The following is a 72,089-nucleotide window of genomic DNA, read 5'->3' on the forward strand; positions in this document are numbered from 1 at the left end:
ACAGTGTTCAATGTACTGTCATTTGAAACCTTCAATGGTTTTATAGCCAAGTACTTGAGTCACTTTTTCTCAAAGGAAATAATGCAGCGTTAAAGTTGTTGAACTTTAAAGTGTCAGGCAAAATTAAGTTTTTATTCACCCATGGATTGCAAAACATTTAGAATGGGGAAGAGGGTTTTATTCAAAAAATAAAACATGAAAAGCTAAAAAAAAAGGAGGGATAAATAAAAATAAAATTTAAGGAAAAATCTTGGAAATCTGCATGTGAGCATTTGAAAGTATAAAACAAATTAAGGAGACACATAAACATTTCAAATATTAATATTCATTGCTTCTACCAGAACACTGGTAGATTTTTTTTACATTATTTCATAATTAATTTATTTTTAAAAAACATAATTATCATAAGCAATAAATGATAACCTGATTGGAATATGGTTATCTTTATACATATATGATTTTTCAAGGGTGTTTGCTGTATTAGGGCAATTTTCCTTACTTTTAAATATCACTGATCCAGTGAAGGTTGTATTTCAATTTTCCAAAGTTTTGCAGCAAAAAGAAAACAAAAACCCCTCTGGCAGCTAGTAGTAGAATTTAATTAATTATTTATCACCAATTTATTGGGTTATATAATGTATGTGCCATGGGAAATAAGTAAGTGCAAAAAACAATCACACTTATAATGAAAGATGATTATGCGATTCTCTCAATTTATTCAGAAACATTTGAGCAAAAGGACTAGTAGGGCATCAGCATGAAAGATGGTAATAAGCATACATTTTCCTTTCTCTTCAACACAAGATAGCAACTTGATAAGTGGTATAGCAACCTTTCAGCAGAGTGTAATATGATTATACCTGGCTTCAGCCAGATGCTTAATTTGTAATGATAAAAGGCTTACAGTATGTATCCCAAGCAATCATGAAAGGCAGAAACCATAGATGGAAAACTGACAGTTCACCACTATTCTGCCAATAAAAATATATATGGACAATCACAACTTGGACAGTTTCGTCATGAGACTGGAAGATAGGTTCCTGATTTGGAAAGAAACCATTTGGTTTTTTTCATTTTAAAGAACTTACTATTATCTTAACTTAACTACTATTAAGTACAAATATAATAAAAATTCCTTGCCACAAATAAAACTACCTAATTTACAATCAGATTTGGAACGTTTGAAGCAAAATATAACTTTAAGACAAATAAAAGTTAGAATACAGCTATTGTATCAAGCAAATAATGGAAGGTGTCATGATGGAAGTTTCACTTTCATCTTGCAAAGAAGAGGGTCACAATTATGTTTCGCTGATTAGTGCCAATTCTTTGCAATACTTAGTTCTAAATATCTAAATCCATCCAGACTGGTATGAAGTCCGATAGCTTTTTAAAGCTGTTTCAGTGATTCTTTATCAATGTTAATTAACGCAGCAGACAATTTATCTATGTTAACTTCTAAACCAGTTATGCATGAAATATATTGAATTAAAATTGCAATTGTGTTATATCTTTATTAAGATTTTGAAGAAAAATGAGTATATCACCTATAAATGGATTAATGGCTTGATGTTCTGTTTTAATATTAAGATGTTAAATATTCTTTTCTTCTAATATCTTTTGCTAATATTTCTATGATAAGATCAAATGAAACAGAACTGTGGACAACTTTTGAAGCCCCTATTTATTTGGGGAAAAGTCATACCAATCCATTGGTGCTAATTGCTATGCTGATAAATGTAGCTGATCAGTTAGAGCAAATGTATGTCCAACTCCACTTCCAATAACAGATTTATCTTCTATAGCAGGGCTATCAAACTCGTAGACCGGGGACCATATGTATAACATGCTGCCCATGCCCTGTTTAGCGAAGGGGGGGGGGATTCTGATACGTCATGTGACACCACCGTGACAACACAGGTTTGACACCCCTGTTCTATAGCATCAAATGTTTTAGAAATCTCATTGGAGCAAAGCAATTGTTGATGTAGCTACTAGACCATATTATATTAAAGCCTCCTAAAGCCATTTTGTGAATTTAAATAGCAAAAGAAATAGCACTTAGGCTTATATACTGCTTCATAGTGCTTTCCAACACTTTCAAAGCAGTTTACAGAGTCAGCATATTGCTCCCAACAATCTGGATCCTCATTTTACCAAACCTGGGAGAATGGAAGGCTGAATCAATCTTGAGCCAGTCAGGATTGAATTCCTGGTAGTGGGCAGAGTTAGCCTTCAATACTGTATTCTAACCATTGTGCCACCATACATCCTCCTTGACAAGTGTACCCTTTAAGTTATTGGTTGCTTTGTTTGTTCCACTTTGTCATGTGCCTATCTCACAAATGTGGCACATTAAAAAGCAAAGCAAAAACCATAACAGCAAAATAAAACAACAATGGCCACCAAGGCTGAACCTAGCAAAACAATGGACAAAAATCTTTCAAACAGTCATCTAACCCCCTGATCTACAGATCCTGGTGCACATCCATGCTTTCACAGTTTACAGAAGGAAGCAAGGTCATCACTAATCTGATTTTGGGGTATATGTTCTCCCAGAGTCAGACACTGATGGAAAGGACACTCCAAGCAGGTGCTATTAGTTGAAAATATTCACATGCATATTTTTTAAAAGCAATGAATTAGTTTAATTTGACCTTCATATGTGGAGCTGATCTTTGGCTCCAGACAAAAGCTAGGTAAAATCAGCATAATGATAACACCTATTTGGATCAATGAATACTAACAGAGCAATAGATACTAATAGAGCAATGCACTATTTAATGGATAAAGTTTGCTAATAAACATTTGGCTGTCAATTTATAAATTGAAGTGGACTATTATCAGACAATGTATTAGGTTCATGTTTAAAACAGAATAGTTTGGAATTACCAGACCCATACTAAGTTAGCACACAATAAACCTGGGGTAAGGCTACCTACAGAGCCATCTGTCAGACCTGAAGCCATTTTTTACATTTGGGCCTTCAGCCCTGACACATTTTCTACTGTGGGAAAATGGGAGCAGGATTATATGGAGTATGTGTGATATATAGTCAAAATAACATTCTTTTCTCAGAGAGTCAAGGCCACCTTGCCCTGCAGCTGCAATGAGGTGACTGGGAGGTATCTCCAGTTTTGGATGGTGCCTGATTGAATCATGTGATGGACAGGTGGGTGCTGGGCAGGGACTTGAACTTTCACTTGGGTGGAGAAAACTTGGAAACTTTCAGGTTTTCCCAAATGTGCCAATTTGAAATCTTTAATAAAATGGGACTTTGATGAAACTCAAGCCTCAGAGACTTCTTTCATTGGGGGTTTTGGAACCCTGATACTATCTTTGTCCTATTATACTGGCTTGTCCCATCAGTTAAAGAATTGTGACTGATGGGGTCTGTGTAGAGAGTGTTCTCTGCCATTTCCCCTGTGGAATATTCTCCCCCTGTAGGCGAGGCAGGCCCCCATTTTTCTGGCCTTCCAATATGAATTTAAAATATGACTTTGTGGTCTCATATGGGGAGCTCAGAGGATCACACAGGTGTGTGGTTGGTTGGTACTGTGAGAGACCACCATTTGTCTTTTTAAAGACAACCTTCATTCCTTCTAAATTTTCTAAATCTTAAATTTTGTATTTTAACATTTTATTGTACATCATCCATGGTCCTTTTTTGGGAGGAAAGATGAGCAGTTCAAAAATGCAAAAAAAAAACAAAAAAACAAAAAAAAACAGAGTAGACATGCTTAAAATAGGCACATTTGGATCAGTTCTGTTGTTGAGTATGTTCTTTAGCTAAATTGGTCTTTCTTTGCATTCTGCTGCATATTTTATAGATATTAAAATTAATTAAAATCTATAGTAAAGAAGTCCAATTCTTTGGTAATAATAAACTCTTATTCAAAATGTTTTGAATTCATGTAAAAATATGTCTAATCCAAGCTATTCTTTCTGACTGAAATGAAACAACTTTGCAGAACTTGAAGAATGCTGATGAGAACAATAGAGGAACAGTAGAAAGTGGACTCTAGTATGCTTATTCAAGATGGTCTAAACTTGGTTATTATATTCTTTAGTCTTCTTCAAACATACAGCATCCTAGATTCTTCAATGTTATCTATATATTCCTAGCATTTAGGAGTGTGTATATGGACTTCTAAGAAGAAAACAGGTGCCTAGATGATCCTTACACAGTTGAAGCTCCCTGTAGTTGCTTTATTAGAAACAAACAAATTGGCAAAGATGGCAGTGATTTTTTTTCTTGTAGCTTTGTATGTAAAGAAGAGTTGACTAAATTTGCAATATGTATGAAGAAGAGAATGGAAACACTGCACATTGAAATAGGAGGGAAACAGAACATTGCAGCCTATGCGACAAACAGATGTTGGAAAATTGTTGGCAAGGACTTAAAATGGTAGCCCTCAGTGGAAGTACTTGCAAGAGTAACAAGAGAACAATTGATAAAAGACCAAAGCTGATATGAATTAATGAGCAGGTTCACATATTTCAGGAAACTATAAAAAGGATTTTTTGTTTTTTGTTTTTTTCACTTGGCAAGATGCATTATGGTTTAGTACAATATATAATGCAGGCTATTAGCATTGCTCTCAAAGTCTGATTTAATACAATCTTGATCAGGGGTAAAATCCAGCAGGTTCTGACAGGTTATAGAGAACCGGTAGAATAAATTTTGAGTAGCTCGGAGAACTGGCAAATGCCACCTCTGGCTGGTCCCAGAGTGGGTTGGGAATGGAGATTTTACAGTAGCCTTCCCTTGCCATGTCCACCAAGCCACACCATGCCCACCAAGTCACACCCACAGAACCAGCATGCTTTATTTTATAAAGTGTCTAATCGCTCATATTTAATGCTGCTCTTGACTGTACCCATATCAGAAGTGATACAATCAGAGGCATTAAATATAAGAACACAGATGGCCATATTGAACCTTTTTTTTTTTTTGAAATGCAGAAATACCATTTTTATACTGGAACTGGAATTCACCATGAAATCAGAATTTAACATTGTAAAGGAAGCTTATAAGCATTGAATACATTTCATGCCACAAATGGATGTCTTTCCCTAACTCATTTTGTCTTAAGTTGCCTTAAGAACATGGTTGCCTGCCAAAATCTTGACTTTAATAAATTCTGTGATGCAGTTCACAACTAAGATGAAAGCATGCACAATAATGAATAATCATATTTGTGGAAATGTGTGTGTAAGGAAAAGAATGCAGGAAAAAAATTTAGGAGAAATATGCTTACATTTTCATGTATTATTTTCTTTCAATTCACAGAAGAAGAAGAAAAGAAACTAGGAGAAAGTGTACTTGACCAATTTGCAGGAATGAAACACAAGCATACTTGGCACTTTCAACAATTATGTGTGATGATGGAAACAGTACCCTGAAAGTATGTTTGCTAACAACAACAAAAATTGGTGTTCTACCAATATTTTTGTGTATTTTAATTATTTTGCTCAATGCCCTTTTCAGTTGAGAGTTTCTCATTACTGAGGAAACAACATATGGATGTATATGTTTCTTTAGCAGTCAGTTCTGAACAAAATAATCATTCATTCATTTTCCAATTACTCCTCATAATCAAATGAAACAGAGCTATTCGCTAAAAGTTTCTCATAAATCCCATGTAATATATATATATAATGTGTGCCCCGTTTAAGCAGTTTAATTCAGAGATCAGAGTGTATATGGCAGAAAAGTGGGCTAGTTTCAATAACGAGTCTTCTCATTGTTTATACATCAACTGAACATCAAAGAGCAACTAATTTTAAAAGCTTATTAATAATTAGTTAAACTATTACACTTTGCTACTGCTACCTTCACTTTTTACTGTTTTGAGTTTGTACACTGACTGCACATAAGCCTCTGAGCTTGATCTTGTCTTGATGTAATCAAATAATTTTGGGAAACTCAGATCATGTTGGATAATCCAATAATGGGATACTTCAAATAAGCACCACAATTCCTGGCATGATATTTGCTGAGAATAATCTATATTATACATATTTCCCACAAAACTTGGAGATTCCAAAACAGCTCACCAGTATTAGAAGTTGGCATGCCACAGGTGAGAAGACTAATACCAGAAAGTACCAGTGTGGGTAATCATCCAAGTCAGAAAAGCTACATTTGGAGGTAATTCTTCCAAGAGTGGCCCTAGACATTTAGGGTTAAATGACAAGTGTCACTGTCTAAATAACAAATGTGCATAGAAACTAGGAAAGCAACTATAAGATGACAATAGGAAAAGAATTGATGAGCACATTGCTGAAATTCTTACAATTATAGCTTTCTTCAAATTTAATAATGCAAATTTCAGCTCAAGAATTTTGCCCTGAAGTGCGTATATTGCGAAATATAAAAACAAAAATGGGAATGTTAGAACTAGATGCATGCTAAATGTGAATTCATTTTCGTTTTTTTAGCAGAACGATGCAGAAGTGTGATAGGAAAGAAACAAAGGCAAAACTGATTTTATTTTTTTATTTCTTCTTACCACATTAGAATATAAAACTTGCATTCCAATAATCCAAATTAATTTTAGGTATTTTCAATTGTATTTTTCCAGTTTTGGAACATGATGATAGAAAACATCTATACATAAACATATCTTCGTGGTCCATCGATCATAATAGCCTTCTGTTAGTTACTCCTGAGTGCTAGGGAGATTATAGAAAAAGTGATATGACAGCTGTCTTCCTGTGATTGAACCCCTTTGAGGAACAGACCTGTGCTTTGCCCCGTTTGTAATAATACTAAATGTTTTGACACCAGACTCAGTTCTAGGACCAACATTTTCTATATATTGACCCTAAACTGGAAGCCAGCTAATGCCAAGTTTAGAAATTCAAGAAATTCTTAGATTGTGTCAGTAAGAAAAAAATCATTTGTACAAAGTCTTTTAAAATCCCATTTTATTTCATGGCCATACTGCAATAACAATTATGCCAACTAAGTACATTTGGCTCATGTTATTACAGCATTACAACTACTGCTGCTCAGTTTCAGTTGTCATTTCAATGACAAACAAATAACTTGCATTTCAAAACATTCTCAGGGATGAAACTGGTGTTCCTAGCCTTAGCAGGCAAATGGTGTATTTTTAAAAACGTGTTCATCCTGTTGAATGGTTTTTTTTAAAAAAAGATATATAAATACAGTATAGCAAAATTAAATTACAAAAGATTTGCTGACACATAGGTATATTTTTTTCCAGATCCCTCTTTCCCTCATCCCCCCTCCCCAATGAATTGAAAATAGAGTTAATCTTAGCAGCAATTATTTTGAGTGCACAGATTTGCAAAATGATACAATTGCCTGAGAGAATATGTTATGACCGCTGACAAAAACCGAATACCCAGCTATGTAATTCCATGCACATCTAGACAGAACTGAATTTAGTGAAACTTTTAAGTATAGAGAGGATTGTAGCCTTAATGTTTTTAAAGCATTTCAGGTAAAAGTACCTCAAATATGTAGAGATAAAGAATGACTTTTAACTTATAAATGAAACTGAAGCAAAAAGAAGAGAAAAACAGAAAAGTATTTCTATTCACTGTGATAACTGATCAATCAAATATCCAGAACTTCAATGAAGTTATTTGTGTGATCACCTGTTTCCCAAGAGTTCTGCTTGTCCCGCCAGATCTGGGGCTCCCCCATAAGCCAATATGACTGGATGGGCTCCTGGAAATGTACTTCTTTGACACAGTACTTTCCCAGTGGAACAACTTTCTCCTATTCCCCTAAGGTTGGATGGGTCCCACACCATTGGTCATGCACAAGGCTCTTAGGACCAAACTGTTTCCTTGGGCTTTAGCCAGAGGGTTGACTGACATTATCTTGCCTTGGTAAGGCCACACTTGGAATACTGCATTCAGTTCTGGTCGCCACGATGTAAAAAAGAAGTGGAGACTCTAGAAAGAGTGCAGAGAAGAGCAACAAAGATGATTAGGGGACTGGAGACTAAAACATATGAAGAACGGTTGCAGGAACTGGGTATGTTTAGCTTAAGAGAAAGAAGGACTAGGGGAGACATGATAGCATTATTCCAATATCTCAGAGGTTGCCACAAAGAAGAGGGAGTCAAACTATTCTCCAAAGCACCTGAGGGTAGAACAAGAAGCAATGGGTGGAAACTAATCAAGGAGAGAAGCAACTTAGAACTGAGGAGAAATTTCCTGACAGTGAGAACAATTAATCAGTGGAACAGCTTGCCTCCAGAAGTTGTGAATGCCCCAACACTGGAAGTCTTTAAGAAGATGTTGGATAGCTATTTGTCTGAAACGGTATAGGGTTTCCTGCCTAGGCAGGGGGTTGGACTAGAAGACCTCCAAGGTCCCTTCCAACTCTACTATTGTATTATTGTATTATTGTATTGTATCTCTAAGAATCAGGGTTGCATTATATTTTATTCTTAGGGTCATTCTTAATTTCTTTGCATGCTCCTTCCCCAGAGTGTATGTGAATTGAAAAAAGAAAAGTTGAAACAAAATATCACATCAAAACAAAATAGAGTCAAGCTCTGCCCTTTGATCTGTATGTTTGTGTTGTTATGAGTTGAGCCAGTATGTAGTTCATTCAATTTGGACAAATCAAAAGGTTTATAATAAAACTCTGCAGAGCATTCAAAGTAGGGTCTCTAGAAAGCTTGTGTATCTTCCTGGACACAATCTGGGTGTGGGCAGCATATACAGATGCTGCGTTTTGCTGCTAGCATCAGTTGTTAGGTTAGTCTTTTGCAGCAGTCACATATCCTAAAAGAGAAAATTCTAAAAGAAACACTGTTTTTCTCCTCTTTAATTTTTCATTCTTTAATATGTTATATTATACTATCATACCTATACTATCGGATGTCGTGCAGTTGACATCTAAGTCAGCTGCATTGCTATTTAAATGAGCAGTTGGATTTTTCATAAAGCAATGTAAGGCAATTCACAGGAACCGAGGTGCCCAGGGATTTCCAATTTCTAGATTGGAAATACTTTCTGATATATTTGAATCAATTTCTTCGTCACAAAATAAAAATTACTTCTCAGTGATTAGGATAAACCCAAATGCAAAACTGACATAATTTAGGCACTCCTCATTTACATCTTTAATAATGCTTATTTTGGAAACTAATTGCAAAGATTTTGTATAAATATTAGTACATTAGCAATTTTCTATCTGTCTGCTTATTTGACGTGTGTGCGTTTGTGCGTGCATCTTTGAATCAGTGTTTGACTCCTTGTGGCTGTCTGAGCAAGTTTCTGCAGTCTTCATGGAAAGAATTTCAGAAGTGGTTTGACATTGCTCCTTTCCTAGGACTGAACGGAAGTGACTGACCGAAGGTCACTCCGTTGACTTTGTGCCTAAGGCAGGACTAGGTCTCTTGATTTTTAGTCTGATGCTTTAACCACTAGTCCAAACTGGGTATCACTTAATTGATACATTTTAATAAATTAGTGCTGTTCAGTATAGTCTCTGAAAATGCTCTTCATGTTGTGATAGATGTCCATAAAGCAGTGCTCATACAATATGGTTAAAAAAAAAACCTTCAAGATAGGGGCAATAAAGATGCAGTTGACAAATTCCCTTTGATGCAATGCCCATAAAAAACAGTTGGAGCTTTGCCTGATTCTGGCTGCCCTCCTTATTTTTTTGACCACACCCTGCAAGGATGCCGATGTCCATATATGCTCAGGTGAGAATGTGCGATTCAGACATACTTTGCAGGCTGCACTATGCCTTTAAAAGGTGCTTTGCAAATTCTCTTAGCACAAGCAAGTCACTTCTCTTCAAAGGGATGCTGGCCAGGAAATTCTGGGAGTCAAAATCCACACAACTTGAAGTTTTCAAGGTTAAAAAACACTGTGTTAAAGCATGTACATCTTTTGGAAGGCTTAGGCAGTTGGTTAGTTGTGCAACTATGTGTATGCCCAGGGAACAAAAGGGAAGAAAACAGATCCAGGAAACTATAGACCTATCAGCCTGACCTCAATACCAGGAAAGATTCTGGAAAAGATAATCAAGCAACGAATTAGCGAACACCTAGAAGTAAAAAGTAAACAAAGTAATAGCCAAAAGCCAACATGGGTTTGTAAAAAAAAGATCATGCCAGACTAATCTTATTGCATTCTTTGACAAAGTGACAAAATTTCTCACTTTGTCAAAGAATGCAATAAGATTAGTCTGGCATGATCTTTTTTTGATAAACCCATGTTGGCTTTTGGCTATTACTTAGTTTACTTCTAGGTGTTCGCTAATTCATTGCTTGATTATCATTTGCCACAATCTTTCCTGGTATTGAGGTCAGACTGCTAGGTCTATTGCTTCCTGGATCTATTTTTTTTCCTTTTTTGAAGATTGGAATCACATCAGCTCTTTTCCAGTCCTCTGGCAGTTCCCCAGTGCTCCAGGGTCTCTGAAAGATATAGTTCAGTGGTTCTGAGATCTCGTCTGCCAGTTTCTTCAGAACCCTTGGGTGTAATCCAGTGGTGGGTTTCAAATTTTTTTAGAACCTCTTCTGTAGGTGTGGCCTGCTTTGTGGGAGTGGCTTGCTGGCCATGTGACCAGGTGGGAGTGGCTTGCTGGCCATGTGACCAGGTGGGAGTGGCTTGCCAGACATGTGACTTGGTGGGAATGGCATGCCAGCCATGTGACTGGGTGCGCGTGGCCAACTTGTAAAATGTGGTGAAACTCACTTAACAATGCTCTTGCTTAGCAACCAAAATGTTGGCTCAGAAACTCTGGCATTGGAAGCACGCAAGTCTTAAAGCTGTCAAGTTACAAGACCCTTGCACCCCTAAGCCTTTAGAAAAAAAACCCAGGGGTGTTCAAACTTGACAGCTTTAAGACTTGTGGACTTCAACTCCCAAAATTCCTCCTCCAGTCATGTTGGCTCAGGAACTCTGGCATTGAAATGTGCAAGTCTTAAAGCTGTCAATTTACAAGACCCTTGCACCCCTAACCCTTTAGAAAAAAAACCCAGGGGTGTTCAAACTTGACAGCTTTAAGACTTGAGGACTTCAACTCCCAGAATTCCTCCTCTCGTTCTTCATCTTGATGATGTGCGGATGGGTGGGTGGAGGGAGCTGGAACCGGTTCTAAAGGACACCGTAGATTTGTGGAACCTCTTCTATAGAAGTGGTTAGAACTGGCAGGAACCCACCCCTGGTGTAATCTATCTGGTCCTGGTGATTTGAACTCATCTAGGGTAGACATGTGATCACTTAACATTTTTTCCCCTATTTCAACTTGTGTTCCTAATCTGGTTTTTGTGGTGCTGTTTTTGATAGCTTGGACTGTTTTATCCCTTTGTGTAAAGACAGATGCAAAACATGAGTTAAATAGTTCTGATTTCTCCCTGTTGTTTGTTACCTTCTTGCCACTTTCTCCCAGTAATGGACCAATTGTTTCCTTAACTTTCTTTTTTTAACATGTTGGAAGAAGCTTTTTTTGTTATTTTTTACTTTTGTGGCAAGCCTTTCTTCATTGTGAGCCTTAGCTTTCCTCACTTCATCTTTACAGGTTCAGGCTATTTGCTGATATTCTGCCTTAGTTAAGTCCCCTTTTTCCACTTTTTATACTTATCTTTTTTGTCTTTCAATTTGTCAGAGAGTTCTTTGTGCAGCCATGCTGGTTTTCTGTTGGGAGCTGCTATTTTTCTTCTTCATTGGTATTGTGCTAGACTGGGCTTTTGTAATCTCATTTTTCAAAATTTCCTCTTTTCCCTCTCTCATTTTCTCCATTCAGCTCTCTTTCATTTCTTTCTCCCTCTCCCCCTTCTCCTTCAAATTTGTTTCCCTCTATTTTCCCTCTCTCCCATTCTCTCCTTCCAGCTCTCTTTCATTTCTCTCTCCCTCCCTCTCTCTCCCCTTTTCTCTTTCATCTCTTTCTTGCATGTGCAAGCAAAATACCCTCCTGGGCCGGGATCACGGCGGCAAGGACAGTGAATCCTTCCGCTGCCGCCACTGAGAAGTGAGTAGCTGGCTGCACTGTGCAGGAGAGCCACACTGTGCATGAGACTCCTTAGCACCAGACTCAGGTCAGTGCCAGCTGTGGTCCCCTTCATGTTGGTTCAGGAAAGAGCCAGAGGAGCCATCTCTGGATGCAGAGAGGGAAGAGTTCCAGAGTTCTGCGCAAGGAGAGCCCTGTGCAGCACAGGAGAACTGGAGCTCTTCCCTCCCTGCACCCAACCAGCAGCTGCTGCTGCTCCCCATTCCCTTACTTCCTGAGCCAACATGAAGGGGACGGCGGCTCATGCTGACCTGAGTCTGGTGCTGAGGAGTCTCCCTCGCAGCGTGGTTCCCCTGTGCTGAATACCCAGTTATTCACCTCATTGTGCAGTGGTGACAGCGGGAGGAGAGTCGTTGTCCCTTCCGCCTTGATCCTGGCCCGGGAGGGTATTTTGCTTCTGTGCGCGAGCAGAAGAGATAAGCAGCTAACGGTCTCCCCCTTGGATCTCGGAGGAACTAAGCAGAGCCGGCTCAACGGCTCAGCCTTGTGCTAGGGGGAGGGGGGAAAGTGATGTCAGGTGGAGACTCGGTGGCTACCGTAGCCTCTCCTCAGCCATTGCCCTTCTCACTGCCCAAGCCTCCCCCTTTGATGCAGCTCAGCCCCAACGAAGGTGTACGCCCTGTTGGAGCTCCTGGGCAGGAACAGTTGCTGAAAGACACCCACATGGGAGGTCGGCTGGACTGGTCTGTTGGGAAACCCATCAGTCTTCTAGCACCTCTCCTTCTGCTGCACGGGAACCTGAGCCGCTCCTTCCCTTCGGGCCAGCTTCTCGCCAGCCTCTCCGCAGGAGGCTCCTCGATGACCCCTGTGAAAAGGTCACAGGTTGAGAACTGCTGGTCTACATAACCTGTGTTATGCCTGACTGACCCTATTTTCTTGCCACTTGTATGATTCATGCACATGGTATGGCATTCACTATTAAATGCTTGGTTTTGCTTGACAGCAGGAGTAATAATCTTACCCGCACAAACATCTGTGTTACATGCACTGATAACCCTATGAATTTAGATTGCTGGGGACAGAAATGTTCTGTATCAATTGATTCCCTGTCTCCACTGTTCAGTTTAAATGTTTATCCAGAAAATCTCTGAATTTAATGCCAAGTTACTCAGTCCCTTTCTTGGATGTGTGCAAACCATCTCTTATGTACAGTTTTTCATTGGACCAGCTGCAGACATCATGACTAATAAAACCAAAGCCTTCCTTTTTACACCACTCCTTTAGCCACACATTAAACTCTGCTACATGCTGCCCTTCCCTTTTTGTTCCTTATATACTGGTAAAACCTCTGAAAAGATAAGCCTACAACCTACACTACTAAGTTCATACCCCAAGCTCTGGAAATCATTCTGCACAGAAAGTACATCTTTTTGGGACAGATCATTTGTGCCAAGATGTATAATAGCATCAACGTCACAGTCCTTACTTGCATTCTTGACTATCTTAAGAATACGCCTCTTGTTTCTGCTGGCAGTAGCACCTAGCAGACACCTGACCTCTTTTAAAACCTCCATATCCTTTCCTAAATTTACAGATAAGATGGATAGCATATTGTAGAACTAAGGAAGGGAAGAATACAATAGCAAACATAGCCAAGATAAGAAAAGATAAGAATATTTCTATGACACAAGTGTTCAAGATTATTAAAGCAATGTAAAAGGTTTCCCTTGCACATCTGTGCTAGTCATTCCCAACTCTAGGGTTCGGTGCTCATCTCCATTTCAAAGCTGAAGAGCCAGCGCTGTCCAAAGATGTATCTGGCATGACTAATAGCCGAAGACACACGGAACACTGTTACCTTCCCACCAAGGTGGTCCCTATTTTTCTACTTGCATTTTTACATGCTTTCAAACTGCTAGGTTGGCCGAAGCTGGGACAACTATGGGGAGCTCACTCCGTTACGTGGCACTAGGGATTCCAACTGCCGAATTGCCCACCTTTCTGATCGACAAGCTCAGCGTCTTAGCCACAATGTAGTTCTGTTTTCACAGTGTAGTTTTGTTTCCACGGTGGCAATGTATATGGCTAGGTATTTAGAAAAAAAGTGACAGAAAGAAGATTGTCATGAATGTTGTGTATTACGGATTTGGAACTAATTATTAAATGATCAGGGACTGTAAGAGGAAGCAGCCTATCAGTATTGGACAGTATTGTGAGGTGATAATCGAGAAACATACTTTGCATATATGATGTGTTATGACCAGGAAAAAGTGATTATATTGGCACGTTAAAGAAAAGACAGATGAAAAAGATAACAAATAATAATTATATTGTTTAATTGGATTATGAAATGTCTGCAAAAACATAACCAATCTCAGGGAACACCAAGGACTCCTCATAGCATTGATTAAGAGTTTGGGATGAAGAAGATCATTGGAATGTCCTTAAAAAGTTATCACCTGAAATGGCAGTCACTTTTTCAGAAAGATTTGACCAGATTGCACTAAGTTATCAGCGTTGGCTGTTAAACTGAAACAGTTTGTGATTATACCTGATTAGGTAGTATTTTATGGTAAGTGCTACATGAATATGATCTTCTCATGTGGGAGTTATCGTGAGTCATCCACGGTTGAATGAAGACAGTGAAAAAGAATAACATACGTTTCAGGAAAATCAGCCATATGGCTGTTAATTAAGTACATGGAGTGGCTTAGTCACCCTTTCTCCATAATCCTGCTATAGTATATACATATTGCTTTTGAGCTGGTTTTTGATTGTAGCTTTTTTTCTGGAACATTCTGAAGTTTCTTCCCTTTCATTCTGTCCTGGTTTTCCACAAGACCATCATTTATTCTGCCACCCCATTTTTTTTATCCATGTCTCTATATTCCTTAGACATAGCTGGTGAAAACTCTACAGGTTGTATTGTATTACATAATAATGTATTGGTAAGAATGAAAAATATTTTCTGGCATAAGAACTAAGTTAACACAGAAGATCAAACTTCTATGTTACCAGTTATTAAGCCAGAAAATATTCTGAAACCATCATCAACTTTTAAAAGGTTTAAATTTTTATGCATGTCAAATCAAAATCTTGCTCTTGGAATTTGGAATTTCTAAATGTAAGTAACAGAATCTCATTTGAATGTTCTTATATTTGAAAACAAATGTCTTTTTGTCTTTCAATGTTCTTAAACCAGAAGAGGGAGAAAAAAATGGAAATTGCCTTTCAAAAATGAATGTGTTCTTTTTTTCCATGTTACAATTCTGCAATAATCAGGACTAATACTTGTTCATGGACTATGATATACATAAAGTAGAATAACAGAATAATAGAGTTGGAAGGGAATTTGGAAGTCTTCTAATCCAATCCCCTATTCAAACACAAACCCCTAATACCATTCCAGACAAATGGCTATCCAGTCTCTTCTTAAAAGCCTCCATTAATGGAGCACCTATAAATCTGAAGGCAAGCCATTCCACTACTAAATTGTTCTCACTGTTAGGAAATTTCTTATTACTTCTAGGTTGATATTCTCCTTGATTAGTTTCCATCCTTTGGTTCTTGTCTTGCCTTCTGGTGCTTTGAGAAAAAAGTTGACCCACTCTTCTTCAAATATTGGAATACTGCTCTCATCTCACTCCTAGTCCTTTGTTTCACTAGATTAGAAACCCTAATTCCTGCAACCTTTCTTCATATGTTTTATCTTCCGGCCACATAATCATCCTTGTTGCACTTTTCTGCACTCTTTCCAGTCTCTACATCTTTTTAATAATATGGCGACCAAAAAGATAAACATATTTATTTAGAACTGTGTATTTCTAAAATAGCATAGAAATTGACACAAGAGCCAACAACAGAGCAATCTTATCTAATTGTACTTTTGTTTTTAAATTTGTGGTTTGTATATAAAATAACAGTATTGTAGTCAATTTCTACTAACAATTCAATATTTAATGTAAATATTTTATAATTGTTTTCTTTCATCTGGTTCTACAGAAGATAACAGTAAAGTGTTTATACCAAGCAAAGCAAAGAGCTGAAGTTTGGCAATTGTTGGTTCACACATCTCCATCATGTCCTGCTTTTTTAAAGAACTTTTTTATTTGTTTACCAACAACTCATAACTGAAATTTGTTTACCAACAACTCATAATAAAAATTACATTACTTTTGCAGTGGGAAAATTGTAGAGTTTGTAAAACTCTAAAATTTTAAAAACAAAGCCTTTTTTTGTCTATGTATGATATTGTCTGTTTTACTACTTAATTTTGTTTCTTTCCTATCCGTCCATCTGTTTATTTTAGTTGCTTCTTCCTTTTGGTTGGCTTCTTTATAAACTTTACCCATATGCCTGCTGCGAATATGAATGGATATGAATAGCAATCAACCATTGAAATGCACAACTAACGGAACATTCTGATTGGGGTGTTGTTGCTTTATTTTGTTGTATTATTGGACCTGAAAGTGCTAAAATTTCATCCAGGTTAATTTTGTAAGGGTTCATTAATGACAACTTATGCAGATACCTGTAGGTTTTGAGCTACATGACTGAATTCCTCAGTGGCACTCCCTTCTCTCAATGCCGATTCTTTGGCAAATTAGAATGCAAAATTGGGGGGTGCACAACAACCAGGCATCAAAAAAGATGTTTTGGGGATTCACCTGTTAGCACTTTAAATCATAATTGGGAATGTAGCTAGAATTTATAATCCGTGCTATATTTTGGTGAGTAAATAAATGGATTCAAAGAGATTCTTACAAAATGAAATCAATCATAGAATAAGAATAGTTCCAGGAGCTGAACCAATGCCACTCTGGGAATTAAATGGAAGTATTTTTAAAATCTAGCAAAGTTACTTTACCCATGTCAGATATATTCTTTCTATAACTGACAATTTTTCCAATCAATAGCACTGTGATATTCAAACGGTCACAACTGAAGAAGATATTTCCATTTATTGTAAGCTGCCTAGACATCTTGAATATGAGATGGGCAGCAAAAAATGGCATAAATAAATAAGTAGGTAGGTAGGTAGGTAGGTAGGTAGGTAGGTAAGTAAGTAAGTAAGTAAGTAAGTAAGTAAGTAAGTAAGTAAGTAAGTAAATAAATAAATAAATAAATAAATAAATAAATAAATAAATAAATAAATAAATAAATAAATAAATGGCTATTTAGTTTAACTCTGATGTGACACAATTTCTTAGTATTAATGTTTTCCTTAGAGATATTTTTGTTTTCTTGATAAAACCAAGCAGTCAGTGGCTGCTCTGTGCAGTACAACATCCCACAAAGCATTTTTCCCAAGGCTGTAAAAGATTTGCTGTGAACTTGAGCTATAAAACTGAAGAAGCCAACAACATTTGAAATCTATATCTTTCATCTAGTACTATTCCTAATTAGTCTCATAAATGATTTCTTTTTCTAAGGTCAAGTCTTCTATTGTTTCACTCAACAAAATGTTAACATGCATGTATCCCATCATGAAATTGTTATCATATATATGAAAGGCATACAAATAGATATTGATATTGATGACATTAGGGATGTGTGTGTGTGTTTACTTCACAAATATACAATACAATACAATACAATACAATACAATACAATACAATAGCAGAGTTGGAAGGGACCTTGGAGGTCTTCTAGTCCAACCCCTTGCTTCGGCAGGAAACTCTATACCGTTTCAGACAAATGGCTATCCAACATCTTCTTAAAGACTTCCAGTGTTGGGGCATTCACAACTTCTGCACATCTTTGTTGCTCTTCTCTGCACTCTTTCTAGAGTCTCCACATCTTTTCTACATCGTGATAACCAAAACTGAACGCAGTATTCCAAGTGTGGCCTTACCAAGGCATTATAAAGTGGTATTAAAACTTCACGTGATCTTGATTCTATCCCTCTGTTTATGCAGCCTAGAACTGTGTTGGCTTTTTTGGCAGCTGCTGCACACTGCTGACTCATATTTAAATGGTGCCAAAAAAGCCAACACAGTTCTAGGCTACATAAACAGAGGGATAGAATCAAGATCACATGAAATGTTAATACCACTTTATAATACCTTGGTAAGGCCACACTTGGAATACTGCATTCAATTTTGGTCGCCACGATGTAGAAAAGATGTGGAGACTCTAGAAAGAGTGCAGAGAAGAGCAACAATGATGATTAGGGAACTGTAGACTAAAACACATGAAGACGGTTGCAGGAACTGGGTATAGTTTAATGACAAGAAGGACTAGGGGAGACATGATAGCAGTGTTCCAATATCTCAGGGGTTGCCACAAAGAAGAGGGAGGCAAACTATTTTCCAAGACACCTGAGGGTAGAACAAGAAGCAATGGGTGGAAACTGATCAAGGAGAGAAGCAACTTAGAACTGAGGAGAAATTTCCTGACAGTTAGAACAATTAATCAGCTTGCCTGCAGAAGTTGTGAATGCCCCAACACTGGAAGTCTTTAAGAAGATGTTGGACAGCCATTTGTCTGAAATGGTATAGGGTTTCCTGCCTAGGCAGGGGTTGGACTAGAAGATCTCCAAGGTTCCTTCCAGCTCTACTATTGTATTGTATTGTATCTAGTCCAAATAAACAAAAATGTCTCTCTAGTTTCTGAGTAATTCAAACTGTTAGTGTTTCAGCCTCTTGTTTCATTTCAATCAGTGAATCAGGAGAAATTTCCTGACAGTTAGAACAATTAATCAGCTTGCCTGCAGAAGTTGTGAATGCCCCAACACTGGAAGTCTTTAAGAAGATGTTGGACAGCCATTTGTCTGAAATGGTATAGGGTTTCCTGCCTAGGCAGGGGTTGGACTAGAAGATCTCCAAGGTCCCTTCCAGCTCTACTATTGTATTGTATTGTATCTAGTCCAAATAAACAAAAATGTCTCTCTAGTTTCTGAGTAATTCAAACTGTTAGTGTTTCAGCCTCTTGTTTCATTTCAATCAGTGAATCAGAATAGAGATGGAAGGGACCTTTGATATCTTCAGGTCTAACCCCTGCTCAAGCAAGAGACCTTATACAATTTCAGACAAAATGGTTGTCCAATAGCTCCTTAAAAACCTCCAGTGATGAAGCACTCACAACTTCTGAAGGCAACACATTCCACTGGTTGTTTTCACTGTCAGAAATGTCTTCTATTTCTCTCCTTGATTAGTTTCCATCCATTGTTTCTTGTGTTACATTCTGGTGCTTTGGAAAATAAGTTTTTTCAGGCTACTATGTTTTCCATCTTACTTTTTCACTCTCTGAATTAAGCATCATTGTCTTTATCTCTTTATTTCTTACAGAAACATGCTCCTTATTGTAAACATTTTTTCAGAGTAGTAGTCAGATATTCTGGTACACTTACATTTCTTTCAATACAACTCACATTCTTACTTAATATACACAAAGCTTTGCCATTGTAAGTAAAGAAAAGAAAAACTTCTTAAATTCTCTTTTTCTCTCTACCATCTTATGTTAGCAATCCAATTCTATGTTCCCCTGCCTTTTCTGAAGTCTACTGATTATCTGATGTTTTTATATCTATTCTGTAAAATATTAGCAAAGAGATTGTTTGTGTGACGACTTCTTGTAACAGTTCTCCAATTTTCACGTTGTCTTGCAACTCCCCTTGTCAATAAAAGTCTATTCACAATCTCCCCCCCCCCCCCCCAGTATCTAGGGCACCAACCTTGTTTCCTATTTTTTAACATGCGGCTGTTAAATTTAACTGCTTTTTTCTTACAGCTTTAAACTGTGCAATGGGTATTTCATATATTTCTGTCATTTTCTTATCTGACAGATGGTCTATTTTTCTTGATCTCACTTTCAAATAGAGTTCACTTCTGAATATATTCTGTTTTTGAAATTTATATTAAATATCTTTATTTCTCAGAGGTTTCAATATATTCTTTAAATATAGTATTTTTTTAACTTCATTGACTCTGTTCAAATCTTCCATGATTATTTTTAAGAAGATCTAACTTAATTGTAAATTTTCTTCTGATTTCTCTCATCTTCTTAAGAACATATCTCATTTTCTTTTTCTCATCATTTCTCTCTATGATGCTATTCTTTATTGAAATATTTTTCCTAGGCCCTTCTTGCTTGATGTTGAAAGTCTGTTTTTTGTCTTAAGTCCTTGCTTTATTTTCTGTCCTTTCCTTGGCTAGATTGTTCCAAATGCCAATTAGAACTGAGAATCTTCCCCCTTCCCTTTTTTCCATGGTTCCTTAGTCCTCTTTTACATACATTAAATGTTCCTTACCTTCCTATTTCCTGATTCTATTTCCTCAGGGACAAATACGGCTGGAACATCTACTCGTTTTAATTTTATAATGTACTAATAATGCTTTCAGAAATCAGAAATGAGGAGGTGATAAGCCATCTGGGAAAGCCGAGGGAAATCATCAAAACCATAAAAAAGCAAAAGTTAGAATATTTTGGATATGTGTTGTGACACCTGAAAAATATGGCATACTTCACTTAATCCTCCAGGGAAAAATTGAAGGCAAATGAGGTCCAAGCAGAAGAAGAACATCATGGCCTCAAAATCTAAGGAACTGGTTTGGAAAAAACTCAGCAGCACTTTTTCATGCAGCTGTTGATAAAATAGGATCGCCAACATGATCACCAACGTCCGATATCGGATATGACACAAGAAGAATACTTTCCAATACATTCATGTATTAATATATCAATTTCGCAAAAAATAAATGCAGAGGAGCAAATTTATATTTTGTAACATATTTAATTTATTGAGTGAACCTAATAAAACAGAATAAAAATACAATTTCAATAAAATCTTGGGTAAATAGACAGTCTTCACTTGACTCTGAAATTATGTTAATGTGGACATCAGTTCAACTCTTCTAAGGAGGGGATTCCACCAATACAGCACCAACACGGAAAAAGCTTCCTCCCTTGTAAACCCACCTCACTTCCTTTGGTGAAGAGATCTGGGGGAGGAATTCATTAAGTGACCTCAAAAAATAATGTATATGATAGCTAAGATACAATCCCTTTTTGTTTCATCCATTAGTAAGCTGCAGCATTTGTACATTGCTATTCAGAAGTTAGAGAAAAGAATTCTGCATTCTCCACCCTAAGTTGTTCTCTAAGATGGCAGCCATACAAATCTTTTAAATAAAGGAATAGATGATTGATAATAGATAGACAGGCAGGCAGGCAGGCAGGCAGACAGACAGATGATAGACATACATACATACAGATTGAAGTCAATATCCAAGGCATCCATCTTTGTGTTTGATGGAAATTCTGAGATGGAACTTCTTATGTTTGTCACCTTTGTAAAATAATGTGTAATCTCTGGACATATTGGAAATTACAAATGCATTTAGTTAGACATTGAAGAACTTTCTGGCAAAAGACCCCAAAAACATCATTGAGAGAGAAATTGTTTTTAGAGTAATAGAAAGAGTAGGTCTCTTGTTGTTGGATTATAGTGACTCCGCTGCAGGCAATTATGCAGAGAGACCTATGCTTGTACAAATTTTCTAAAGGGAAAAGTTCTTATAGAACTTCCATTAAATAATGTTGAGGCATAAGAGGAAGTTTAGGAGAAGCTTGCTTATGAACATAACCTATCAACGAAAAAATGTATTTTATTGAAAAGCTTTAGTACTAATCTCTGTGGATATTGTATGACCTAGGAACATGGAATTAATAATCACCCCTCCCCCATCTATATTGGATTGGTAATATCTATCTATCTATCTATCTATCTATCTATCTATCTATCTATCTATCATCCATCTATCTATCTATCTATCTATCTATCTAACTAACTAACTAACTAACTAACTAACTAACTAACTAACTAACTAACATTATCTATCTATCATCATCTTCTCGGAAAATAAAACCAATTTTGATGTGCTTATGCAATTAATATATGTCTGAACTCAGTTGAGAATAATGCGGGTGTGAAGCTTGACTGATTTTTATCATTATTGGACAAAAAGACATTAGTCTTCTCTTACAGATGGTCACTTATGCTGGAAGCACATGAAAGAATCCTAAATTGTGGAAAGATTATTCTAAATTTAGGGAAGCATTAACTTCCTAATGCTAAAGGTGGAGCCATGCTGCTAAACATATTAGTATTTCTTAATTCAAACACCTGTTCTGCCCAAAAGATACATAAAAAGCTCTTATTTATTGCTTGCATCTTTATTTCAGATTTAATTTCACTATAAATTCATCTCATGTTAATTTATGTACAAACAAAGGCACACACATTTTAAATATCCAAAATGCTGGAAATAAACTTATTTTTAATTTTGTGCTTGTTTTCCATTTGTCAACCAGCAAATGAAAGGACTGAATAAATCAAGCACTAATTGCCAGCGGTGCTAAATTTAGTGTGAGATCTGGAATCCTTTTGATCAAAACTGCTGAATATGAAATCGTCCTCAGCTCTCTAGGCAACTTTATCCGCCTTTCTATTCTCCATCTGTCAGTCACCTGGGAATTTGTGAACTATTCCATATGTCAAGCTTGTCAATCACAATGGAATGTGGGAACGATCTGCTGCTGCATAGGAATTCTTGTTAAAAATTAATCTGCATTAAGTTGGGAGTTCTATGTTTTATATACCCTATCATTCAGTATTTCCATAATATTTTTCCAATAAAGAAAAGCTAAGCAGATATGACCTGATTATTCTGATATCTTGTGAGACTATATATAGCCACATAGAAGCATGTCTATCTATCTATCTGTCTGTCTATCTACTCAAAGTTCTAGTGAGAGTTGCTTTCTATCTTTCATTTTAGTTTCTAACTTTCTCCTTCCATTCCTTACAGGCTACATTTTTAAACTTATTATTGGGAAGGAAGGAAGGAAGGAAGGAAGGAAGGAAGGAAGGAAGGAAGGAAGGAAGGAAGGAAGGTAGGTTGGTTATGAGCTGTCTTAGATTATCTGTTCTTATTAAGTGAGAAGGCAGGTAAATTACCCATTATATTAAGAAAATGCAATCACAACTTTTATGCTATATAGTAATTACATTTGTCAGTTGACCAATGCAGAAAAATCAAGGGAAATATATTAGTGGTGTATTTAAGAGACAATATAAAATAGTGATGATAATGTTATAGTTCCAGTAAAATATCTTTCTCATTATAATGCTTCTCGCATTAACATTTTGTTATTTCTTAATCCTAGGTTAAACTCTTGAATATATGTTTTTTGGTTGAAAGAAATGATTAAAGAGCTAAATATAACATCCCAAGACATTAAAATATTTCTATGTATACAATATGTGTTACTATATCTTCTTAAACTGAATAAGTGAATAGATTTCCAATCAATAGATTCATATTGCAATGTATATCAGAATGCAGAGCTAGAATATCAAGCATGACTTGAGATCGTATACACTGCACAGAAGACAAAATATTCATATTACTTTATGTCACTTTACAAATGCTATTTTGTCAAGAATTTATTTGGAAGAAATGAAACATGGAATTATATGTGTCTTTGTTTTAATCAACATTAGTGCAACAATTTCTGTCTCAATACATGCTGTTTTATTTCTAAGTGGCTCTAGCCTGGCCCCACCCATGAAATTATTGGACAATTGCATGAGAGACAGTTTTTTTTTTAAAAAAGCAAACGTCTTTCCAGGAACCTGGAAGAGTTCTTCTCCATTGAAACCAACAGTTTAGTCTTGTTTAATGTTACCAATACCCTTGTGTTCTACAGCTTATCTGTCTGCATATTGTTTCCTAATGATACACATAAAAGCTGCAGGAAGTTGACTAATAGACATGGATTAGTCTTTTTTTCTGATTCTCTAGGAAAGAGCAAAATCAATTAATCCTTAAAACATCTCTCCCTCTCTCTCTTTCACACACATACCATCAGTGTAGACAGTAGGTTCCTTTCGAATGAGTTCTATAGAAGCTGAAGAAATCTTGATGTGAGATACCCTTGGGAATCAGCTTTTTAAACTCAGGTGTCAGGTGATGTCAGGACATCAGGATTAGCTACTGGACTAATAGGAACAGATCAGCGGAGGGTTTCAAAAAATTTTAGAACCTCTTCTGTAGGTGTGGCCTGCTTTGTGGGAGTGACTTACCGGCCATGTGACTGGGTGGGAGTGACTTGCTGGCCATGTGACTGGGTGGGCATGGCCAACTTGCAAAATATGGTGAAACTCACTTAACAATGCTCTTGCTGAACAACCAAAATGTTGGCTCAGAAACTCTGGCATTTGAAGCATGCAAGTCTTAAAGCTATCAAGTTACAAGACCCTTGCACCCCTAACCCTTTAGAAAAAAAACCCAGGGGTGTTCAAACTTGAAAGCTTTAAGACTTATGGACTTCAACTCCCAGAATTCCTCCTCTCACTCTTCATCTTGATCATGTGCGGATAGGCGGGGGGGAGGGAGCTGGAACTGGTTCTAAATGGCACTGTAGATTTGTGGAACCTCCTCTATAGAAGAGGTTAGAACTTGCAGGAACCCACACCTGGAACAGGTTTAGTGTGATAAATAAATTAATAGCAATAAAACAATGAGTCTTGCTAGTTATTGACCAAACATTGGTTTAAAAAAGGTTGTTGCAAGAACCAAGGGATCAAGTCGATCTTGTGTTCCAGGAAAATATCTTTAAGACTCTGACAGACAAACCTGACTGAACCATCAGTTGATAAACATTAACTATTAATTGCCAGTCAAGCAAGATTGGTCCATTTTTAAAAAGAAATTAAATCCATGCCACTGATTAAAAGTAGCACTGAAGAATTGATCTTTCCATTCCTCTTTCCCCTATACTCTCTATACAATGTATGTATTTTGCCATTAATTTGCAAGCATAAGGGTGTCTCTCTCTCTCTCTCTCTCTCTGTCTCTCTCTCTCTCTCTCTCTCTCTCTCTCTCCCTCCCTCCCTCCCTCCCTCCCTCCCTCCCTCCCTCCCTCCCCCCTCTCTCTTGAATTAAACTGTTTGGACAGATAATCATTTTCAGTAAAAACAGAGGGAAGGGTGAAGAGAGAGATTAAAGTTATGGTGAGCAAATAAACTCATTCTTCAGAACAGTGGTGGAATTCGATTTTTTTACTACCGGTTCTGTGGGTGTGGCTTGGTAGTCATGGCATGGTGGGCATGGCATGGCTTGGTGGGCATGGCTTGGTGGGCATGGCAGGGAAAGGATCCTGTAAAATCTCTATTCCCATCCCACTCCAGGGGAAGGTTACTGCAAAATCTCCATTTCTTCCAGATCAGCTAGGGAGGCAGAGAATTGATGGGGGCAGGGCCAGTCAGAGGTGGTATTTACTGGTTCTCTGAACTACTCAAAATTTCCACTACTGGTTCTCCAGAACTGGTCAGAACCTGCTGAATACCATCTCTACTTCAGACCTGAGCAATTGCAAAGATCAGTTATATATTGTCAAACCTCTGAATATTGTGCAATCAAAACTTAATTAATTCTTAATAATTGAACCTTCTGCTCACAGGAAAGCAAATAATAGTAACGAAATTTTGTTTCCCCTTAACCTAAAAACAATACATGTCAAAATATCTTGGAAATGTTTCTCTGGTGGTCAGATCTAGATGTTGCTGGACTATAGCTCCCATTATTACCAACCAGAACTATCAGTGAGCAGAGATAGTGGAGGCTGCTGTACAAGAACACGAGGCAATAAAAACTCAGGGGCAAGGGGGATATTTTTAGAAGATTCTTCCATGTGGATATTGCTTTGACTTATTAGATAGCTTTTTCTGTTGCCACTAGAAATGCATCTATCAGCCTGTTTCATGTTTTATAGCAAGGATAGATAGCCTGATGCTCTCCGTATCTTTTAGGCTATAATTCCTACAATCTCTTGCTCTTGGCTATTCTGTCAGGAGCTACTGAAGAAGTTCAAAACATCTGGAAGACATCAGGTTGTTTACTTTGCTCTGTAGCATTCTTTTTTTGCCTCCCAAATGCTAGAAGTTGATGATGGCAGTGTTTATATTTTGCTTTCTGCCCAGCGGGCACAACAAGAAAGAAAGCAAAATGTGATAAAAACTGTTCAAATCACTGCTAGCTAATACAAATTAAAAGAGACTGATTAAGGTTCATTATATGCTATTTCTGTTTCAGTTTGCAAACTTTTTTCTGAAGTCTGCATGAAAAATGTACGCATGTTTGTTTGCAATTGGTCCTAATATACATATTTTGGCAAGCACATTACTCCAACATATGCCTTTTTTGCATGCTATTTATCCTCATGTATACATCCTTGTATGATTTTTTTTACACCGACATTCACATTTTTGTTACATATTCAAATAGAGAACGGTACCACAAAAATATGAAAAGTTAAGCTTAATTGTGTCCCAGATCATGTTTTAATTTGGAGAAAGAAGACCAGTTCACCCAAAGCCTCTTATCTCATGGAGCTATTCTCAAGAAATATTATAATAAAAACAAAACTTTCTTTAAAAGCAGAAACCTAGTAATATTCTTCTTTGGGCTTTGCATCACTGTAGTCTTTTGCCTTAAGCTACCTGTCTCCTGTGTGTAGAACAACCTAAAGGACCTGGCTTGAGAAATTTCCTTCCAGATTTCAATCCTGAATTTATCATGGACAATGTATTGATCTGCTGTTCTGTTTGGACTACAGTCAATGTGGCCTCTAATTGGTGAATTCTGCTCTTTCTTTATCCTTCTCCTAAAATCAAGGAAACAAGTACCAACCACTGCCCTTTCCATGGGTATGAGGGTATGACTCTGAGATTCTCGCTCTTTTATATGAGTTAGCTTCCCTTGTATTTGACATCTTCCAGCTTGATTGCCCATTAATGCCATTTCTCAACCTCAGCACTTTTTAAGATGATGAATTTTAACTCCTAGAATCACTTCACAGCATGCTGGCTGGGGTAATTCTGGAAGTTTGAAACCACATATCTTAGAATATAGAATAATAGAGTTGAAAGGGATCTTGGAGTCTTCTAGTCTAATCTGCTCTGCTAAAGCAGGAGACTATTATACTATTTCAGACAAATGGTTGTCCAGTTTCTTTTGGAAAGCCTCCAGTGATGGAGCATTTAGAGTTTCTAAAGGCAAGCTATTCCATGGTTGATTGCTATAACCACTAGGAATTCTCTCATTAATTCTAGGTTGTTTCTTTCCTTGGTTAGTTTCTATCCATTGTATCCTGTCTTGCCTTTTGGTGATTTGGAAAATAGTTTGACCTCCCTCATCTTTGTAGGACACTTAAATTTACTTACACCTCATCAAACCTTAAATTTGATGGAATATAATGAATCAGCAAAAAATGGGAAATAAAATCGTATTTTTACCATTGTTCCTTTTACTTGGGAAGGGAAGGAAGGTCATTTAGCTCATTTGTTTAATCCTTTAAATCCTTCTCCTTTTTGTAGGCCACCCAAACAAGGTAAGATAGGCAGTATACAAATTTAATAAATAATGCTAATACTGTAAGTACTTTAGGTGCAATCCCAAAGCAACTGGAACACCATTTGAACACCATTGGCATTGACAAAATTACCATCAGTCAATTGTGTCAGAGTTTTGGCAGCGTGACTATTATTATGAGATAAACTCAGGAGCAAAGCACAGCACACAGAACCTTTAGACAATTAATAGTGGTTTATATAGAAATATATACAGACATACACATTGGTAGAAAAATCCCTTACCATTCAGCTATGAACACAAGGAGAGAAATGAGGTACATGAAGAGAGAGAGAGAAATGCCCTATAATGGCCACCTATATATATAGACACCACATTGCATTAGCCTTACATTGCACCAGTTTTCAGATTACAACCTTACATCAGTTGGCAGCTATTAAATCCTCAGTACCTGACAAATTACAAAGAGCAGCTTTACTTGGAACAGCTTACATGATGCAATGATACCTTTAACAACACCAATCATCAGCATCTGCTTATCCCAGGTCCTTGGAAAGGACTTGATAAGTTGATAAAAATGCCAAATTCAGTCTAAACATCTGGCTGGCTGTGTACCTAATCAATGATAATAATGAACAATGCTAAGCTTTAGAAAGATTTGCCTTGTCATTACTTTCAATTTTAATCTTGATGGTATTTATATAATTTTGTATGTACAATCCTACAACTCCTCGATATAATGCGGAGCTCTGCATTAAGTACTTTCAGTTAACATCACTTTTATCAGCTACCTTACTCTATTCAAATATTTATCATACTTTTGCAAACTTATATTTGCCCAATTGTGCTGCTGTAAGATTTAATGTTTACTGGCACACCACAGTTCAAGAAAGATGTTGACAAGTTAGGGAAAAAATGATAAGGCTAATTTTATAAAGGATGGGATAGAAGAATAAAACATTAATTTAAGACAAGAAAAGATTGGGCACTTGTTCAACAAATGAAGTGGAATAGACTTAAAAGGGATCCTTGAAGATAGAGAACAATACCCTACTTAACAATGGTTAAAAATTAAGAGGAACCATATAATCCTATGAGTCATTTGTTAAACTAGAAATAATGAGTTGAAGCATGAAATTCTTCCCAGATGGAAGATGCTGAGGATTCATCCATTTGGATGCTATCAGTATTCCAGCTTTCAAAGATTGATTAAAACCCTTACCTTGGAATTACATAATAACCATATTTAATTCCCCACTCTTGATTTCTCCCTTTAAAAAACACACCTTAAAGATAATGTTTCTCAACAGTAGGAAAACTAGGGAGTTCTTCAATACACAAAAGGATTAAAGGAATCCTGTATACCCTTACCCCATTTTATCCTCCCTCATTTTCCATCTGTAACAAAAAAAAAAAACCTACTTATCCAGGTTGATCCTTCTTTGTTCTACAAGAAGCTTTAATGGATGGAATATGCTGTTTCTTTCTACATGCTTGGTCCCATTCAAGCACCCCCAGATTCTCTACAGTGTTACAGAAGAAAGTAGAATAGAAAATAGCTCCTTCATACTTTAAACTCCCAGAAGTTTTCCTGAACCAAAAAGTCCACTAAGAAAGCTTCACCAAGCAGCTCAGGAAAGAGTTGTTTTACCTTCTTCCCCTCCCCTACTCTAGGCTCAATGTAAGCATGAGAAGTGAAAGATCTGAAGCTAATTAATTGTCCTTACTCCTGCATTTCTTAGACTGTGCTCCAAGTTATTTCAGCCTATTCTATTGCTGAGACCCAGCTTAACTGGTCTGAGCCACTCTTAAGGGACGCTGGCTTTTCCCTACTTGGTGCTTTTTTAATTTCCCTTGCGGACTCTTGCCAAACAATAACTGCAATAAGGTCTTCAGCTGATACAATACAAAGCCGCCCCCTTTCACAATGAGCCCCATGTGCATTTATAACATTGTATAAATAGCACAATAATTAATTCATTAAAACTCCGGTTACAGGCAGCAGCACTTATGCATCTCCATATTTATAATTCTATGAAGAGTGAACTTTTGGAAAGGAACATTGGAATGTGGCACATCACTGGCTTAAATTATCCTAATGTAATCTGACATTTTAATTTTAATTTTTAAAATCTTCTTTAACTTCAGGATGTAATGTGACAATTTGTATACTAGCAAAACTGAAAATTTCTGAGTTTCGTTGCTGTACTCTCATAATAGCTTAATAGAAAAGGGAGCCTATTGTGCTTTTAAACATGAAAAGAAATAAAGTTTGAATATACTCTTTTTTAAATTACTGGAATATTAAATATTCCTTGAAAACAGACCCTTCCTTTTTGTGATTTCAAATTAAATTGTGATTATAATGAAAAACTAATAGATTTGAATACAGCTCATCCACTGGAACTCACACTGTAAATCGGACATTAACATGATTGAGTAGGTTCAGAGGTATTTCACGAGAAGAGTACTCCCCTCCTCTGCTCACAATAGAATTCCCTATGCCACCAGGCTTGAAATTTTGGCCGTGGACAATCTGGAATCTGGAACCTGCAATCTGATCTAAGCATAGTACACAAAATTGTCTGCTACAATGTGTTGCCTGTCAATGACTTCTTCAACCACACTAAAACACGGGCAAACAATTGACACAAACTGAAGGTAAACCACTTCAAACTCGATTGCAGAAAATGCGGCTTCAGCAACAGAGTGGTCAATCCCTGGAATACTCTATCCGACTTCGTTGTTACAGCCTCAAACCAACACAACTTCAATCTCAAACTGTCTATCGTGGACCTTACCCCATTCTTAAGAGGCCCATAAAGGGGGCATGCATAACCACACCAGCATGCCTACCATCCCTGTCTTACATCCCCATTTATCTGTACTTACTTCCTTTGTTCATGTTTATGTTCTATACTTGTTATCTTGTGCATGTTTGACAAACAAATGAATAAATAAATAAATATATAAAGAAAATTGATGAATGAGTTTAAAATGCTACTTATTTTTATTTTATATTTTAATATGTAATCATGTGTTTTGAATCAAGTGTACTGGAAAAATTCATCTGCCAACATTTGTTCCAGAAGCCATATTAGAGGACTTTGAAGAGGTAGTGAGATACAGTATTTAATCCCATTCTGGAATAGGTTTAAATGGAGAACAGCCATTTCCTAACAACAGTTACTCTTATACCCTGCCAGCAGCTTACATCATCTCCAGACCTGAGTAAGAACATCTGTCCAGTTTCTTTCACGTGGTCCTACAGATTATTAATTGCATAGGTAAAATACTGTAGTAGGAGTCTATGGAGATTCTTAGTCATCCAGGTCATGGTTGTCCCAAAGGTGCTTTTTCAAGAGGCAACTGGACTTTCTAGTTTTTCTTGGAAGACATTTCACTCATCCAAGAAGCTTCTTCAGCTCTGCATTCTTTCATTGGGAAGTTGGAATTGTACTTTCTGCAGGATGATTTCTTCTCTGTGCCTCTTCACACAGGCACCGGTTGTTGGGGATAAGTCTGTGCTGTCTGCACCTCAAACTGAATTGCAAATGGTTCCTGCAGTCTGCCATTTTTCTGGCAATCCATTCATACTCCCTCACCACTCGAAGCGGGTTCATCCCAAAGTGCATAGCTAAATGTCTATGGAGATTCTCAGTCATCCAGGTCATGGTTTTCAAGAGGCAACTGGACTTTCTGTTTTCTCTTTGAAGAAGTTTTACTTCTCATCCAAGAAACTGCTCCAGAACTCAAGAAGTTTCTTGGATGAGAAGCAAAACATCTTCAAAGGAAAAAAAAAAACAGAAAGTCCAGTTGCCTCTTGAAAATGCACCCTGTTGTAGTAGGCAATAATCTGGAAGACAGGAGATTACAGTCAGACAAAAAACAATTTCAGACCACAGAAAGAATGAGGACATGGAGAGCACATCTGAAGAGACCCTCCATAGTTTTCTGGAAAGTAAAGGCTAGTGAGGTGAGTGGTGTCATCCCTTTGAGGTAGTCCAGAGAAGAAACCAAAACCATGAGTACAAATTCTCTTTTATTTTAATGTTATATATTGCAAGTCTGCAAGAGATTGATGTCTATAGAGATTCTCAATCATCAGATCATGGTTGTCCCAAAAGTGCTTTTTCTAAAAGGCAGTTGGAATTTCTTGTTTTGTTTCTTTGAAAATGTTTTGCCTCTTATCCAAGAAGCTTCTTCAGTTCTAATTGAATTGAAGAAGCTTATTGGAGGAGGAAGCGAAACATTTTCAAAACCCAAGAAAGTCTAGTTGTCTTTTGGAAAAAGCACCTTTGAGTCTCCAAGTGACCTTATATTCAGATAAAACACATGTACAGAAACATCCAATCAGTTAATTAAGAAGTTTACTAAGAATAGGTGAGAATCTCTGCTAATATTTAGGATAAAACATAAGGCTCCTTCAGGGAACCCTGAATGCATGGTGGCTTCACAGAGATTTTCCTGTACTTTCTTGACAATAATATGAAGAGGTTTACCACTGCATTAAATTTTAATTTTCCCAGTCTAGCCTATAGAAATAATGCTCTCCATCACAGTAGGAATAGTTTTTCTGTTTTCTACTTAATTTTTCCAAATCAGTCAATGTTAACATAGCCCAATTGTAAGTATGCTAAAATTTGTAGGAAGCTCTCTTTCTGCCTATGTTTTATAAAACCAAACACCTGATTTTAAATGTAGCTGAGGTGCAAAACAAAAACAACACCCCTATTTTTCTATTGAATATTTATAAACCATTAACTCAATGTAAAAAATTCAATTGAAATCTGCTAAATAACACACTGTTTTAGTATTTCTTTTTAAGATTAACCCTGCTATCATAAGATCAAGTACACACTAAAGGTTAGAAATGGCTATGGACAAGATTAATATGTCATCATAAGATAAACTGATATCTATCAAAGTAAGGACTTTCATGCTGGACTTCAGTGGAAATCATTTTAACTCCAAATTTATTTATTTTAGATGGTCATGTCTTTGATCATGTTGATGCTTTGCTTTTTTAAAATTTCTGATTTCATCTAGTGTTAGCAGAGTAGCCAAATTAATTCTTTCTCCCCCATTCTTTCCGAGATTCATCTTATCTTTTTTTTTAAAGGTGCTAAAGTAATGTAAAGTGACAATAACATTCAAATACTCTTGTCTCTAAATAGATTAACAATTTGTTTAAAGGCTAATGGATTAGGAATGACATATTCCTATTCTTATCAATAATGAAATTCATCATTATATTCTGTTTGAAACAACAATTATTTCTTTTCTTCAAAGGTTCATATTAGGGAACCTTTAGGAATGTTACCGAAAATTTCCACTGAAGTCCAGCATTAGTTGTATGGGTGCGTCTCACTATCAACATCACCCTTCAGGTGAACAAGATATTTGCTGTGGAAAATCCAACACTTCTTTTAGACATACAAAGTCAAAAGAACAAATAGTCTCTCTGTTGCTTTGTATCATGATCCAAATCTCCCAACATTGAAAGATCTTCATTGATTACAAATTGCTCTCCGTATTGACAAAGCTGGTTTTAAAGCCTATACAACTTACGGCTAAGTTACCTAAATAGTACTTGAAGGATTGTGCCCACTTATTAGAAGACCTTCTGAGTCCAGGGTTTCTCTCAGAAGTCTATTTATAATTATCTGTAAAGAGTTTTTTTCTATTATTTTTTAAATAAATATTCCAATTGGTTCTGGAAGGATTTGCTTCTGGAAAGAAGGAAGGTTTATTGCAAGTCTTAGGAAAAAATAAGATTATAAAGTAAATATGTTTATTAATTTTACTGTTTGCTTTTACATGCTCTTATTTCTCTCTCTCTCTCTCTCTCTCTCGCATGCACACACACACACACACACACACTTTTTATCTCTCTGAGTGTGGTTGTGTTTTATATCCTGATACATTTCTTCTTCTTCGAGGAACTCAATTCTGGTTACTGTATTTTTCAGAGTATAAGACACACTGGAGTATACGACGCACCAAGATTTTGAAGAGGCAAATTAAAAAAAAAGTTTTTGCACTCTGCAGATCTCCCCAAAATGGCCCGTTTTCACAAAAATGGGCCTATTTTTTTTAAAAAAGGGCATGAATAGCCTTTAAGAGGCTTTTAGAGTGCTCCTGAGGGGGGGTCAAACATGAGCAAAAACGGCCCATTTTTCACAAAAACGGGCTCATTTCTTGTCAAAAAAGGGCATGCATAGCCTTTAGGAGGCTTATAGAGTGCTCCTGGGGGCTTGAAGGGGTAAAATTGAGCAAAACACAGCCTGTTTTTGGCTTATTTCTGCTCTCCCCAGCCCCCACGAACACTCTAAAAGTCTCCTAAAGGTTATGCATGGCCATTTTGGTGAAGGGGGCAGAGTTTCGGGAGGCAAAAAATGCTGTATTCAGTGTATAAGACGCACCCAGATTTTCAGTCTCTTTTTAAAGGGAAAAAGGTGTGTCTTATACTCTGAAAAATATGGTTTATCTTTACAGCTATTCATAGGATTAAATCTAAAACTAAGTTTGTATTAGTTTTTATCTTTTTATTTGCTTCATCAAACCTGCAAGTATTTTTTTCACTTGTGTTTTATTCTTGCAACTCTAATGAGAGACTCTTTTTTTATAAATAACCCTATAAGTCTAAGTGTATACTTGCATAAATATGTCGTATGTTCATAGATGGCCTGAAAAATCATTTGAAATCATCTGGAAGACACCATCTGTCTCTCAATAAGACAAGCAACAGTTCTAGATAAGCTAAATAGATTTAAAGGGAGAGAATTTGACAAGTAAATTGCTTATTCCTGAACCTGATCAGTTAGAAAGCATATTTTGTAGGTTTTAGATCTATAGGATGCAAAAGTTTTCTTCTATTAAGCTCTAAATTATGAGCAGATACCTTGAAAATTGTCTTTCACCTCCCAAACAAATGTTTGCTTTAGAAAGGTAGGTGTCAGTGTTCCAAATATCATGCAGAATTAAATCAGAGTCCAAGGCAGAGCTATCCTTAAAGTTCCAATTTAATAAGACAGACATGTTGGCACATCTGTGGAATCCCAAATCTAAAAGCTTTCTGGGATTCCACTCAGTTGAAAGTTCATGATCTTATCCCCACACCCATAAATCTATCACATGGTCCAATCTTCTTTGGCCACGCTGGCATCTTCACCCAGCTGGTTCCGGTCAGGTGCAGAGGTGCAGAGACAAAAGATGACCTTGGGCTTCTAGAAAAGAATGACAATAACACATTCCACAATCCCCCCTCCCAATTACTACACTAATGAAACAGCATAATGAAATAATAGAGAGTGTGACAGGCCAAAGAACCTAAAAAGGAATATAACTGCAGGCCTGACAGTAGCATTTAAAAAAAAATTATTATTTTAAGGTTTAATCTTTTAAAAGAAAGGATTAAAAATAAAGAGATGTAACTCATGAAGGCAACCTCATTTAAAATGAGCTGATTGAAACCTTTGGATACTAAGACCCATACATTTCCTTTGCGACACACTGCTTGTGTTTTAAAGAGGGAATGGAAAGATCTTGGAGACTTCAAGATAAGATAAGAGTCTTATTGAGCCCTGCTGCTTAGACCTGAGAGAAGAGTCTATTTAAGGGGTGGACACTGTCGAGATGGGCAAAGTGATATGAACACAACAAGCACAGTGCAGTTTATTAACAGTTAGCACATCATCTCTCCAAATGGGGCTTTTTCCAAGTGGCAGTGTGCCCTGCACGAAGCTAATGAGCAAACTCTGTCTAATATTGACAATTAATCAAGCATAAAAGCTTCAAGGATCAGGACCCATTGCCAAGCATAGGAAGCTCATTGAGACTTCAATGGATCAAGGTAGGTGAACAAATTTGTCTAATTATATATCCGGCTCATGAACAAATTTCCCACCAAAACATTTAATTATCTATAGCATAAGTAGCTACGCATCAGCCTTAAAAGCAGAATGAAGATCTCCTCCCCTGCTTGACTGCTTCTTTTTTTTTTGTAGCCATCTACCATAAGTAATAAATTGAAGGAAGTGCCATTATGTTTCCTCAGCAGTCTTCCTCTTTTAATTGGCCTTATATAATGAGCCAGCATTTTGGCAGTGGCTAAAGTAAATGAATAATGGCTACAGATTATTATTTTTTTAAGTGAAATGGGATTCCTTGTGATAAGATGCAAATTATGTACTGATTATTAGATTTTTCACAGCTTAATTTTTTTAAAAAAAAGAATACCTTAAACTCTGAACTTGGTAATCTAAATGTGCATACATTAGATACAGTTTTCCATAAAACTCCTTTTATTATTTCCAATAGTAATTTCATTAAAAATTACAACCACAGTGATTAAAACAGTGAATGCAAATTAAATAAAAAGGTGGAAAAAATACAAAGGAAAAAAATATAATAAAATATAGTAAAGAAAAAAAGAAGCATTTAAAGAAAGGACCACCCCTTCATCACAAGTACAAACAAACTGTATTAGTACCTTATCACTATCTCTTAAAATATAACAAATGATCTCTTTTAATCTCCTACCTATAAAGAAATCCTCAAAAATCTCATTATTTCATTCCTGATCAGCAAAAAAATTAATTAAGGATTATCAGAGATAACAGCATGCTTATTTTAACCTTGATCAATTAAACCAACTTTATATTCCTTCCTTTTATTTTTAATACTCTCACATTTTAGTCCCTTCACATAATATGCTAAAACTTGATTTTTTTAAAAAAAAATCTTCTTTTCTCACAATTTTTTTCAAAACTTTAACAAGTCTCTTGTAGTCTCTAACCAATATAGGAAGATTATCCAGATCTGTAACTTACAAAAAATATTCATTCTTTTTCTGTTTACTTTAGATTTCTCTAAGTCCTTGCACTTGTATTCAAAACTTTTTTTTCCACCAAGGATTAAAGGAAACTCACCCAGTGCTATAAAATATGTCAACCCAATAGTTCCTAATTGGTGAAAAGCAGTTAACCAATAATTTTCAATGTGACTAGAAAAGGAAGTATGCAAACCCTACATCCATAAAGGTACCAATCGTGGTTTTGGATAAGATAGTGTTCCCTCATCTTCCAGAGCTTTAAACACACTACAATTGCTGTCATCTGGTCTGGCTATGACTCCCTGGAGAACTTATTGGCCATGCCAAGTCTTTGCTGGTCCAGAAATGCCAATCTATTCACTAGCACTTTGTTCTGCCGTAGGTGTCAAATTCCTCTTTCAGCAATCATCTTCAGTTTGCCATTTCTTCTCCAGAAGCTAGAAAAAGGATACTTTCCATAAGACCTGTATGTGAATAGAGAAAACAATAGTACAAAAGTAAATGCTATTGCTTAGGGAGTGAAAGTCTAGAAAAAATCAATGCACAGATGATAGCATTGAGACTCTTTAGTGGAAAAAATCTTTCATATTCTTCATTGCTGAATGGCAACCCATGAATGTTGCCTGAAGATCAAGCACAAAACTCTTCTTTGACCACTGCTTCCTCCCATCCCCCAATTTGCAAAACTGCAAAGGGTGGAAACCAAAAACTTCCAAATGTTTGAAAGATGTTTCCAGGACTTACACCTAAGTAGACTATGGTATAATCAGGAACTCACCCAAATGCAAGGGTAATGAATGCAGAATGCATCAAGCACTTTAAAAGAAAGCATTTATTAATATTCTACCAAGATACATTTTGTAATTTCATAAGAAATAGCTTTGTATTTTTCCACCTTACTTTCACAGGATTTTTTTTTTAGTTTCACATTTCCTTTGGGGGTGTTTTTTTTCTTTAAGCTTTCTTTATTGTTGATGCTGTTATTATTTTTCCTGGTAAATTCCACAGATGGTTACATCTTGCAGCAATAGCACTTTTCAGGGGTTCAGGAACAGGCTAAGGAGTTTAATATGAGCTTTAGTTGAAGAAAGTTTACTGACCTTGAGATCTGGTTCATGACAAAAGAGCTCAATTTCTTGCTGAACAAATCAGAGATTCTTAGTCAAAACTGATATTTGAGAAATATTAACATCCTGTCTCCTACAGACACAGAGATAAATACTTCCAAGGAGCTATTAGCTTTTTTAAAGAAGAGGTTTTTTTTGACAGAGTGAGATTTCATCTCAAGCCCAGGGCAGAAGCTCCACAGATGATAGATCTGGAAGAGAAGCTAATACCATCAGAGATCCAGAAGCCTTACAGCACACAGTATTTTTCACTCTTACTTGCAGAAAAGGAGAGGAAACCCTCATATAATTAACAAGAGGTTTTTAGTGTTTCAAGATCAAGGCACGACCTAGAAACTTGAAAGAGTGAAAATCAGGTCAATTCACATAATGCAGACCCAACAAAATGCTAACTCGATTTGAACTGAAAGCAAATCCTGCTTAACTTGTGGGTCATTAAGAGCACAACATGTCAGGGTACAACACTGGGATGGCAAAGCTGGACTTATTGTCAAGTGTTTGGCAGGCCTGGTCAGTGTATAATAAGTAGGTTCAAATTGTGCATATCAGTCTGGAACAACATTTTTTTTTAAAGAGAAGAACCATCTGAGCTGATGGTACTACAGTATCTTCTGGTCTTCTGTTGTGGAATTAGGTATTTCTTTGGATGACTGTGTTCCATACTGTTTTTAATCTTTCTTTTAACAACTACAATGGTGAAAAAATACAGCCAATTAAGGTCCAATGTCACTGTACCCCTATGCTCTCAAATGCTGCTCTCATCTGCCTTCTATATTTAAAGGAACAGCAGATCTAACAGAAAGAGCTAGGAAACAGTGCCGGAGCTCCTTAGATTTAAATGTATGAAATAAATAGAATAAAAATAAATATAACTGTATGCATATAAGGCTGGAAGAAATAAATAAATAAACTTAGGTCCCTGCTATATAATTCTAGACATACTGTACTGCGTATAGAGGATGTTCTTGACAGTGAAAGGGAAGATCTCATAGCAAGAAAAATGAGCAGAGAAACATAGTTTAAGCCATAGAAAGACAGAAATTTACAAAAATGATTAAGGTAGCCACTACCACAATTCAAATGATGATAAAAGAGGGGAAAAGTGAAGGCCATTCAGACTTGTAAGTTTGTGCTACTACAGCCATTCTAATAAAAGTAAATAGGCATATGCCATGTCTGTTTCATTATTATTATGGTTCATTGCTCGTTCAGTCAGATGTTTAGACAGGATTTGGCATTTTTCTTCACCTAGGTCAGGGGTATCAAACTCATGCCAACATGGTAGCATCATGTGACATATCAGGTCTTCGCGCCCCCCCCCCTTTGCTAAACTGGGTGTGGCCAGCATGTGACACATCCAACCCATGGGCCGGGAATATGACAGCCCTGACCTAGTCCTGCCCAGGGAGCTTGGATTAGCAAATGTTTCTGTTTGATGGTGGTAAAAGTATTGTCACAGCATGTAAGATGTTCTAAGTAAATCTGCCTTTTGTAATTGACTAATAGTGATTTTGTCAATGGTGGTGACTCCAGGTAGAACTCCAGATTATTATTATTAGTAGTAATCTGCAGTTGTATTCATAGTGAAAACTTAATTCAGGTCTGAAGAAAGGACCTAAGAATTATTAAAGTAGAGTCTGGGTTTTTTAAAGTAAAATTTGGGTATGTTATAAATTCAAAATTTTGAAATATTGAGAGTGTCCTTTATGTACTGTTCTGAGAGCTCCAATCTTGACATCATAGCATCATAACAGCAGATTTCTTTTTCTATAAGTGTTCAAATTTGATCTGCAAAGCCCATATTTTGTATTTTTTTTCTAATTCCTTTTCCTCAATCCGAGCATTTGCAGGTATAACAGCATCAATGAATCACACTTTATTTTTTTCCAGTGGCTGTTATCTCAAACATGATATGAATACGGTGCCTATATTGTAATCAGTGCACTGATCAGTCAGCCAGATGTTCAGATTGGGTTTAGCATTTTTGTCTACTTAACAAGTCGCTCACCAAGGACCTTGGGAGCAAACCTGGATGTTTGAGAGATATTGTTGTAGGATGGAAGATGTTCCAAGTAAAGCTGCCTTCTGTGATAGCAAATTAGTCAATGCCTATGGTGTTCAGTGGTACTACAGTTGTTTTGGGATTGCTCCCAAGGCACCTAATTCTATTGGTACATCTCTTACTTACTGTACCTTTGCCACAGTCATTCTATTTCTATTTGTAGGTCTTTATCTTATCCAGTTCTTTCTCTTCTCTTCTGCTGTCCCCAGGTGCTGCCACATCCACTACTCAGATTTTTGGGGGTCTTTTTTATCAACAACTATTAAGTCAGGGATGTTGTGTGGCAGGTGCCTGTCTGTCTGGATTCTAAAGTCCCAGAGCAATTTAACTTCTTCATTTTCTCTATTTTATGGTCCCACCAGTTCTTGCTTGCAGGCAAATGATATTTTTTGCAGATCTTCCAGTGCACCATAACTATTTTGTCATGCCACTGCTTGTAGTCAGTTTGTCTTTTTGCAGCAACTTACCAAGTGGTCCACTGTTTCTTCAGCTTCTTTGCATAGGTGGCACTTACTGTCTGTTGCTGTCTTCTCAATTCTGGCTTTGTATGCATTTATCCTTAAGGCTTGTCTTGTTGCAGCCAGAATTAGTTCCTCATTATCTTTCTTTAATTTTCTTACTCTTCACCATTGCTAGGTCTTGTTATTATCTTTTCCTGCTATTTTTTTAATGTCCTGACCATGTAATGCTTTGTCTTCCCATGCCTCTATTCTGTTCTTCATTTGGTCTTTCTTGTAGGCCAGCTTGGTCTCTCCGGTAGACAATAAGGCTTCCTGGCATACTAACTTCAGGGCATCTTCAGAGCTGCACTGGCTTCCTGTGGCCTACCGGGTGCGCTTCAAGGTGTTAGTCACCATCTTTAAAGCGCTCCATGGCATAGGGCCTAGTTATCTGCGGGATCGTGTCCTGCCCCATACATCCCTGCGGCCCATTCGCTCACACAGAGAGGGCCTTCTCCGGGTGCCGTCCTCTAGAGACTGTCAGAGGGCGGTGCCCAGGAGTAGGTCCTTCTCTATGGCGGGTCCCACCCTTTGGAACGACCTCCCCCCAGACATCAGGACAACAACCGATCTCCGCTCCTTCCGCAGTAAACTGAAGACCCACCTGTTTCGGCTAGCCGGCCTGGCATAATCTCGACAACTGTTCCACCCCTTGGTTAATTTTAATTGTCAATGTTAGCTTTTAAACTTTTATTCTTATTGGGGTTTTAACTTCTCTGATTATTGTATTTATTTATTTTTACCTCCTTCTTTGTAGTCTGTAGACCGTTGCTTGTGTACGTCGCCCCGAGTCCCTGTGGGGAGAGGGGGCGACTAATAAGTCTGATAAAATAAATAAATAAATAAATAAATCTTCATTGGCCTTCAGATATTCTTCCAACACCCTTTTTTCTTATTTGTTAACTATCTGATGTACTTGCAACAATCCATGCTCATCTATTTGCCTGGGTAGGTAGAGTCTGTCAATATTGCTGTGGGCATGATTGTCATTATTTTTCTGGTATTCTTATCCATTGGTTTTAGTTCTGCTTGAGTCTAGTTCACTATTCCTGCTGTGTAGCTAATGCCCAGTTGTTGATTGCCTTGATTGTATTTCCTCCATTGAGTTTGGACTTTAAGGTCTCCTTCACTCTCTTGATGTATTCACCTCTATTTTTTTTCTTGACTTCAGTGTGCTTGATGTTTCAGCTTGAAGGATACAAAGGTATTTGTAATAATCATCTTCATCCAGATTCTTAATGTTATTTTTATGGGGAATCTTGATTCCTTCAGTTTTCACTATTTTTCCTTGTTTGATAGTGAGTGTGGCACATTTGTCCAATCCAAATTCAATTGCAATATCTTGTCTCTATATATGGACAGTGTTGAGCAATGGTTCAGATGGAGTTTTTGCATACAGCTTCAGATCATCCATGTAAAGAGGTGCTATAGTCTGGCAGATGTTTTTTTGATATTTGATAGCCATGGCCCATGTTATTCAATATTGTTGACCGAGGAAACTATTTGCAATGACAAATAGTAGTGGTGACAGTGAATTTCCTTGAAATATTCCTCTCTCGATATTACTCTCTCTGAGTCTCTCACCATTGACCTTCAACTGTGTCTTTCATTGTGCCATTGATCTTTGCACAAAGCTTCTGATCTTTCTACCAACCATAGGTAGTGTAGTTCTAGGTTGCCCAAGCCCAAAATTTGAAGCCTGGTGGCATAAGATATCCCCAGTAAAGGGGTGGAGTACTCTCAGTGGTGGGTTCTGGATCCCATTGCAACCGCTATGGTGCAATGGGGCCCAAAGTCCACCACATGAACATGCACAATGCATGCACACATGTGCGCAGCATGCGTGCGTGCGTCCTTACTTCTTGCGATGCCTCCGCGACACTCCAGCTGCTTGGCGGAGTGACAGGCAGGCGCCGTGCACTCCATGCATGGAAGTGCCGAAGAGCTCAAATACAGGTAAGGAGCTTGGGTGGGCCCTCCAGAGCAATGTACCGGAATGGTACCTGGTGCTCCGGGCAGGCACTAATATATCCATACCGGGGCGTACCGCCTGCAACTCACCACTGAGTACTCTTCTCGTGAAATACCTCTGGACTTGCTCAATTGTGTTAATGTCTGATATACAGTGTGGATTCCAGACAGGCGAGGTGTATTTGAGGATTGGTCTAGCAAATATTTTTCATGCCCTAGTTTGCAGTACAATGTTACCGGAGAAGAAGCTTTGCAAGATTAGTGCCTTTTTGGCAATACTGTTACAGTGAACTCTGGCTCTTAGATCATTTGATATGAGTACTCCAAGGTCCTTGACAGAGTGAGGGTCATCCACAAGGTCGTATCTGCCTAGCGTGTATTTGGTGTTTGGATTTTGTAAGGCAGAGCATTTATTGTTTGAGATTTGGAGTTGCCAGTTGTTTGACCATTCAGACACATAGTCAAGATCGTTTTGAAGGGCAAGGGCATTGTCAGTGGTGTTGAATAGTTGTACGTCATCAGTGAAGAGGATGCAGCTCTTTTTGAGATGATCGCAAAGGTCATTTGTGTAAAGTATAAAGAGCATGGGTCCTAAGACATTGCCTTATATCTCATACGTCTGACCCAAAGGGGCTTTTTTCAAGAAGCAACTGGACTTTCCATTTTTGCAATTACTTCTAGAAAAGCTTTCATTTCTTTGCCCTGGATAAACTTTTGCAGTTCTTCCAATTCTGTTTTTGTAAATACTTTATTTTGTATTATAAATCAATGTTGATCTGCTAGCCCAGGTTCTGTTATTTCTGATCCTGGATGTTGTTCTTTCAAGAACTGATGCATTCATTTCAAATACCCTCTTCGTGTTGGACTTGATCTGTAATAACAGATCATTATTTCTTTGTTTTCAATCACTGTATATTTGTTATGGGTAAACACTTTTTCTTCCAGTAGTTTATTTCTACTTCAATGATCTTCCATTCCAAAGTTGTCTCAAGCAATGATGTTATGCCAAAGCATAACCATAGCCATTTCAGATTAAGATTGCAGCATTCATTCACCATAAAAGATTTTAAGTAATCCATTTTCTTCATGTAAGATATGTATCATGAGATAAAGAATTATTTTCCAACAAAGAAACCCTGCAATAATACTTTTAAATTACTGCTTATTTCCTTTGCAGGACATAACAATATTAATATTTCTTTATTAAACTAGATTTCATTGTCTGGTAAACTACCCTGTATGTATACATTTTAAAAAACCTTAAAAAAGTTTTTTGAGAAAACAAACTAGACCTTCACTTTAAGTAAGCCTTAAAAAGCTTTAGCTTTGTGCATTTACTTGCGGGCTCAAACAATAGCCAGGGTAAGATAATTCAGCCTTTACAACCCACTGAGAAAGCCTCATTCTGTCTCATTTTCAGCATTAAGCAGTACATGAAACCCACCTGGGAATCCTGGGAAAGCTTGTTCAACACTCATGCTATGCTTTGTTTTGTTGTTCTCCTCCATTGCCAGGCCTACATGAACTCTGAAAGACATCCAATCCTCCTGGTTTCCCCAAATGTAATAAAATATACAGGAGCAAATGCCCCACTATTGTAACTGAATTATAAGCGCTTTCTTAATTCACTATTGTGAGTCATTGGATGGCGTCCCTCACTCCACCCTATATCTTATGAAAAAACAACAAACAATCCCATAGGGACTAGTCAGCTAACTGTTCAAAACTTTGTGTCAATGGTGTAAGCTGACTAGGTAATGGATTTGGACTGATTTTAACAGATTATAAAGAATATTTTTTTAAAAAAAATATCCTCTCAGAAGCTTAAGTATGTTCACTGTATACACACACACACACACAGACACACACACACATGTCTTGTATTTGTGCTGATAAATAAATAAAGGGAGACAAGACAAATATAAAAAGGCAACATTAAAAATAAAAAAAAAATGGTTTTCTGCCTGGATGGTTTTCTGTAATGAGCCGAAGGACAGAAAGGGGGAGTAGTGAGCTTCCTCCCATATTTGGGCATACCAGGGGTTGTAACACAAATACATACGTACATACATACATACATACATACATACATACATACATTTGCCTTTTATGACAGTGCATGTATATTTTTCTCTCTACTGTTTCTTACCCACTGAGGTCTGGTAAAAAGGACTATGCAAGGAAGCACAATGTGCTGAAAAAACTATTAGGCTTCTATTATTGTATTATTATCAAATACTTTTCCCATTTGGAATAAAACCTATTAATCTGTGTGTTTATTTTCAATACTGAACTGTACTTAGTCTCCCTAGTAAATGGAGATAGATCACTTCCCCCATTATCTCTCTGAATGAAAAGGTCTGAATTTACATGGAGCTCTTGCTTAACATTTCATTCATAATTAACTTGCTGTAAGACTTATTGAAGTCTATGAGGGCAGCTCACAAACATTGATGCATCTATCCAAAAACCTTCCAGCTTTTAACTTATATTAATTTCACATGTGTCTTTATCCTACACTCCAATAAGAGTCCATGTTTATACTGCAAATATCCACATTCATAAATATAAACACATCAAAGACTCCTCATATCAATATCAGTTAAGCAATGATAGAAGACATTTGCTCAGTCGTTCTCATTTCCGGCTGAAAGTTGGAATGAATGAGGATTTTTATTTTTTTTTGCTTCTATGTATTTGGAGCATAACTGAAATGTACTGGAAATGCAAAGTTCCATGCACAAGTCTATGTGAATCATTAACTTTTCAAAAGGCACCGGTTCCCTTCTGTCACTAATGACATGCGTTACAGTTTAATGTAACACTACTTTTAATTATCAGAGCCCTTTCTTTTTAAATATCAAATTTCTCTTCTCTAAATTGTCCTGAGTTCTTTTTACAGTCTCATCTGTCACTGTAAATGTCATCATTTTATTCCTCCTTTGGATGCAATGACAGCCTCTCTCTTATCCCTAACTTTATCTCTTTTTTTCCATCCTTTATTGTACTACAAAGCTCCCTTTTTTTGCCGTTTACAGCTGTATCCGCTTTCCACACGTGGCAGGTGATTGCCTCCGCAAAGGTATTTTCTGTTTCAATCTTGCATTTTCCCAAGGGAGGACAAAAAGGGAACAAAGCTTTCTGGGGTTGGTTTCACTGAGAAAATTGTTTAGAATTGCCTCATTCCTCAACAGATTAACGAATGCACACAATCCCAGCTTAAGTGCTATTGTACTACACAATTTATCCATTATACTTTGTCCTTTCCATTTAGACACCCCCACACACACACCAATTAAAGTAATACAGCCTTCCCATACCTGCTCCCAATTAAATCCAAGCTGTATTACCTGCCTTGATGCAGCTGGTCACACATTCCCACCATTTACCAGCATTCATTAGAGCCTTTTCATTTAAAAAAAAATTAAAAAAGGCTGGTGGCAGGATTTCAAGCTACTAGCTTTATTTGGAGCCCACCTAAATGATCAGCTTTGAGTGCTAGGTCCCAGTAAGTAAGGGAAGGATTAAACAAACGAAGAGAAAATCCATACAGTAGCAAAATAGCATTGTTTCGGCTTTGATCGAATCTTCCTAACCCAGTGTATGTCCTTCTCCATTTCCCCCATCCAACAAAAAGGGAAAATAGGGAAGTGCCATGCATTTGCCAAAGACAGCTGGTCATGATTGAAAGATTAGAGCTAATAAGAGCAATGTCATGTGCTCCTAATTTTATTTCTTTATATCCCTAGGCTGTCAAGTTTCTTTGCACAGACAGGAAACAAGAGTTGCTATACAAAATGATTCCCCTCTACAGATGTGCTTTGACATTAGCCACTAAGGCTGCTCTGCTGCAGGCTGTCCCTGCATTGCTTTCAGACCCATTTTCTTCTGCAAGGTTAAATAAGCTCTCACAAAAGAGAGAAAAAGAGAGTTTCTACTCAAGATAGAAAGTTAAAGCAATCTCGAAAGACACAGACTGATTTCCTAGTGCAAAGCCCTATCTTCCTATGAAGCATTGCAGGGTAAGACAAGATTTATTATTATACAGTATTCAACGTAACAGTGGATTTAACAGAAGTTCAGAACTGGAACAGAAAATGGCAATTGGAGACAGAGTCAAGGCATGCTTGAATAAGTAACTGTACTTTGGATACAACTATAACACATCTATGCCTTGTGCTTTGATCCGACATCTCTCATCCATTGATTTTCTTCCAATTTTTGCACAGTTGGGTACTATGATAACAAGATGGGTGGGAAGGAGAAGGGAGTATTATTTTTATCTGACAGACTGGTGATTTTGGATTCAGTTTATTTCTTGTTTGATGCTTATTAGATCCTAGTCATCACCAGTTTATTAATTATATGTTGCTAATATAGAACTACTAACATGGCTAGAAGATATATATATATATAAATCATTCTATAATTCTTACCACTCTTTGGATTCCTTCAAATCAACAAAGTGTACTAGGGGAAGAGCCTTGTTACATCTGAACTTACTTTGCTCCTTAGATAGGGAGAAAGAGCTGTGCCTAGCAGTTTGAATAATATATTGTATATTAGAATGAAATAGATATGTAAAAATAGTATGGAGTGTGAGGGTATTGGATATTGGAAAGAAGTGTGTAAATGAGATGAATCTGTGTGAAAAACGAAGTTGGTGGAAGTGATTGCATACAGAGGAAGATACAGCAGCCAAGATGGTTGAATATGATCTAAAACTCACCCCTTTATTTGTCCATTAATGTTGCATTGATCTACAAAAGGATAGGATTATTGATCATATCCACCATTTTGGCTGTTCCTTCCCACCATGGCCTGGATGATAAAAAGGGTAAAGGGAAGGGAAGAAAAAAAAATAGGCAAAGAAAAGAGTGGTTGAAGAAGAAAGATAATGACATTGTGTCAAATTTGGCTTTGAACATTGTGATGTCACTTTTCTTCAAGTCATACTTGAGCTATATGGATACTTTAGGATTCGTATTGTTTTTTTCATTATTTTAATGAGGTTGTAATTCTGTAACATTATTTTCTACACCATTGACAAAGTAATTTCTCATTTTTTTTGCAAATCTTTTAAAAGTTATGCTGATTTATATCTGAAATCAAGAAATTCCATAGTTATGGATTAGCTGGGTGGAAAGTTGTCAAGATAAATAAAATACTCTAAGACAGCAATGGAATCAATAAATCACGCAACACTCTTGTCTATTTTTTCAAATAAAAATGTGATTGGTCCATATTTAAAATAACTCTCAGAGCAAATCATAGCTGCCCCTCAGTCCTTACTAAGAACCAATGTGATAGGTTTGTCTGTATCCTTATCATTTCATCTCCCTCTTTTTTTGGTGGATAGGATGTATGTAATATGTATGTATGTATGTATGTATGTATGTATGTATGTATGTAGGTAGGTAGGTAGGTAGGTAGGTAGATAGATAGATAGATAGATAGATAGATAGATAGATAGATAGAGATAGAGATGATAGAGATAGATAGATATATAGATATATATATAGATATATAGATATGTATTTGTGTTACAACCCCTGGTATGCCCAAATGGATCCATACTAGTCTCCCTTTATTTATTTATCAGCACAAATACAACACATATATAGCTATATAGCTATATAGCTATATAGCTATAGATAGATAGATAGATAGATAGATAGATAGATAGATAGATAGATAGATAGATAGATAGATAGATAGGTGTTTTCCTTTCATTTAACTTTAGTCAATTTTTACCAGCTAAATACACAACATTTTTGGCAGAGGGCCAAAAACCAGTGCTAAATTCTGCACTGATATAGACAGATTAGAAGTTCATGTGGTGAGCTGGATGCATGCCAGTAAATCCAACCCAATAGTAGGATTTCTACACCTACACTTATGTCTTTTATTAAGAGGCTTTACCTTCCATCTCCAAGGCCACTTGTATGTTGCAAAAAATTGAAGTTTTTGTAACCCTGGATGAAAGAAAGGTTTATCCTGACTGTTAAAGGTACCCATTAGCAATTTATTTTATGTAACCTTATGCTTCCGGTAGCATTACATCAAATAGGCTAACAGAGAAATTCTATATTCCCTTTATACTGGGTGCACGTAATATCCTGCCCCTAGCAGCAGAAGCAGTCCTGTCTTCTGGCCATACTTATCTGGCCAAGAAAACAAGCATTTGTTCTTGCACAAACAGTATTTCTGAAAGCTCTGCTAATGGTTTCTAATCATAGTGTCATGTGACAGTAATAGGCCGCTTGTACTAAAGTGAAACAAGTACATTTTTTCCCTAGCACAATGTCATTACTGCTCTTACGTTTTATATTCAAATACAGAAATGGGGGCATTAAAGGCCCTGCTACTGCCAATTCCTAGATGACACTCCAGGAAAGTAGCTGTTTCTTCTTCTTCTTTTTTTTCTTTTTCTTTTTTCTTTCCACTACGGAGTGATCCAAAACTGTTTGATGATATGCAGAAGACAATAGTCCCTATTCTTTGTTCAGAAGCTATAGCCAGTTGAACCTTCCTTTGGACTATTGTCCACCACACAACAGGCTGCCAATGCATAAGTTAGAATGCAAAGGCATCATAGAACCATGACATCATTTTAATAGGCATAGAGTTTGGAGGCTCAAATTAAACATCCCTTTGTCAGGATAAAAGTTCATTTGTGTTGTGTGCACAACCATTTATGGGAGACTTAGCTCCTTAGGACTGCAAACCTTTCAGAACAGTTTCCTAACCAGACATATAAAATCAAATACATTGCTCTTTCTTCTCACCTCAGGACTTATTCATAAATATAATAAGTCTGCAGAAGAAGATCCAGCCTAGTGAAACATCTTTTGATTTGCATTCAGAACCTAGTAGATACTTATAGTAGGAATCATCCCAACCACTATGTTGATTAATGGGGAGGCTAAGTAGCATCTCAACAGATCTAATTGCTGAAGATCAGGATAATCATCTCTTTCCTCTGTTTTCTCTACTATCTGCTTTCAGACAACTTCTTATTTCATATATCCAGGCATTAGCATCATTCTTTGTAGTCCTGAGGGAACAGCCTGGTTATTGAACCAAGCCATGACTAAATGCCATTTTGGCTTTTCTCTGGTTTATCTTACATGGCAGTTATCAACCACTTTATACCTAGAGTCATTAAGGCTGAGTTACTTCTCCTGTCTTACTCTTCCTGCCTTTCCTTGGACTGAAAAAAAAAAACCCTTTCCTTCCATATCTTACTGCCTCCTCTGTTTCCCGAGATCTGTTGTCAGTACTTTAGAGTATTTTCTCCTAGCTAAATCTAAAAATCATATCATTTGGTAGACATAGTGTGAGAATATTGAATATGTAGCTCTACAACTAATGTAATTTTATTCATACTCTCCCTTTTCTTCAGAGGTTGAAGGTAATCTGTAGAGAACATGTTGCTCCATTTTTATCCCTCTTAGAATTTTATCAGGTTTTTTGGCCAAGAGAGATTAAGCTTCTATTGGTGGATAAATTGAAATCAGTCAATGTCTCTTGGTCCTAAACCATTGCATTAACTATTAATTCATACTGGCTCTTACAGAACTCACAACAGACACATCTTTGCATTTTGCAAGCAGAACCTTTAATTTTGATGGTTCTACAAGGTTTATATCATATAGATCTTACTAAAGAGTGGAATATAGATATATATATATATAGACACCCACACACACATACACACATCAATCAATCAATCTCCTATCAATTTTAGCATAGCAACTTATCCAAGACCAGGCCACCCTTATATTGTATTTCAAATTGCTTCTTTATTACGTTAACCTTGTAACCTAGAACGTAAATGTTCTATTCCTATTATGTTGTTTGTTTCTTTTATTGTTGATTATTTTATTTATATTTATAAATATTTTATTGTTCATTTAAATGCCACCCTGCATTCCTTCAGTGCGAAGAGAGGGATAGAAATATGTAAAAAGTGATTGGTCTTTATACAGTATTCTTGCATAATAGTAGATGGTATTAGAAGGACTCTGCTGGATTATTTCAAAGATACACTTTGTCTAATCTGTTTTCTGCAGTGTCAAACAACACCTTTTTGATAGATTTCTCTTGTATTGGTAATAATTTGTCAAGATTTGTTAACAATTTTCCTGATGCATTCTGAATCTTTTAAATACTCCATAAGCACTGAAGCTTGGCAAGTATGCTTGTTCTTGATATAGTGAGCCTTAATATCACTTAAATTGTTATTAACAGATTTTTTTTTGAGATTGACAGCTTTTCTTAAACTACTATAATTGAAAATGAAACAAAATTGTGGATACTGCTAAAGTTAATCTTGAATATACAGTAACAAACCCTCCAAAGTATGCTCAGCTAAGGTTTTTCTCGACTTATGGAACACTGATTGTGATCACAGTACTCACGCCTTTTGGGTGTGTCTTATACATTGAATGTAGACCCACCCACCGGCCCCAACCCTTTGGCCTCTGCCTCCCAGCAATTTATCTCCTCGCAGCAAAGGGGAAAATGGGGCTTGCAAAGGCTGCAATAGGCTATAGCAATCCCTGCAGCCTGAAATGGCTGATGATCTGGAGGCCCCTGCTGAAATTGAAAGTGAAACTTGCTGTTTTCTCTATGAGGCAAATTGCTGGGAGGCAGAGACAAAAAATAGTTCTTGTGCTAATCAGGCTGTCTGGTGTTTGCTGCAAGGAGGTTAAGTCAATAACTATAAATTCCTATAGAATGTTCAAATTATTAGACTTATTTTTTAAAGACTGTTTTATTATTGTTCTAGAAAACTTAACAAAAAGAAGAAGCTTTTTAAAATAAATGCTTGATCTGAAGAGGCCCAGTGCTATTGTATCTTCTTTTAAATAGGAGAGAATAACTATATTTCCAGAAAGCACATCAATTTTAACAGCAACTGTGCAAGTATAGTCTGAAATGTACCACTACAAACAGTGTATATTGTCTGTACTGTTTGCTGTTTGTTGCAAGGAGCAAATTGCTGTGAGGCAGATATTTTTCCCTTGTTTTCCTCCCCAAAAGTCTTATACTTTGGAGCATCTTATACTCCCAAAAATACGGTACATAAGTGAAGCATGGAAAACGTATGCTTCATGGGACAAGTGAAACTTGAACTTCTCTGTCTGCTTTGCAGAATTTCCTGAAGCAATTCCTCTCCTACTTTGAAGAGGAAAAATCAATACCTAATCAGATTTAAAATAAGAGATTTTTCTCAAACTTCCTAGAGAGTTTCTCACTCAAGGCACAAATAACCTGATTCCAATTATGCTACTTTGGACGCATAATATAGGTACCTAGTTCTCTGAAGAAGGTTCTAATGCTGGGGAAAGTGGAAAGAAAGATAACAGAATGACTAACAGTAAGGTGGATGGACTCAGGTAGAGTAGTGATACATTGGAAAGCCTGAAGGACCCAGTTAGTGATATTGATATGAAGTAAATCTATGTGGTGATTAAGAGTTTTTATTTTTATTTTTATTATTAGACTTCTATGCTACACCGCTCACCAAGATGACTCTACAAACTCTATTTGTTGATAACAAATTCATCAATCACTAAATTTGAAATAAATCACCATTATTCTAAAATAAAATTGTTACATTGAGGAAGGAAAGAAGAATTCACCTATGGTTCACTAATGCAATGGAAATATAACTTTCCTATATGTGATTTTTTTATAAAAAAAAACTACAACACAATCTGGTTTTAAGTATATATTGCTGCAGTTGGAAGTTCAAGCTTAAGTGCTGTGATGCAAGAGTCTTCTTTAGTGTTTATGTATGGCTAATATCTATATGTATATTGTATGACAGATGATGATAGCAATAGCACTTAGACTTAAATACTTCTTTATCACGCTTTACAGCCCTCTCTAAGTGGTTTACAGGGTCAACATATTGCCCCCAACAAGCTGGCTCCTCATTTTACAGACTTCAGAAGGATGGAAGCTTGAGTCAACCTTAAACCGGTGAGACTTAAGCTGCCAAGCTACTGGCAGTCGGCAGTCGGCAGAATTAGCATTCTGCATTCTAACCACTCTGCCACCATGGCTGATGATGATAAAAATGATGATGAGGATGTTTCCAGTCTTAATCAATAAATTGGAGTATGAAGGTTTTTTCATTGAAAATTATGGTCCATAATTACCATGCTGACCCAATATAGGTTAGAAAATATTGCCTTCTCACACTGACAAAGAGTGACTGGCCCAAAGTCATCCAAGCAGTGTCCATGGCTAAAGAAGACAAATAGGTGAACACAAACTTTATTGTGTACTGAAAGGTTATTCGATTATTTGCAGTTAATCTATTTTTCTTACAGCCTCTAGTGTTTATTTGATAATATACAATAACTGGTATTACTTGTTACTTGATTTTTTTAAATATTTGGAAATAGATATTCCAAGGACGTTTTCTTACTTTGTGGAAATGTGTGTGTGTATGTGTGTGTTAATCTCAGGTTAATATTAATTAAACATTCCAATGAATGCTAACATGAATGGGATTAAGTCCTAGATTATGTTCATTTGATGTTGGATGAATATCAGTTATTTGATAGATTTGTAACAAAAAGTTAGAATACATTTAACAAATTGGGGTGTGATGGCTCAGTGATTAAAGATGTTGAACATGTCAGCTGGAAAGCTGACAGCTCAGGGTCAAGACCTGAGTGCCATGCAACAGGGTGAGCTCTCATTATTTGCCCCAACTACTCCCCACTTAGTAGTTTTAAAGCATCCAAATGCAAATAGATAAATAGGTATCACTTTGGTGGGAAGGTAGCAGCATTCCAGGCACATCGATGTATGTGCTATCTAGATGACCACAGAAATGTCTTCAGACAATACAGCTAAGAAATGGAGATGAGCAATACCCCTGACTGGACAGGATAAATATTAATAACAAATTAATGGCTTGGTCTTAATCAGGTACATTTCTTAGGAACTTAAGGTGAAACATATTCAGCAAAAGATTTTTTTAATGTTTATTGGACACATCGGGTAATGTTTTAGAATATCAGCTTCATTCTGATGTAAATGTAATTGGCAAGTTGTTTCCAGCTGGTATCATGCAGAGAGGACACTTTCACATATATGGACTGATATATTGATATATGATTCTTTTTTTGGTTTAATATACACATAATTGTTAATATGATTTTAGACAGAATAATGCAGTTGAAAAATATGAATGTTATTTTGATTAATGGAATTTATCGTTAGAGGAAGAACTATGCATTTTTGAAGTATAGAGCATAGCAGCAAAAAGTGGTTATTATTTATTTTGCAATGGAAAGACTGAGCTGCTCTGAATTTATACTTCGGAATTAATGATATGTGTTTTGTCTTTCCTATGGTTAATATCAATATTATGGTTAAGCATTAATGCTTTTATTTTAAAAAAACTGATAGTTTTTAATATATAATTGTCACACCTGCCCCAATTTGGGCTCCTAAGAAAGAAAGAAAAATCCATTTGTGTGAAAGATATAGTTTTACTAAAAGACAAGTGGTTACAGTACAGCAAAGCCAGAACTAAAATTTTGCATGTGAAGTTTCTCTAGTTAACTTTCCCTTTCCTATTCCTCCTTCCTGTTATCTCCCTATTGTCCAGTTACATTCAAAGGAATTGCTTTGCTAACATTTGCACATCGGTGGGCTAGATGGTGAGCTGTAGCATTCCCTTCCCAAGTGTCTAGCCTTGGGATGATTAACCAATGTCCTGAAGAGGCACAACAAGTAGTTTCGTTTTTCCCCTTCCCAGCAGCTCTCCCTCCCCCTGCCCATAGTCTATGGTAGGCTGGCATCTAGCAAAGCAAAGCAGAAGCTCAGAATGGCAGTTCTGAAAATAATTCTCATTTGCTTTTGTTTCTTGGTTCCTTCTGTTTGTTTTTATTATTTTTTAAATTCTTTCTTCCCAAGTGAAAAGTGTAACCATTTCAGAGTATTTGCCAAAGGATGCAAAGATATGAGTATAAAATCAAAGCGAAAACTATCACTGCTAATGAAAATTGTAGTCATGTATATATTAAAACCACAAGCTACTTTTTTTCCTGATACTACTTTTAACCACTTGAATGAAATTATAATGAGCAAGTTATATCACTGGCTCTGCGATCTGACTGAAATGTCTGACTTTGTGAAACTTAGCCAATGCAAAATAAAAAGAATAAATGATTGGCATTGAAGAAAATCTATATCCCAATGTCCCGTGTCCTTCCTATACCTCTACAGCAGTGTCTTTCATTTCAACTTCTAATTATCTGATATATTTTTTTAATATTCCCCAACCCATTCAGATAGAGGACACTTTCCTGTGCATGTTAAATAAATACTGACTAAGACCAAAAAGTACTGCATTCAGCTGAAAGGGCAGCTCCCAAGGGAGATAATTTTGACATTCAGATAAGCTATAAAGCAGCCTTTTCAGTCTGAATTACAGTTTTTAAACTGGACAATTAAAAGCATGAATAAAGCAGGGAGGGAAGCAATAAAAAAAGAAGCATTCAGAGAGTACGAGTCATAGCTGAAGCTGGGCAGAATTCCCAAGTGTGAATCCAAGGATGTCTGAATAACGATCTCTGCTTTTAGAACTTACCATGGGCAGATCATATGATTTTAATCTCCGCAGGGTACTCAGGTCATCTCTTTTCACTTTGTGCCAACCGGAATGAAAGTAAACTTCACCTTTAAGTAGAGGGCTCTGCATGTGGCAGGGTGTTGAACAAGATAAAATGCATGGAAAATAGCCCTCCCCTCCAAAAAAACCCCTTTGCTTTCTTAGTCACTGTCACCAGGAATTGATCTTTTAAATCTTTGCCCCTCCCCCATCATAGGTCAATTAGGATAGAAATAATAAGGATCACAGAGTGGTTCCCTAGGTAGGAATGTTAAGAGTGAAGCTGGACAAAAAAAAGAAGAATTCATGTACACATCAGTGATGGGTTGTCAATTTTTTTACTACCGGTTCAGGTGCGCTCGCCACTTCTGCACATGTGCAGAAGTGCCCGGGTGGGTGGGTGGTGCCTCCTGCCTCTGCTACTACCGGTTCGCACAATCTGGGCCGAACCGGGAGCAACCCACCTCTGGTACACATGCACCATTAAGATGTATGAGTCGCCAAGCCCCCTTGCTGAAACTGTTGCTATCTCCCCCGCCTCTATTTTATTTGGCATGAACTTTCCCCACCTTACAACAGTTCGGTTTTTTAAAGCAGTCAGTTGCAAATTTTGAATCCAGAGACTGACAAAAGTGATGGTGCCTTCTTTTAATGTACTTCTTACAAATCGGTCTCTATCATAACAGAGTATTTTTATTTGTGAAGTTATTTCAAACATTTCTAAATTAGAATTAGAGCTGTTGCACATCAACAGCCCAAACCTAAGAAACAAACAAGCCTGGTCCAATTAGAAACCTCTTGTTTCAGGATCAGTGCCGCCCTACAAGTAAGTATATGCTAGCTAAGCGAACACAACTAGCATGTGTTAAGTAAAATCAAAAGACTGCTTAAAACTGGACTTTTAAGACTTGGCCCTTCAAAACAGCAAATTCCCATATTGGTATTTGGCATAGCACACTTCTAGCAGAAGCTCCAATGCCAGAAAAAGCTTCATCAGCTAACAGAGCAATCCTATCTGTTGCATTTAGCTCTCAACAGTCCTTTGATATTTCTAAATGCCTTGTCAGCAACACACTGACTGGGTGGAAGCAGATAACAAAAAGCTGTTTGTAATGATTGTCTGGTGCATTTGAGGACATATTGGAAGCACTGAGGGATCTTTAGATGCATCCTTTTGAGGCCTTCCTGAAGCCATAAGAGAGTTGTCAGCAAATCCTGTTCACCATAGTCTGTTCGTTTCTTATTGCTTGTGGAACAAAAAATCATCTGGAGAAATGGAAGTCACTACTAGTCCTACATTCTAAAAATGGTTTATCAGCTGCCAGGAATAAAATAGGGAGCATGTCTACAGAGCTAGATAGTCCAGTTTTGGTAGCCATGGTTCATACCAATAAGAAATAACATGGAAGAATTCTACCAATCTTTAGAAGTGGATGTCATCTGTAGATGAAGCTTTAGTCTGACTCAGTGAACCAAAAGACGCATTAGAATGTTTTGGCACAAGATTAGTGAAGGTCAAAGTACAGGTTGCAATATTGTTAAATCTTTTTTTCAAATAACATTCATAGGAAAGAAGCTTTCCAACCAAAGAACATCCTAATACCCTTATACACTTACTCATGGTATTAAAGGAAACCTACAAAACAAAATTATGTATTTTGTATTATTTCAAAAATAACATGGAAAACCTGGGCTAACATGGGTTAACATGGAAAACATGGAAAAGAATCCATTATGAAAACATATCCATAGCAGTTCATAAGTTAATATGTATAAACTATGCATACAGTGTAACTTTTCCTGAAGTCATGCTTTAAAAAAGAAATACAATTTTCATTTTATATTAATATTCAGTATTTATATTATATGTGGACATTATGCAAACACAAATGTTCACATTGTCACACTATTATGACATTAAAGATCACTGTTAAAACTTTCATAAATTATGAAGCTGCAAACTGGCTCTGCCTCTGACATTGTACTTTGTTGAAATGCATTACTATTTTTTGTATAGAGGGTATCAACGGAATTGAAGAAACAGAATATATGACAGCATTTGATTACTTTATGTTGTATTTATGTGCATAAATTAAGTAAATGGCATGGCTTTTAGGATCATGGATTTCTCTGGGATACACAAGAAAAATAATAACACCATAGTAGATTAATTAGGTAAGGAAACCTTGGTAAAGAGGAATCATAAGGCCATTCTGCATGGCATCAGAAGGGCTTCTCTAGCAGGATTTGACCAAGAAATATTGCTCAAAGCTGAAAAACATGCCAGTACAATATATGGGGCCCATCAGCTGAAAATAGAAAATAAGAACTTTTATTCGAATCATTGTTGGGGCAAACAATTGCATTCTTAGATTTTTGAGGGAAGAAGGTTGAGATTAGAAGTTAAAACCAGTGGTGGGATTCAGCCAGTTTGCATCTGTTCGGGAGAACCGGTTGTTAACTTTCTAAGCAGTGTTAGAGAAAATCTCATTTTGTTTTTTCCCACTTTACAGGGATAATCCTGTAAGGAAGCAGGAAGGAAACATTCTGGTGTTGTTTCTAGCCTAATCTTTATTGACCTGCTTACAGAAATTGCCTCTGGTTAACCCTTATTACATTGTAACAGCTAAGGCGAAGTGCTCATCAACCTGAGTGATGTTGAGTTGGCCACGCCCATGCCGTCACATGAACTCCGAGCCCCACCTACCCCGCTGGTCATTAGGGCAGAGAACCGGTTGTTCAATTATTTGAATCCCATCACTGGTTAAAACCCATTTGGCTGAACCACAAATGAATCCCCCCCCATTTAAAAAAGGAAAGTAAAAGTGAAAAGGAGAAACTCTGATTTTTCCATTGTTATTCCCCTGCCCCCCCCCCCTGTTGCTGTCTTTTTGTTTATCAGTGCCGAAACCGACATGGAGTTACTGCCTAAAAACAAATCTTTAATTGGTAGGATAGGAATAAAACTACTTTACGAAAAAATACTTGTCAATGAGTTTGTCACAATTTTTAAGAAGGGACTACTCAAGAGCAAGATTTGAGTTGTTGGATTCAATGGTAAACTACGGACGCTTCCACCAGTTGCTATACCATGAAAGGAATTTACCTATGCGATACCCCATCTATTGAAAGTTTTGCTCATGTTTATTTTGACAATCAATTATATGACCCTTTAGGCCAGTGTTTCTCAACCTTGGCAACTTGAAGATGTCTGGACTTCAACTCCCAGAATTCCCCAGCCAGCACTGGCTGGGGAATTCTGGGAGTTGAAGTCCAGACATCTTCAAGTTGCCAAGGTTGAGAAACACTGCTTTAGGCTTAGATACCTATCATAACTATTGGAAAGAACAGCCCACTAGGAATGAATTATAGATTATTTTATTTCCTCTAATGTATACATTGTAAGCAGAACTGCTAATTTTTTAATTAAGGCAGTTAAGGACCCAATACATAAATTGGGGTATCCTGCAAGGAGATTCACTCATCCAATTGCTGACTTCTTGTATTACCACATATATATCACTGTGTTTTATTCTGAATTCAGATTATTTACTTTATTTTTATTTTATATTATTGATAAGATTACCTTATTCTGCTGCTGGTTACAATGAAGGCAGAATGTCTTTCTTGCCATGAACCCAACATTTATTTTCCAGTTTCTAAAATGTTGTTTTCCAAATAGCATGTTTTCCACCAACTCTGTTTCCCTTTACATGAACAATAAATGGACGGTTCCCTTTATTTTGTCCTCTAAGAATCTAATTACTCCATTCAGTAAATGGTTATGGTAGCTGCTGATTTAAAGCCAGAAATTCATGGTCTAAATCCAAAATAGAATTAAAAATAAAACAAAAAATAAAACAAAATAAAGGTTTTATTTATTCATAAAATGTATTCATATTCGCTTCAGTTTGGAAATTTGGGGGGAAAAACCCTTCATGAAAAACTGAACTTTTTTATTTTCATCATATTTGAATAAACCCAACAAAAAAGTCACACACACACACACACACACACACACACACGTGCAAGAACTTAAAAACACATCCAAAGTATTTTTAAAAACAACCCAAATCCAACAGTATCTCACATGCTTTGTATTAAACTATCTTGTAGATCAGGAATGTCTAATCTTGTCAACTTTAAGACCTGTGGACGTCAACTACAGAATTCCTCAGCCCAGCATGCTATCTGAGAATTGTGGGTGTTGAAATCCACAAGTCTTAAAGCTGCGAAGGTTCAACACCTGTTTTAGAGCATAGTTTTGAATTTTTATTTTATTTTATTGTTTTGCCTATTGCCCCAATAGCAATATAGTAGGAGGCAGCTTTATTGCCTTTTCTGAGAAAAATTTCAAAATCTGAAAACAACTATCAAAGAGGTCATCAAATACAGCTCTGGGACTAGTTAAATTTACCAAATAATTTTATTCAAGCATCTTAAAGAATGGATCACTCTCTAATCTTTATACAGTTTTCTTGTATACTTTTCATTAGGTTAATTTTCGTGCATGTTTCCAAGCTTGCACATGCTTTTGTAAGATATCTTTTCTTAATGTGGCTACTACAAAGTTTTGACTCAGACACCAGATTCAAACATGTTTCAACTGAATCTCCAAACCAAGTATGTTTCCAGATTTGAATCAATGAAGTAGACCTACAAAAATAAGGTAGACCTAAACAAAGTTGGGAATAGGCTGAAAAAGGAGATTAGCCAAACTATACAGCCCTATTCCTAGTAGTATGTTCCAGTAGAAACTAGCCCATAACCTAGAACTATGTATTTTGTGAAGGTTTCTATCAATGCAAATCTTTTTTAAAATACATAAATTTTATGTAAGATACACATATTCATACTATTTTTTCTTACTGTGCATATTGCAAAATTTTAGCTGCATTCTGGTCCTCAGGTGCAGTACAATCATTGTATAAAGCTCTGCAGTTTCCTGCGATATATATTAGAATAAAGCTTCACAACAAACACATTTTTTTCATCAGCATTAAGTAATATTATGGTAGACTCTAAACTATTCCATTTAACCACTTAGAATAATTTTTTTGATCCTTTTGTCTAAGAACAGTCAAATATTTTTTTTTAAACATCTACTGGGTCATTTTCAATGAGAATCCCCACTGATTTGAATGCAAGCTTCTGTAGGTGTGAATTGCATGCCAAATTCCTATGTAAGGAAAATTAGTAAGTTTTCTGTTTTTTAAAAAATCATGCTGAGATAGAGAAAGTATAAGCTAATTTTGACTCTTGAATTTCAATGGTGACTTTCCTTCATTATTTCTTTATGCCAAGTACTCCATTATGTCACCCCAGTATATTTTCTGAGATTTTGAAATTCAGAATTTTCTGTATTATAACAAGCTTGAATGTCACTTAAATGAAATGGTATGCTTTTATGGTGTTTTAACTTTCTTTGAAATTAATGATGACTGAAGTTTTGTGTTCACAGCTGGGAAAAGTGACACAAATAATATAAGCTTTATGCTACAGCTGTCTTGCAATGGGATACAAGGGTCCCTTAACTGATATAATACAGAGAACCAAAATGTTAACCTTAATACAAATATATTATATTTCATACCATGGATAGGTTGGTTTAGACTTTCTTGGCTTTTTAACAAAATATTGCAATGAGATTTTAAATATATTTCCTTACACCATGCCTCCCTCTGCTGGTTGTGTAAGAAGCAGTTTTGTCTGACAATATTAAACCTTCTTATTTAGTCTGGCTTCTTGAAGTTCTGAAGATCTGTAGCAAAAGGGCACTATTATATCTACCCTTGTTCAACACTAGGAGTGAGTAAGATAGGAAAAATATTCCAGAGACTGTAGTAAATAAAACACCTAAAGGAATCCAAGACATCTAGTGTATTTATGAAAGAAAAGTCAACCACAGTAGTCTTTCTGTTAGAAAGAAACTACAATTGAAAGCTACTGATAGTATTTGAAATGAGACAATACCCTTGTAGAACTGTCTTATAATAGCTCAACTATTGAAGACTTTTTAAAAAGAATCTATGCATGAAGAACTAGAGAGAACTTTACCACTTTTGGAAGCAAAGGATGACATGCTTCTTATGATAATTATCTAAATATTTCCTACTGTGTAAAGGAATTTTTGATGTTGGTGAAACTCAAATTACAGAGGCTAGAAGATCTCCTTGATAAAGTAACCTTGGCACAAATACAAGACCCCCAAGATTGTGGAATTAAGGCTCTTATTATTTTGAAGAGTTAGGGAGAACTTTGGATGGAGACAAACAAATGATTGGCAACTATTTTGGCTGCTTGCATCCTTTTTATACACTGTATATAACCTTACACATGCTTCAGTAATACCTGTCTGTGGTGGATGATTGTATCTAAGGTGGTAGAAATGTCATGTATGTCCATATCGCTCTTCCCATATTCCACATATTTCATAAACTGAAGAAATAAAGTCAGCATTTTTTTCAGTAAAGGATCTTACTAATGGATTCTAATGAAGCAGTCTTATGTCACAATTGGTTATGTGTACATTTGGGTGTGTACAGAATATGTATGTACATAGACATGTTATCAATGCACATTTCCATGCATTGAATATATAATAATATATAATATATAAAACGTAATATAATATCTGAAAAAAGTGAATGTATCATTTTTGATATGAAGTAGTCTGAGTTTTGTGTGATTTCAATTGTCTTTCAATTTATAGTTCATCTCTCCTTCCTGGCTTTGTACATTTCACTTAAATCCTAAGGATGGTTGTTAGGAAGAAAGTTCCTTCATGAAGCTCTTTCGGTGCCATCTCCTGATCGAAGAGAGTCTTGTCCTTAAGAAGCTGTGCTCAGATCTAGCTAATATGATAAATGTGTTTGCTCAATGGGAGGTATTTTGGTCTTAATCCATTCTCGTCTGTTCTCCATAATCCTTGGAAAACTACATAATCTACTGTAAGTCTATCTGCAGACCCAATTGCTGTTGACTCTTAGCAACCACATACATAGAATTTCTCTGTGACGTTCTCTCCCTAAGCCAATCCTCAAGATGGTTCATATTTGAGATGGACATTAAAAGCTCCAGTGATAAGATTCCAGTATATATGATAAACTAGCATAGAAGAATTTCAGCAATTTCACTGATACAGTGATAAAGCTGCATAGAAATAAAAACAATGTATTATGTGTAATATATATGAAAATTATACTGCTTGCACTAACAAAAGTTTAGTATCTCACATATAATATATCTTTGGGAATATACATATGTACATTTTTTTAATCTGCTTACAGAAGTCATTTTATGTATTTATAGAGCAGCTTATATGAATTGGTATTAGCAAATGTTAATATCTTTGCAGAAACCAGACATATATGAAACCTAGAATGTATAATTTTCTGCATGGCACCAACATGGATCCCAATTTACATTAAATTGCTATGTTTTCATTAAATAGCACCTTAGCTACCAGCAACTCTTTGAATATATGTTTCTTTAATTATTATTTAATTTTGTGGTTATGACTGGCTTTCAGTTAAAGAGGGTACTACTGACAAATTCAATTAAATGAAAATAGAGGACTTAATGGTGCATGCTAATGATTCATTTCATACATAATATTTTATCATTTTTTATGAAAATCAGTAATGAGAGCTTAGCATGTATTAATAAATGCTTACATCGAAGCTACATTTTAGTACAATAATTACAACACTTTACGATTAGAATTTGTGTATAAATAGTTGTTCTTTTAAAAATGAATGTTCATTTTCATATCATCAACACCAATGTATATAAGAACATATATATATAGTAATAAAAAGAAAGCAGTCAGGAAGACTCAGAAAGAACGAGAAACTGCAGTGAAAGATGTGCTTTATTTTAGAAGATGGAAAAGGGAGGAAAGGGAAGACTTGAAGAGTAAGTACATTAATGCAGGGGAAGTATAGAGCCACTAGTTCTATCAGGAATCCATTATCCATGTTGTCTTGAGCAGTAAGTTCTAAGTATGAAAGGTATTAAGGCTTTGGAAGGCTTAGAACAGAGGCCTTCAAACTTGGCAACTTTAAGACTCGTGGACTTCAACTCCCAGAAGTTGCCAAGTTTGGGGACCCCTGGCTTAAAACATATCTACACTTAACCTTTCAGCTGTTCCTGGATTGTGTGCACTCTGGCTTAATTCTAAACCAGTTTTTTTTTAAAGTTGGAGTTGAGAGTCTGCTTTCCTAAATGATTGTTTTGGGGAAGGTCTGACAACTTATCAGAATTGAGGTACTTTAGCAGTCGTTTGCAAGAAAGTCAATTCTGAGTGAAATCTACCATAGCCTTCCAATGGACTACCTACCTTTCTGTCCCCCAAAAGCAATGGGTATTCCTTTTCATGTCTGTGGATAGAGCTTACTAAATACATGTATTTTAAGTGTGCGGCAGTGGGCAGCTTGCAATACTTCATTCTAATCAGTGCACCACTGCAGCTAAACCATTCTTGTCTGTTCTCCCTAATCCTTGGAAAACTACATTTCCAAAATCTATCTATAAACACACACATGAGAGCTAGTTTTATATAGTGATTATACAGTCAGGAAAGTTCAAGTTCCAATTATCCTTCACCACAGAGCCAACTGGATGACCTTGGGCCAGTCACTCTGGAAGGAGGCCATGGCCAATTCTGAAATCTTGCAAGGACTGATGATATGAAAACACCCAGGAAAAATGTATATAAAGTTAAATGTATAGAGAGAGAACTGCATGTGTATGTAGGTACAACAACCAGCTTTAAAATAAAACATTCATTCTTGTATGTTCCAGTTTTCCTCCAAGATCTGTTATGGCTCCTTTTATAACTCCATGACATAGAGGTCATACTACTGACTTGACCTCCAGCAAATTCCCAGAAATATGTGTTGTTATTACTATGACCCAAATTACTATTAGTATTATTCCATGCCTTAAATTAGGGTTTTGGGGTGTTGGTTTTTTGGTTTTTGTTTTGGCAGAGAAAGGTTGGGAAAAAATAAATTGAGGGAAAGTTTGAGCCTCTGTGCAGGAGATGATTCAAGTTGCCTAGATTGGGGTGTCTAAGACTTGTGGACTTTAATTTCCTGAATTTTCCAGCCAGCATGGCAAGTCATAAAATTGCCAAGGTTGAACACCCCTGGCCTAGAAGAAAGGCAAACTAGGATGTGCTCAAACCAGAAAATGCTACTTCGATCTAGAGCAGCAAAACCTGGGTAGGGTCTGCAGCAGAAGCGGTATTCAGCCAGTTCTCTCCGGTTCAGGCGAATCAGTTGTGGCGGCTGTGGGAGGTTCTGCCCACCCACCTGATATAATGCACGAGCACTGAACATGTGCAGCTGCAGCGCATGCAAATGAAGCATTTATGCGTACTCACATTTGTGAACCGGTAGGGAAGGTAAGTGAATCCCACTGCTGGTTTGCAGTTGAAAAGGTGTTGTCCATTTCTCCCCATCAAAAAGTCTTTCTGTACCATAGTCATGATCGGGCAAACTGACAAACATGGATATGTCCTCCACTACCTATTTAATAAATGCAATTCTTCCTGAATGTTTAAAAAGGCAATGGCTGGTATTGAGACTACACTAACAAATTGTCTCCAATGCAGGAAACATGTTCTTCACAGGAAAGTAGCATGACTGGCTCTCAATAGGAACTGCTGTGTCAAGAATAATAATCCACACGGATTTGCTTCTTTTGAGGAAGAAGGAGCTGATGTTGCGATGGTACGACATACGATCTCGGAGCTCTGAGATCGCAGTTGACACTTTTCCTGCTGGATGGTCCATTTGGACCTAAACTGTCCCGAAGAGATGGTAACAGGGAAGAGTATGTCTTGCTTATCTCAGGGACACCACAAAGTCCCTGATTGATCCAAGAGAATCTCTTCTTGCCAGTGACAATGAGCACAGCCTCAAGCTGCTGAAGTCAGGACAGCTCCGCAATGGGAGGAAAGCGGAAAGAGAAAGTGAGTCCATCTAGTGAGAAACAGACTGCCCAAAAAGGATTGAAGTTAAACTGGTAAAGAAAAGGAATTAAGTGACAAAATGAAGCATTACTGGACAGTATGTTATCTTTTTTTATTTTATTTTTTTCTATGGATGAAAGTTTGTAAACATTTTTTTTTACTTTTTAAAGTGAAAGTATCGTACTTTCTTCTTCTATTTCTTTTTTTTATCTATGGATTAAATCTTTTCCTTTATTTTTACAATGCTGGTTGGGATGGATTCTTTCTTTTTATTTTGTTTCATTTAAGAATTTTGATTCTTCTAAGCCTGAAACATAAAGAAGATATAAAAGGAATATAAAGAGGGTAGTAATCTTAGAGGGAAAAGAAGTTACACTGCCACTTGGAGGTTGAGACCTGGAAACATTGCTTTTTCTTTTTTTCCCTTTGATCATTTTGACCTTGCACTTCAAAGGCTTCAGCTTGTTTATAGAGAAGAGCATGGGTTGTTTATGCAGGTGCTCTCTGGATGCTTTTTGGTAGCTGGAAAGAAGTGAAAACAAAGATTTGTTTTTAAACTAGAGTGGCAGTATTTACTAATTGAAAGGATGACACAACATCAAAAAGAAACCATAACATTACAACATTACAATCTGTTGTAATGTTATGGTTTCTTTTGGTTTCTGTTGTTAGAAACAACAGAAAGAATTGAGAAGAGATGGGAAAATATTGAAAATATAAATTGTAATGTGGTAAACCTGATGGAAAAATGGAAGATATCCAGCAAATGGAAGAAGTGGAGGCTAGAGTCCTAAAAACCCAAGGGAAAAATGAACAGAGGCAAGATAACTGTGGATATTGAAAGTAGATAAGGGAATGCCACCATGTGGTTTTGTTTTAAGTTTTGGAATGTTTGTTATAAAGGAACGTTAAAACAACTATAGTCATATGAAGGATGAGGCATGATGATAGCAATATATATAAATATATGTGATTTAAAATATATAACTTGATATGAATCATAGGTGATGACTGTGGAAGGGATGTACGAAAGTTCTTTGTAATCAATTGACACACTTTCTACACTTTGTAATGGAAGATGATTTTAATGGGTTTGTTTGTGTTGAATTCCTGAAGCTCCTGGCATTCCAACAAACAAACAAAAATGCTTTCCTTTTTAAGTTATGGCAGAACAAGACTATTTTCATTCTTGAACTCTGGAAGTATTCCTTCTGAACTCAGAAACAATGCTTTGTTAGATCAAGATTGTGCTGGATTTCCTTGGGGATGGCTGCAATTCTATATAGCCAAGATAGAACCTATCATGTACAAAAAGAGGAATTAAGTCATAACACTGAACCTTATCAATAGTTTTACACCTCCTTTTGGTTACCTCATTTTTCCTTTTTGATGTTTGTTTTCAGAGTGAGCAGGAAAAAGATGGAGAGAGATGGGACATCCTACTCTTTGTAAGAGGATAATGTCAAGATGCCTCTCAAAGCAACTAAGGATAGTGGTATGGTGGCAAAGTGCCAGGGCATCATTGCTGTGGCAATTTTCACCAATGAGAAACTGCCTCCCTTGTAGCTCCAGAAAAAAAAATAGAAAGGTTCTACTATTTCCTAAAGGGCAGGAAATATGCCTCAAATCCTACCCATCAGAGTGTCGCAGTATCACATATGGAAGAGGCCATCAAATCAAGTTCATTGCTTTGTTGTTTAGCCGTCTTAATTCCAAAATAATAATATTCTAATGGCACTTGTTTTCCATCTGTTTGTTATCTATGTGAAAATTGCAGACCCAGGATTATTTCTCTTTCATGAAGCACAAATGCAAAGCACTAATCCATCATGGTTATTTTTTCAGACATAATATCTTAAATGAGATCAGAGCATTGGCAAAACTTGAGGGTGAGATAGATGAATGGATGGATGGATGGATGGATGGATGGATGGATGGATGGATAGATAGATAGATAGATGGATAGATAGATAGATTTAAAACCAACCTAATGTGATTTTGTGTCTTTCCCCATCCAATTCTTTACATCTAGCATTTCAGCTTCACTGCTTCTGTCATTTGGTATAAACATGACAACATTTGTCAAGAGCTTCGTGCCTCTGTGTGGTGACCACTGAGCAGGACTAGTTTCAGCCCCAAGTGGCAGGGCGAGCCACTAGCTTTCTGCATCATTTGTGCTGGACAATATTATACTATCAGGTTCAGAGATAATGCCACTCAGCATTGACACCCCTGTATGGCCTTGAAGGGGGAAAATAAAATGGGACAAGGCAGAGATCAGTGACAAGTGGCCAGGCATGCTGGGTGAGTGAATTGAGGTGGAACAAGGGCAACAGAAACTATAGGATCTTTGTTTTCCCAGGCTCTGACAGCACCTCTGAGAAGGTGCTCCTTTTGGCCCCATGCTGATCACAATGCACATTTGGTGAATAGGAAGCCATTGAACTGAGAGCAGTTCAGTTACTTGAAGGTAATATCTGTTCAGCCACAGAGACAGCAAGAAATATAGAAGCAAATTAAGGCTAGATTTCCAGAATGGGACTGTTTTTTTTAATAGCTGTGTTATTTTTGAAACCTGTTTGTCCCTCCCTATTAATAGAGAATCTGAACAAACATAAGTCAAAATTGTAGGATGGAGCAATCTTCAAATCAGTGGCATGATAAATTGGCAGAAGGACGCGTGCTTTTTCATAAGCATCTGTGTCAAAGGTAAAATGCACATGGGGTGAAGTGGGGAAGGAAAAAAATAAATCCAATTGAGCTTCGTGATATTTTCTCCTGAATAAATATATCTTCACCAGATACATATGTGCAAATATTCACTAGAAAATTCTCTTTCAATGAAAATGTTCAGCTGTTTGACATGAATAACATAAAATGCAAGCTGTGATCTGAAATGGAGAAAGTGTCTTCATAACGTATAAGATCAAGTTGTTGGATTTAAGTCTTGATGCTGCTAAGAATACATGCATGCATATGAATGTGCACACACATACATAGTGATATATTGAAATATTAGAGCAGATTAGAAAACAAGGAGAAAACATACTTAGGTTTACATGAACCATGCACAGCATTTATGAATTGCAAAACTATTCTCCAAAGAAAAATTACTTAATTAAAAAAAGAAAAGAAAACCATGGATATAATTTCATTCTGTTGAAATGTTTTTTTTTTTTAAAATGTCTCACTTTTTGAAAAACATTCATCTGTCTAACCTCCCTAAAATTCTTCTTTTTAAAAAACAGAATCCTGAAACTATACCTTTCTTATCATTGGGCATTTATATTACTTTGTATTTTATTAGCTCAGGGTTCATTATTTAAATATCATTTCAATGTTTAAACATTCAGTCCCAATATTTCATTCTTTTATTTTTTGTAATGTTCTTTTTAAACATTTTCTAAAAATTAACAAAAGAGGTTTAAGATTATGTTATGCTATGTTATGTTACACGTCGCCAAATCTTTGCTCTCTGTAGCGGCTTGACCAAGCATTTTGTCTTCGTACTCAATTCCTGCAGAGGGATTCCTTCATTAATGTTTCATATTTCTGCTGCATTTCAAAGTTTAGGGTAGCTATGCATTCTCTCTGCTTAAAGCTTAAAGCTTAAAGGGAGGAAAGAGTTTCAGTCTTTTGACACTACAGAACATAGAATAGAATAATAGAGTTTGAAGTGTCCTTAGAGGTCTTCTAGTCCAACCCTCTGCTATACCATTTCAGACAAATGGTTGTCAGCATCCCATGGCAGACCAAAAGAGTTTTATGTATGTACATGCTCAGAGAAAGTAAAGTTCCTCTGCCAGTATTAAAAAGATTCCTAGTGCTAGTACCCTCAGCCCTTTCTATATACCCTTTTTTCCATTCATTTTAGTGTCTACACAAATAAGTCTCATCTTCTTCAAATCATCTTTCACTCTTCTGACTTCAATATCTCCATGCAGTTTTCTTAGCAACATTGTGTAAGTGTGCATGCCATGTGCCCACTCCCAGGATGCTTTTTAATCATCTAATCCTTGATTGAACATAGATATTTGGACTATTTGAATGACTAACATGAGATAATTTGATATTACCAAGTGTACTTTTATAGGGCTGATATGAGAAGGCTTACTGTTTATTTTTATCATCTTTTTCCTTTGCCTAAGACCAAGTTATCTCATTATATTAATGAGATTTAATGAGATTTATGAGATTTAATGAGATTTAAAATTTAAGTCATTTTTTTCCACAAATACTAAATCGCGTGGCACAAAATCTGACTAGGTGACATGGAGTTATTGAACCAATCATCAACTTTTTCAGTATATCATTTTTATTTATTTTTTATGCTAATAGCATTCTATAAAAGAAATCAAAACTTGGCACCATTATGAAGTGTTTTTATAATTTGATAATAATTATGAATTATGAACTTCTAATAAAGAAGTTATTTTTGGTCAATTATAAGCATTCACCTCATAGAAAAAAATATTTCGCTTTCTTATTCATAAATAAAGTAAGGAGGGGAAACTTAAAGGGAGTTACGACTATCTTGTGTTTATTCCTTTCTCAGGATACCGTGTTTCCCCGAAAATAAGACAGGTTCTTTTGACCCATGGCCTTATTTTGGGGGAGGTCTTATTATGTTTGAGGTGCAGGAAGCGCCGAGTGTGATCACCTCACGGCTGCTGCTGCATCGCAATATTTTTTTGGGGGGGCTTGTTTTTTTGGGAGGGCTTATTTTAGTGCATGCGTTCAAAACCTGATTGGGCTTATTATCCAGGGAGGTCATAATTTTGGGGAAACAGGAAACCATCCATGATGGTTTTTTAAAATAAATATGCAAATATTTTAAGCCTTATCTGGTTTTATATGTTTGTATATTAGATTATTTTTACATTTTATATAATGTTACAGTTAGGTCTGGTAGAAATAAAACTTTCTCAACTTTTGGTAAAGCTTCTGCTTCAACCAGCCATATAATGCAACCACTCTGTATATACAAAGCTGCTGTTTTACATTATAAAAATAAACAATCAACAAGTAAAATAATGAAAACTGACTAAATCTTTCTCTTTATTTTCTCTTCTGATTTTAAAGCATAAATTGTCTGCTCCAACAGAAGTTAAACTCAACTTTAAGCAGTTACTATAGTTACGTAGATGCTAAAATTACTAGCAGGAGTACCTGAATAACAAACAGATTCTTTGTGACATAAATTTTTGGACTTGGTTTTCTATATAAGTGGAGCTTTCCTTTGAAGAAAATTTACTTTAAGATAGCATTAGGTTAGTAAGTTATGGATCCTCAATCCATTCTAAAACAATCAACTTTGCCTGTCACTGAAAAGCCAACAGTACACCATTGTCTCTCCCTCCCTCTCTCTATATCCCCTTACAGCCCACAGATGTTAATATATATATATATATATATATATATAGCATTTGTATATGTAAAAATGAATGGACAGATATTTCACTAAATCTATTCTAGCCAAAAGAAATATGCAAATATGCAAATATGTAGCATGTAATATCCACTTACTCAGCTAATTAATCATTATGATTAATGGTACCAAAAAGAGGAACAGAATACCTGAATATGCCAACATTCCTTGGCCGAAGCAGAAAGGGTTGTGAGGTTGTGTGCATCTGTCTGTTTGATAAGGATCACTGCTAAGACAGGTTGCAAAACTGAAGGAAAGTAGTAGCTAGTCAGGAAAAAATGCTTTTGGCAACCATTGACCTTTTGAGTCCCTAACCTAAAGAATATATAAACACTGCAGTGTTTTCTGGCATGTTTTCCATGATAACCTGATGGAGCAAGCACAGAATATCCTAAAGCTATTTTACATGCACAATTTAACATTTATGCAGCCAGGGCAATGCCACTTCTGTTAAATTGAGAGACTATGGTTGCAGATGTTAGATGCCTGGTTTTTTTTTTAACCCACTGATTAAAAAGAGTTTAAAGCCTTACCTTGAGCTATAAATATTATGGAGAACCTAATCCTGTCCCAGCCTTCCAAATCTAATGCTAAACTGGGGAGGAAAAAAACTAAACCTTTATAGATCAGATGGGTGTAAAAAGACTCCGAAAATGAAAGCTCTGGAGTTTAAAAGATTAAACCCTATTTTGCACTTTTAAACAGTGCAGTAATCCAAGAGTGTCATGTGGGATTATGTGCTGGATAATATTCATAATTTAGAAATGTATTATGATGTGGAGTCATGATTTGGATCATCCTCACTAAAAATAAATAAATAAAAGAATGGTGTTTACTCAAGTATATCAATCAGTCCCTGAATTCTGGGTTCAAAGGGAAATTGAATCTGCTTATAATCCTAGCACCTTCCTGTTACAAGCATTTTAAATCTTCAGAAACAAGGGGTAAGCTAGAACACTGTTTTTCAATCTTGCCAAGATGTTTAGACACCAACTCCCAGAATTCCTCAGCCAGCACTGAACTAGAAAATGGTTTACAGCATACACCAAATGATGTGTGAGACCCTAGAGGTAAGAAAAGAATCTCTGGAAACTTATTTTCTTTCATACAAACACTAAAAGGGCAATTAGTAATGAATTATGTTTCCTAGTGTATTCACTCAGAACTGGTAATATCCTATTGTTAGTGGAGTTATTCAGGTGAAACGTATACAAGGCTACAATGCCTCCCTGAATATCAATTCTTTTACAGCTGTTGATATCATTCATGTATCAAAAGGAATATTAACAGCTATAGAATAATCCAAAGTTTTGAAGAAGTTCAACAACAATAGCAACAGAAGCATCAACCACAATATTTCTAAGATTGATGGGAAAGCGCCAAAATTCAGGGAGAAAAATATGCCTCATTTTTACAGGATGCATTTCTTACAAAAACAAATCTACTTACTTTAACAAAATAAATAAAAATTTTAAAAAACTTTTGAGAGAGGCAACTTTTGCACTTAAGAAATTAGACTGAAGCAGGGCATCGTGTGTCTATCACTATAAATGCAAGCAAGAGAGTCATTTGAATTATCAGATGCTTTGCCTCAATAAACACGGTGTCAACTTACAACTCAGAATTGTAGCAAAAAATAAATTTTCAGATACTGTCACCCTTAGTGCAAAGGAAAAGTTTAAATAACAATAGATTTCCTCTTAACCTATAACAAACATAAGTCAGGCATGAAAAACTGTTTGGTGATCCATCGCAAAGGGGAAGGGAGTGTGTTTTCTGCTTGCAATTTTTGTGTTCTGCTGTTGGTCAGCTGAAGCCATTGCTGGTCTATACATGTGAGAGTGTATAGGTGAGTGTTGCAAGAAAGCAGCAAGGAGGACAATCCCAGAGCATTAGGAATGGGTTTGCAATTGTGTGGAGAATGATGTAAGGGCTTCCTAGAATTGCAGAGTTGAAAGGGCCCATTTAAGCCACTGAGTGCAATCCTCTGCCCACATTGGGAGTTAAAATTACAACACAGCACAGCAACAACATTCGCTCACCTGATGTATTGGTTGGCAGGTATGCCAATATTCTCTCATCTTGGTTCATTTGCCATTGTGACTCTGGGGAAATTGAGAAAATTCAATGTGGTCTTTTTATTGCAACCCTTATAAGGATCTTCAGAAGGACATTTTTATCCTCCTTTTACTAAGTACATCTGGGAA

The sequence above is a fragment of the Natrix helvetica genome, assembly GCF_964273705.1.
Source record: "Natrix helvetica genome assembly, chromosome: 3".
In the NCBI taxonomy this organism is placed as follows: Eukaryota; Metazoa; Chordata; class Lepidosauria; order Squamata; family Natricidae; genus Natrix; species Natrix helvetica.